The sequence below is a fragment of the Saccostrea cucullata genome, unplaced genomic scaffold, assembly GCF_032062105.1.
Source record: "Saccostrea cucullata isolate Sc308-1 unplaced genomic scaffold, CSIRO_AGI_Scuc_v1 ctg14, whole genome shotgun sequence".
Classification (NCBI taxonomy): Eukaryota; Metazoa; Mollusca; class Bivalvia; order Ostreida; family Ostreidae; genus Saccostrea; species Saccostrea cuccullata.
This window is the reverse complement of record NW_026941090.1, coordinates 967,606-1,039,694: the sequence shown is the minus strand read 5'-3', so window position 1 is coordinate 1,039,694 and position 72,089 is coordinate 967,606. Positions and strand designations below refer to the sequence as shown.

The following is a 72,089-nucleotide window of genomic DNA, read 5'->3' as shown; positions in this document are numbered from 1 at the left end:
GTATTGCACAAGAACGCGGGTCTGTTTTTTTCCTCAAAAATTTTAAACACATTTACGGACGAATGTACCCTTCTAACCTGAAAAAATAAAGGTTTTCACAATCTTGAAGAAAAATGAAAATGTACTTTATAAAACACATTATGAAATCCACCCTATAGACATGACGGCGCTATGTTAACAAATCATTATGAGCAAATATTTCAGTATGATACAACAAATAGATTAATAAAGGGGTTTTTTTAAGACTCCAAAACCCAATTTGGAGGGGTTATAAGGACATTTTGGGGACTTAATATGTGAGCATGTGACTACAACAAGTTGAGGAATGGAAGGGGTCAACTGTCCATTGATAATTTCCCTACATAATAAAAAAAAGTTTTAAATAGAAAGATACTAAGTGTCTGTAAAGAAATACTGTATCTTCTACAACTTAATTTTTAAAACCCCTTTTTTAATTTATTTATCTTTTTTTTAAAGAAATTATTATTTTTCGGTTGAACAACCTTTATAGACACAACTTTCAAACTACATTGCCACAAAATAATTTTACTTTTGAAAAAAGGAAATGAAATTTTGGTCGATTTCTTCATGTATGCTTAAATTATATTGACTCTTTAATGTGGTTCCCGAGTTTTAAAAAAACCCAATTAAGGTTATGTACCCAAGTTGCGATGCATAACAAAAATATCTGAAAAGAATTCTTACAAAATCTCCATCCCCTAATCACACTTAAACTGAATAACATCATTCTAAAGATCAAGTGTCTAAACTTATTCATAATATATTTATTTTGCTGTAGGTACTCATATCTGTTAACTTAAATAAATTATGCGATGTAATCGCTATTTCACTACTTTCAAACCCGGGGCACAACACTATCTTGATTTTCGTAAACCTGTTTATCTCAGTGTCAAACCAGTTCATTGCCCTCCCTTTCAAACTCAGTTGGATTGAGTACGTGTTAAAAGTACCTGTTAAACAACGCGACTGCGTTTTCTGTTCTTTTTTTTTTGTACAGGTTGACCCAATTAATGACAGTATTTTTTTTCGAATGATCTTATTAAGATTTAAAAAATCAGAATACAGCTTGCAAAGCATAACCGCTTCTAAAAATAAAGAGATAAAAAAGATAAAGAGCTAGATTATTGAAAATTTTGTGTGAAAATTAATGCTAAAACTTATTAACAACATTGCTGTGAATAAAAAACATTTAGGAAATAGAAATCAGAATTTCAGGATGATAATTTAGACTTGAGCTTTTCTCTATTTCAATAAACTTGTTATTCAAAATTTTACTGTCGGATAATTCGCATACAAGGAAAAATGAATAATTAATGTGCTGTTTAGGTGTCTTGCTCAAAATACTTGAAAAGATCTATTTTGTTACAAATATTTTCGCTGTCATCAAGTTATATTGAAATGACATCATGGAATGAGTTTAAACTTTGGAAGTTCTGTGCAAAACATACCTGGTATTTGAAAAGTGGTGTAAATCAGATGTAGATACTTAAAAAAATTCATGGAAATTTTTGAAAATATGACTTAACAAAACTGTACCAATTACAATGACAGAACATTACGACTTCAACTTTACACACAACAATTATCACGCTTTATTAAAGTCCAGGATTTTTGATTTTTGACATAATTGACAGCTGCTTTTTTTAAAATATGAAAATGGAACTCTTCAATTTACTTACTTTGTCATTGTTCATTTGAAAATTATTTTGTTATTCTGATTGTACACACAAGTACTACTCTGAATTAGATATAAAAGAGATGCTTGAGTTTTTGATTGACAATATCTAGTATGTGTTCTTGGAGACTAATTCTTCCAATAAAACGTTGGGATTCCTATGTGTCCCATTTTTGTATTCATATGAAGTAGAATTTATTCAAAATCTTATACTTAAGAAAATGAAAACACCTGCCATGGCCTTCAATTCGCGATCGACAATAAAATATATCAAAGACGTATTATCATTTAATAATAGTTTCCATTCACATATCGACACAATATATCCCAGTGAGATTGAGATTAAAAATACATACAACAGATTCTGATGATGCATCTGTTTCATTTTGAGAAATTTTACTCGAAAAAGTTGTTAATAAGTTTTTTCAACAAACCTTTGTGATACACAATGAAATTTTTTTTAATTTCCTCTACTTAAGCAGAGTATGAATACATGTATGCTCTTATCACCTTCAAAAGGGTTCATATCTTTCAGTTAATTTGATACCCAAGAACATGTTCTACGTATGAATATTTTCTTAAACGAGATTAATATTTATTATGAGATAGGGCAAATGATTGATTACCATTTGAAAATATAAAGAAAAAGATGAAACTTAATGACTACAAAATATAGCTTATCGTCCAGATATATCTTTTGTGTCAGTTTACACACTATTTGACCACTTCTCTACTTTACCTCAAAATAACAGAAAAGGAGATAAAAGGTAACTTTTTTATTCAAAACAATCAAGAAAAATCAAATTAGTGCTTATTATAGCATTTTTGAGGGAAAAAAATTAAAAAAGGGAGATATATTATGATAAAGAAAGTCCATTGACAGTCCGGTCGGTTTTCCATTGTGCAATAATGGTATTGTATCTGTATTTTCCAGAAGGAGTTTCGTGTTTGGTCTCATTATCACTTTTCCCCCATTGTCCATCTGCAATTATTAAAAGAAAGACAGTCACATAGTTTCCATCTTCAACGCTTCATTTATATATAAGACTAAGTTTTGGGTATTCAATAAGGGACGAAACGTTGTTTTTGAAAGAGGGGTCAGTAAAAGAAAAAAAATCAAATAAGGCAAAAAAAAATTAATTTCTTGGTTCTCAGGCCTTCCCTCATCTCTTCCAAGGGTGCCTCATTGACCCTTTTTATTGCTAAATCAATAAAATATAAACACCAAATCACCTCCCTCATCATTTTTTGAGGTTTTGTACAATGTAAAAAGCTGCCTCATCATGTTTTGGGGGCAATATATTAAAAAGAAAAAAAAATGCCTCCCTCCCTCATCATATTTCTTGAAAAAAGGCCTGAGAACCAAGTAATTAACTTTGCATGGCCTAACCTGAAAAAAATTGACTAGTCAAAGAAAAAAAAGGAGACATCTAGAAAAAAAGAGAACTGTCCAAACTCGAAAAATTCCATTTCGTGGAACGGTAAAAATATGTTTGGAAAAAAAATATTAAGGGGAGATCCCCTGCTTTGTTTCCATGAATATACAATATTACCTACCTGTTTGCTTTCTCCACCGGTGATTCATTCCCACTCATCTCTCTGGCCACTTCCTATAATATAAAAGAACTTATGCTGTTTTTATTCATAAAACGAAAAACTTTGTTCTTTATTATGATTGTACCAAAATCCTATTTTCTAAATGTGAACCGTTTTAACAAAGTATTTATTTGTATACTCATACAAACTGCATTTATTTGTAAATGACGTTATATTAAAGATACATATAAACTTTCCTTGAATAGTTATTATATGTTTCGAACTCCCTGTATCAAATTTTCGAACGGGAAGTAAAACAACATATAATCAATCAAACTTGAGATAAAATCAATTTTTTTTCAGCAAAAAACTCATAAATGTTAATACTTACGTCTTTCATATAGCAGTGTACTGTAAATAAAACAGAATTTGTGTATACGTTTTTAAATTTTAGAAAAAACTGTCGTTTTGTTTGTTTTACACACAGATCACAATTTACATCAATATGATTGATCGGATCCTATAGTATTTATTCTATTTTTCTCTCACTCTAAATCATTATTTATTAATTTATATAATGATTATTAATGTCTATATATCACCTGCTAATTCGAGGACACAAGGTCCTTTGTCAGCAATTTTGTCCACAAATGTCTTCACTGCTTTGAGCTTCCCTTGTCCTAAGAAATGGAAAATAATCATAAAAGACTTGCAAGTTAAAGGTAATAAAACGTTTCAACAAATTTGCCTTCAAGGTTTCATTGTCGGATCCAGAACTCTTAAAAACATAATCTCATCTTCTTGAAGGTTTGTGGTTGACATATGTATGAGTCACTTATACATGACGTATAAATTTGTAATGATAGAATCTAAGTATGATATATTAATTCTGGGTCAAAAAAGGGTGAACTGCAACTCGGTCTGATGGTATCGCCTAAATACTCCAAATTTACTATTAGGAAATCCGTAAAAATACTATTATTTGTACAACAAGGGGTGTGCCTGGATCGAATAATCTGATTTGTAAAATTTGACTTCATAGCTACATGCATATTTTCTATCGATTATACTTGCACTGAAAGTTCAACTTAAACTTATTCTATTATTTTTATTCCGTCCAGATCATTATTTTATGATAGCCTCAATCATGATAACTATCTGCTATTGTATAACTTCCCTGGTTTTGTCGAGAAACAACATATTCTAATTAAGTCTTGATAGGCAGAAAATTAAAGCCAATGAAAATAGCGAACAATATTCAAGCTCAAAAGTATATTTTAAAAATAGCAATCAGGAGCAATTAAGGACACAGGCATATACTGCCGACCGACCATACCTGCCGCTTGCTTCTTGTTATACTAGCAATCTGGAAATAACGGGAAAATCCATCGATGATTCAGTATGTAAATATTGACCAAACAATATGTATGAAAATCGTAGGTCGGTATTTAACTAAATAAAAGATCGTATTTGATGTCACAAGGACAATGTATCGACAAAAAAAAAAAACTTATGAAATGATGACTTTAAACGAGACAGCCGATATTCTTGCTTCATTAATTTGTTTGTCAATAACTTCCCTCACTTTATAAATTGTTCAAACGTAGAGCATGATCTGGCATATCAAATCTACTAAGATATATAAACCCCGTATGCAGGTGATATGAAAATATTGATATAAGTAAGATATGTTGACGACTGAACGTCTTCACGTTGTGTGGTCAAATAATGGGAGAAGAGTAGGGATCCTCCATATTAGTTGCAAAATAACATTATAACATATATAAAGAAAGGTACGCATCTTTTAAGAGAAATAGAATGATTAAAAAAATGTAAACCGACAATTTTTCGCGTCATCTTTCATTCACGATTCGTCAGTAATTGAGAACAATTCGCGACAATTAATTTTCACGATTGAGAAAACATTCTCTACAAACACAAAGCGAAGTGAATGGTTTGCGGCAAACAAGATTCGCGACTTAAAGTACCGGTATGTCGCGAATATCGAAATATTTTTCGCACGCGAATAAACGTTGGTTTAGAGTATGTGGCACAACCTTTACTTAAAATATATACGTACTTGAATCCTTTGGATCATTTAAGACCGAGGCAGCTTCTTTTATAGTCTCTCTCATATTCCAGAGGATGTGTCCAAACAACCCGTCACAGTCCTTCCTAGTCTGAGGAAAACTGGATTTGTCTGGTAAAATATGAACACAAAAAATAGAGTCAAAGAAAGGATAGATCAAATTTAAATTAATAAATTAACTACTTTTAATTATTATAATTGTTCAACTTGCATTGTTTGGTAAGATAATTTAATTACATATACTAGTAAGATTGAGAAGGAGAAATGACAGACCTTCACAGCCTTTTTCCTGGGGTTTGCTCTCTGAATCTAAAAATATAAGTTTCTTCAGAGACAAGTTGTACGGAACGTTCGGTGAAATGTTCAGAAAGTATTTTTATGGTTAATTACATACACTTTTTTTCTTCTAAATTCCTACCTAAATCCTTTTCAGTCGTTCCAGCAACATGTATAAACCAATGAATTGAACTCAAAACTATATGTCCGTAGCTATTCTTTAGTTCCTCATGAAGATCTAAAAATTATAAAAGATCTTTTTTAATATGAATTTATATACACAAATGACTGAATGTAGTGAAAAATCACTATGATGTATTTTTCTTGTGTTCAATAAAGAAAAACAAGAGAGAAACTGTTCTGTGTCTGAACACATTTAAATATAAAAAAAGAAACGAAGGATAATGAATTATAAAATTTCGGATTTCTTGAAGCAGTCAAATCGTATGCCTGATTCTGTAAAACGATGAAAAAGTTATGGGTCTGTCAAAACCTTATTCGACAAATGTTTTGTTATACCTACAGAAATTGTTTCCTACAAAACTTAAAAAATACAATATATTAATATTTTTTTAAATTAAAGCAATAGATGTTAAGTTAGTTGTTTGACGTCTTTAACTTTTTGCGTCAATTACATTTGTCTATAAGACAAGGTCGTATTTGCATTAAATTAATGTTTTTTCAATTTAACTGAGTTCATTTGGCATAGCCGATAAATGAAAATACTCTAAGGTCAAGCTTCCATTATATACATTTCAAGCTTCTAGACTGTGCAGCCCTGTATTTAGATAAATTAAAGGTGGACGAACAGTGATAAATCTAAAAGAAAAGTTTCAGTGAAAAATAGAAATCTGAAAGAGGACATAAAACACATAACCCTAGAAAATGCAGAGGTGAAATTACGTGTCTTAACGGAGCAAGAACCCCTTGTTGACTTGACATACATGCAGTGAGCCCTGCATATTAATAGGGTAGACGAAACTTCCGCAGATAAATCAGTATAAAATAAAAGGCCTACGACAATGCAAATAATCTAGGTAATATTTGCTGACAAGGTCGTTATTATGCCATAGAAATTTACTAAGTACCGACATTAACGAGGCTGTCCTAGTAACATCTAATTATCTGTCAGTAGCCTGCCTCGGTTTAAAACCTTGACCCTGCAAAATCCGTAACACAACGTTCATTGAATGCGATTTTGTAAAGTCTTCAAACCAAACCCTTACCTTTAGCCCGAGGGCCCCTGGCAAACAGTTCATTGTTGGGTCCGACATTATAGAAAATGGATGTTACCTTTGAATTAAGTCAATACATGTTAACTACTTACAAGGGTTAAGAAGGCTTGAGACGATATAGTCCAGGCCTCCAAGGTCTCTCAGCAGGAGCAGTCTGTAATGCTGAAAATGTTCCTCGCTGAGTCCCGCCACATCTGAGGAAGGAAATTCTTATAGTGAAGATTTCACAGCTTTTACTAAAGTTTAGTTATTCTGTCCATATTTAATTACAAAGTAAGTCAATTATAGGGTTACAGTGGTACTTTAATTCTTTTTATCATAATTACCTTTTTTTGGATAAAAATATGACTAGTTTAAAAAAACTTTAACTTCAACGTAAATTTAATTTGAGCCCCATAAGAATGAATGAATTTATGTTGTTTAGAGTCCCACTCGATAATTTTTCACTCATATCGAAAAGCCACGACTTGACGCGGGAGAGATGCAAATTTTGTCCTAAACTCCGCACTTACAGCTATTGAGCAGTGAGGGTTTTCATTTATGAGCTAGCACCTTCTGCGACACAGGACCTCGGTATGTAAGGTCTCATCCGAAGCTCCGGTCTCCACGTCCAACAGTGGGATTCGAGTCTGCGAAGTAAGGATCGATTCCTTACTTCGCGACTCTAGAGCAGACGCTCTAACTACGCGGGCGATGAGCCCCATAAGATAAAGAATATTAAGAAAATGAAAAACCATAATGCTGGTGTTGTTAGAATTACAAAAAATGTTGATTCAGTAATTCTACATCGCTTTATTCATTATGCTGATAATCATGAGCAGATAGATACTGTATCCTGAATGATAAAATAAATTGGCTTTGGGAAGCATTCAGAATCGGAATAAAAACATTTTTATTTTATAGAATGGTTCTAGGTAGACTGTAAGAAATTTGAATCAGTAAAAAATATTTTTAAAAAAAACAACAACAAGTGCTTAAAATGGCTTAAAAATTCCTTTTGAGAAAGAATATTTTAGGAATTCTACACAACTGTGAAAATGATCACCTTCGTTGTCAGCGCCATAGGCGTCTACCCAGTGATTGTAGTCATCTTCTCTCTGTAAAACAAGGAATAGTAAATTATTGACAATGTTTTTTTCCCCATTTAGTGTAACTTGAATATCTGAATAAAAAGCAAAATAAGTATGTCCATGATCAGAGAAAACCACATTCAAATTAAACAGGTTTCACCTTTAAAACGTAAGATGAAACATCAGGAAAGATTTATATTTTAAGAATGCAAATTATTTTTTCAAATCTTCAAAAAAGATCTCGATTTTAAAAACGTTTACCAATTAAAATACGGAGACAAACTCAATGCACTTCTAGTACTAAACTGACGCGGTTAGTGTTTTATAAATGATTTCTTCGGATGAGCAGGAGAATTTCATAAGCTATACTCAGCAGGCTTGAAGTCATCATCAGATTTTCAAATGTGCTTGGAAAAATGACCATATTATTTATACATATTTAAAAAAAAACCCAAATAGATTAACTCTTTTTCTATCGTTTGCAATTCTTAGGATTTTAGTGTATGACAATGTAAAAAATTGAAACACAATTGGATACTTTAACAAAATATGGTGTAGGTATATTCTTCCGTGTTAGCAAACATGTTTACATTTGTTATAAAATTTAACCTGAAACTGAAGAGATACTCCTTTATTACTATCTAAACCTATACACTGAATAGTCACTAGACAAAATTAGAAATAAAATGCATAAAAATTTTAGAGAAAAAAAGGTGCGATTTGTTTCGAACTTTTGTATGCTTTGCAAAACTTTTCTTGTGTTTTATTCCAATGATTTATCAAGTAAAACATATTATAGTAAAAACATAGCTGACACCTACTGAATAATTAGTATGTTAACACTAACTTTTTTTTAAACAAATTTTTATTCTTACCTTTATTGGCAATGCCAAGGCGCCGACAACCAACGCTGCAACCACCACTAATTTATGCATCTTGTTGAAGTTTCAATCTGGTTTGGTGCTCTGTAGGGGTTTGGGGATTGCAACAGGCTTATATAGCTCTGGGAAAATCTTTCGAAATTGGGAAAATGCTCAAGGGTTACGATAAAAAAAAAAACAAGAAAAGAAAGAATTGGTATTATATATCCTTGGATACAATTCTGTAATACTCCTTTAGGGACAAAGAAAAAAAAACTTGATCACACTTAAAAGGATTTTGAAAAAAAGATTCGACGGTGTACATGACTGATAACAATTATAATGTTTTTTCCCGACATCTTCGTTTAATTTTTAGAATATTTATAAATATACATAAAGATTCAAGTACTAATAAATTTCTAATAACAACTGGATATACAATTGCGAAAGATATGTTTTTGAAATTCACATTTATTTCAGTTTTACATGTATATACTTTTTTTTTCACGATCGATAAGTATAAATGTTCCTACCATTAACTTGTATAAAATGACAGTCACAATTCAAATACAAATGCTTGAAATCAAAAATGTATTATAGTACTGTAAAAGTGGAAATTTTATCGACTTAGAAACGTTAAAAAACTAAAAATATCTAAAGTTTTCACTCATCTACCTTCACTTTCCTATTAATCAGCCCGAATTAAGGCTTTGTGAGTACAATCATTTGGATTTTTAACAAAGAAATTTTAGCCCTTCAACGGTATATGGTGACGTCTCCGTATGAGTGAAAAATTCTCGAACGGGGCGTATGAAAACATACAATAAATCGATAAATCATAGGAATATGCAAACATGCCAGTAAATAAAGGAGCACAACAAGCAAATTTAAAGAATTTTGGTCCCCCGTTTTTTTGTGTGGGTGAAATGTAATTTTTTATGACATATTGTGTAAAATGTGAACTTCTATCATATATCATTCAGAAGTTATCCCCGAAGTTGATTTTTTTATTAGGTCAATCGCATTAGTCGAGGGATCAGAAATCATAGCATGCTCGAAAAAATCGTGTCACAGGTAATGCAAATGTCAAATATGAAAACACTATCTCTTCTCAATCAAAAGTTATGAGGAAAAATGAACAAATTTGAGAAGTATGTCAAACTTCAAGGTCAAGGTCACAGATCAAAACACAGTGTATTTAGAAAGGACACTTCACACTCAATACACAGCTTTAATATGAAAGCCTTATCACTTCTAATTCAAAAGTTATGGAAAAGTAGGTCAAACTTCAAGGTCAAGGTCGAGGGGAAAATTTTTAGTGTAATTAGGAAGGTTTTGTCACATCATCAGAATTATGCATTTTACCCAGTTTTTACCAAACGTTTATAATGCTGTTTACGAGAAATGAAGAATATTTATGCTGACATACACTTCTGTTTAATATTTTCAAATGTCTTAAAAGCTATGACTACCTAAAGTTTTATTTACTGTTTTAGTTATTTTGACTATATGCAGTAAAAATATTGCATTTTTCTACTTTGCACCCATAAAACCCATAAAACTTTGAAAATGAAGGAAAATGTACAATAGCGCTTGGATATACCAATATTGACGTGCTTAATCTAGGAAACAGTTTCATTCACCCTGAAGATGAAGGTCATATACAGACCGGGTAACTCAATGCATCTTTCAAGAAAGGAAAGAGCTAATGGACCTGCTAAAATTGATAAATGAATGTTAAAACACCATTGAGAAATGTGTCAGACTCTGTGGTATCGTTTATTTAAGCCCACCTGGATATAAATTATCGACATAAGAATGTAAATAACCATTGTAAATATCTAAATATCGAGTTGAAGGCCACAACAAGGCCTTTATTGTTTTCACGTAAAAGATTTATGAACAATTTCTGCATCATATGAATACAAAATAGATCCGCTTATACAGGTGCGCAATTTGTACCCATGGGAATTCAAACAGACTGTTGGAAAAAGACACATAGATATTGTATATCAGAAACACAAGCATCTTCTAAATATAAATTTTAAAGTACTTGTGTCTACAATCATTTTGATTTTTTTCAAAGAAATTCTTCAAATGACCAATGACATTGTAAGTACGAGTTTCATTTTTATATAAAAATTAGCTGTTAATGAAGTCAGGATTTTATCCTGAGGAATCAACTTGGATATAATGTTAAAAGTTTTTATGTTGTTGATTTCGGTACAATATAGTGATTTTAAATGTTCCAAAAGTTCCTTGGAATTTTTTAGCTTCCACATCTGATTTACACAACTTTTTGAATATATTGTTACAAAATATTCTTGAAGTTTTTCCTCAATTATATACAGTAAATATCTTAGTGATGAGCAAAGAGGGAGAAGCTTGATAAAACAATTACTATGTATCTTTAAGGATTTGCGGCAAATTTTGGAATCCAATATAGATATGGTAATTCAATTTCATTTTGGTTGCTGGGAATATAAAACATTTTCAAAGCTGACATATGATTTTGAAGAATTTACGCTTCAGAAATGGAGCTATGGGACTTATTTGTACCAGTGGCTTAATTTATTGGTCACGAACGAGGTAAGACTAAATCCGTCAATGTGAACAAAAAAGGCAAAAAAATTACAGACTCTAAATATCTCTTTTCCTAAATTTTTTGAGATAAGAAGGTTAACCCAAACGTAATGTAACCTTCACACATGAACATGTATTTGCAAGAAAGGTTGGCTGTATAATTAACGTTGAATATCAACAACAGGTATTGTATAAGAGCTGTTAAATGATATACAGTGTGTTTTGTCAATCGAGATGTAATAAATCAGACTGGATATTAACCTTGTTTAAAAATGTACTGGGGTATTTCAAATGTCACTGACAATGCAGACAAGGTATTGCGTGAATCCTACTTCTGTAGATTTTATCTCTCAGGATGCGTCGAGATGGAACCTCCTTCTTGTACAGGTGACCTTAATAGCTTCTCGACAATACCTCAGATAATAAAGAAAATAATAGCAACTTTCATATAAATAACTCAGATAGATCAGATATTGTCACAAAATACACTTCCCTCCTGAATTCCCAGGGTGCCTTTATACAAAATAAGCGTTATATTGCATTTTAAAATGCAAATGGGTTGAGTGTTGCGTATTTGCCTTTGCCAAAAAAGACATTTTGACCGAGAAGCCATCAACCCAAACACTCTAAATGACACCCACGCAAACAATAATTGATAAATTGCGAAACACCGTAATATATATTCAACTCATAATATACGAAAGCAGTTTATTTTTTTTTATTAAAAATTTCGCAGAATATGTTACATTCCTAAAACTCTAAATCATTTTTTTTTTTTAGAAATTTGAATTGTAAAGTGTTATACGGACCCAAAATATCATACAAATTATTCTCAATTATTTGATAAGAAGATATCCTTGATAAGTAATGTGTCACTGTGTACTCTTTTAATTGCTCATTGTTGATCCTGATGACGGTCTTAACCTTATTAATTTTATTTGTAAAATTGGAATCTTTCCTTTTTATTGCAAAGTTATACTTCAAGAATATACAAATAAATTTAACATACTTCGAGAATATACAAACAAATATACAAATATTTACAAATAAAAAGAAAATACATGTAAACAAACAGACCTTCTATCCCTGTAAGGATAAAGACAGTAAACAGCTCATAATAGAGATCACCATGTTATACTAATATATTGTTTTATTTTCCTTAGAAGCATGTCCATGATGTCATTGTTTTAATTTTTTGATGCTTTGTTAACAAAGTTTTCAAGATAAATTAAGACACCCTTTTAACCTAAAAAAATGTTAAAATTTTAAAGTTAAATATCTACAGAACAAAAATTTGATATTAAAAACTTTTTGATATCAACTAGAAACAATGGTGTTTTATGTATAAAATGCGCTTGAAAAACATTTGGCAGAACTAAAACTATCTTATAAATTCATATGAAATTTTTATGAAAGCCGTCCTTTAAAGCCGAACAAGCATATTTGTGTATACTTAGAAATTTTAGGGATCGTTTGGCACATTTGAAATTACAAATATTTACCAAAATCAACAACGTAAAAACTACTTTTCAACTTTAAATGCAACTATTCGCCATGATAAAGTCCAGGCTTTTTTAACATCATTGACAGTTGCTTCTTCAATAAAATTAGAACTCGTAAATTTACTTACCTGGTCATCGGTCATTTGTAAATTTATTTTGTTAGAAACAATCTGATTGTACACACAAGTAATCTGAAGTTTATAACAAAATATTCTTGAGTTTTTGATTGACAATATATATTTGATTTTTGGAGACCATGTCTTCCAACAATCTATTAGTATTCACATGGGTACCAATTGAGTCCCGTTAACAGCAGACCTATTACTGTATTCATGTGAAACAGATTTTGTCCAAAATCTCGTACGTGAAAAGAAGAAAACACTTGCTGTACTTGTGGCCTTCAACTCGATATTCAAATACATCGACGACGTGCTATCAATTAACAATGATTATTTCCAGTGTTATGTCGATAGGACATATCCCGGTGATCTTGAAATAAAAGATTAATTCTTTTTTCGCTTTTGCATTTTAATGGCATTGAAGAATGTTTGCTGCTTGAATATATATTTGAAAGCAAAAAGTAGGTAGTTTTTCAAAACAAACAAAAACAAAAAAAAAAGTCAATAAATGTTTAGTATATAAATATCCATTTTTATAAAATGTATTTACTTATAAACTGTTTAAATGTATAAACCGCATTCTTGGTGAAAGAAATAAAATTTGATGATTATTGTCAATATGAGTTAGAAAAATACTAAAAGTTAAAGCTTGTAGTTTTAAGGTATTTCTTGCGAGGTGATGGATGATATTCCATGTTATGACAATCCTATGCAATGTACTTGATCCCGTGTGGTTTCTGAGTGAGGGGTTTTATTCCTTTAGGTTTTTCCTCTTCCTCCTCTTCTACAAATCGATAATCGTCTTTATTCCTTATACAACAAAACCACAAACCGCAGACGATGGTCATCAGCACAATGAATGTGGAAAACCCTATGGCGAGACCTATAATGCCGAATCTAGCTGGTGGTTTTGACTCGTCAAATGTCTGAAAAGAAAAGTAAAAATAACATCTTAACTAAAATCTTCCATTATTTGTTGATGTACATTCCTCTATTTTGTTGAAATTATGAGCCGATTTGCATGTCTTACTTTATCATTATATTATAATATGAAATAACTTGCCACTGGGTATATATCTACTGGTATGGCCATTCTGCTAAATCATTGGCTATAGCTTTGCATATTGATAATTTCGTCCTGTTCTTCAGTCTAACTGACAATGCACGGTAGCGCTCGCTCCGTGATCGGGAGGTCGTGAGTTCGAATCTCGGCCGCGACTGACCTAAGTCGAGAAAAAAAGTAACTGTTCCTTCGCCATGCGCTCGGCAGCATAAGTGAAAGTTGCAGGTCCTTCGAATAAGATCTCAAAAACCAAGGTCTCGTGCCACAGCAGGCGTTGACACGATAAAGATCCCTCAATACTCAAAGGCCCTGAGTGTCAAGTATATACATTTCAAAATTTGAAGCCCTTTAACGGTATATTGTGACGTCTCTATATGCGTGAAAAATTCTCAATGGGACGTAAAACAGCAATCAATCAATCAATTTAACTGATCATCTGCTCTCATGTTTTGTTCAATTCATTGTGTTTTTGTTATACCTTTCCATTCGCGCCAATTGCTTTACCGTCTGCACTATATTCCACGAACCACCACGGTTTGGTGGTTGTCTTTGGGAGCGTCGTTATGGTTGTCGGTGGTGTTGTCGTCGTCGTCGTTGTGGTAGTCGTCGTCGTCGTCGTTGTCGTTGTAGTTGTTGTTGTGGTGGTGGTAATCGGTGTAAACTGAGCTGAAATAGATTGATTGTATATTGTTTAACGCCACGTCCAAAATTGTTCAGCCATGTTTCGACGGAGAGCTGATATAGAGATGCTATAAATCAGGTTGAAATACTAGCGGGTTTTTTTTTGGGGGGGGGGGGTCCAGAAATATTAGAATGATGTAATCTTGAGCTTTTAAGAGATTTGTTTTTGTTGATACCAACCTATAGAAAATAATATACGATTTGGGAGGAAAGCAACTCAAGGAAACGTTTTTTCTATTTTTCTATTTTATTTCTAATCAGTAAGGAATCTGCGATTTCCAGAGTGTGGGGAGGGGGTGATTTCATGTATCTTTTCAATGATGTAAATGTAATATTTTCTAACTATTGGGTCCAGCTATTTTTTCATTAATGATAATTATGTAAATTTTCACTACAAAATAAAAAAAGGAAACAGTCGGTTACCTGATTAGAAAAAATGAAAATCTACATAAAATATTTCTAGAAGATTATTACATAATTATAAAATTTATCCTTTCTAGTCAAGTGGTTCTTTGAAAGAAGACTTTAAATTACTTCAATCTGAAAATTTGAATCTTATTTAAGAACCATCTTATCCCTCAGGGTCATGATTTGACCAGTAAGAAGCAATCTCTATAAAAGGATAAATTTAAACAATAAAATGTACTTTCAATAAAGTATGTTTAAAAAATTGCAACTTGTTTCTAACCATCCTCTCTCAAATTTCATTATACAATTATACAGAATGTGCATTTGCAATTTCTGAAAATTTGTATATCTAACGAAGAAAAGATTGAGGAATAGAATAAGTTTTGTTTATTTCCATACGCCTTGTGAATTAAAATTGAAATATTTTGATTTAACAAAAAAACTCTTGAATGAATTAGATGTAATTACATGAAGTAATCGAAAAAACTCACCCTGACATAAATATTTCCTATTGTTGGTGCATCCATTGTCCGCCCACTTATACTGGCCAAAGCTGATGTATTTTAAGCGAATACACTCTGCAGACGAATCGGGTTCAGATGATACCCAAGGATACGTATATCCGGTACATCCAAATGCTCCGGATGTGCAAGCTGTTCCATCCTCGAAGGTGAACAAACTACTGGTAGTTTTATACAGACCATGCCATACATCACCAGAAGACCTAATCAAACAAACTTCCACAGTTTTAGGTTAAACTAGAGGAACTGAGAATTCAACATAAATTTCACAAAGCGATACCCCATTGTCCATTTGAGTATACTGTTGTGCAGAAGAATATCCATTTTTTTTAAAAAATATTTTGTCGTTTGTTATAATGTATTGTATAGTTCCGATATAAGTCACTTACCCTGCATTTTGAAATGTGATTGCAATGTATTTTTCTGCAGCTTGCTGAATTTCGTCCGATTTAAGAGAAGCAAGTTTCATCCCCATACCCTCACAAGAAGACTTAGCATCGTACCAACCGGATGAGGTCGAAGGATTCATAAAGAAACCTTAAGTATACGATTGTTTAAATTAGAAAAAAAATCAAACTTGACCAACTGATATTAACTGAATTTTAACCAAGTTAAAAGAATATCTTTAATTTGAAATTGTTCTACGCCTTAAATTAAATGTAATACTAGTATTATAGATCAATATTTACTTCATTCTTGTGTGCAAAATATACATACATAAACAACATCTATTTTGGGAAGATGGATTAATTGCCAGTGGACAGCTGCAAATTTTGTCCTATACTCGGCACTCAGTGCCATTGAGCAGGGAGGGATATTTTTCGTGCCAGTACCTCCTGCGACACGAGACCTCAGTTTCTACGGTCTCATCCGAAGGACTGGTCTCCACAGTGGGATTAGAAACCGCGATGTAAGGATAAACTCCTTAGATGTACTCCGCGACTCTAGAGCAGACGCTCTAACCAATGCGCCACGCGGGCAAATATTTTGGAAAGAGAGGGAGAGAAAGAAAGGCTCTCGAAAAAAAGATTTTTTTTATACTTCGACTTTGCCTCATCAATGACACTTTGATATTATTTATTAACCACCGTGTTATCCAATACTCTAACTTATATGACTCGTGTTCATTGCTCGTTTAAATTACAGTATTACATCCATATGAAGCCTCTCACAGGATGAACCTACACCATCCAGTCATGCAGGTGGCCAATAGATTATCTTGAAAGGTCAGTAAATGGTAGAGCTCAGGGATACATATAAAAGATGTTGAATATTTTCATGCTAAATGTAAGTATTTATACGATATTTATAAATATACTTCTGGCTTTCTTTTACTCATGTATTGTATTTATAATTCTTTTTATTTAATACTTTTATCTAACCCTCGCACAAGAAGTCCTCTGTGGCAGCACAGTCGTGATGTTTCCACCGGAGGTCCGATCCCCATTCCATTTTTACGCATGCTTTAGTCGGATCATCCACTGGTGTGTTTACGTCCTTCCAAGGAATATTGTAAAATGAGCCCCAAGTAAGTGCCGATCCATCTATCCACTTATACACCAATCCAGACTGTGCAAGATCTCTCTGTAGCCCAATCGACACATTTTTGCTCTTTCTGAGGAAAATTGTGTAACATTCAAAATTAAAAAAAAATTGAAAAAAGGATTTGAATTACTAGTTTTTCTTTCTATTTAAGACTGAAGTGGTTACATTTATAAGACAACTTCTTAATCAGGTACATGTTTATAGAATCAAGAGGGAACGAGGGTAGAAAGAAATTTTAAAAATTAATATAGAATGGAATTATGATTGACAAGTTGGTCACCCTACACCAATTACCTCTTCTTGTTGCAATACGGTCAAAATGTAATACAGTCGCTAACTAAAATTTTCTGGTTGGTGCCTTACAGACACTTTTAAATTCACATAAAATGTGTCACATTTCTGTATTTATAACTGTACAACATGCAGCGTCTACCCAAATTTACTATGTGTTTTATTAGATACTAATTTAAAAAAACTATAAGATCTTACCCCCAGTTTGTATTGTGTGTATTAAGAAAAGCTCTGGCCTCTTCCCATTCAGCTTGGGTTTCAAAAACAGCCAGCCTCAAGCCTAGGGACTCGCAGTGTGATTTGGCGGCTGATGGCGTCATCTCATTCATGACGTAGTAAAATCCTATTTGTTAAATATAGTATCAAAATTAAAATGTGAATCGCGCACAAGTATCAAGTAACAATGGCATTGAATTAATTTCATGACAGATGTTTTTAAAAATGTTTTTATTGATCACATGTTAGTTTCAGGACGGCCTAAATTCTGTTGATGCAAATTCACGAACAGCGCTGGAAATTTAATGTAAGACAAGAAGTATACTTTTTACATTCTAATGCAATAGCAGGCACGTAGCATCGTTTTTGAAAGTGGGGGGCCAACAAGAGAATTTTTTTTTAACTTACCTGAAAAAGTTGGCAAGCAAAAAAAAAAAAAAAAAAAAAAAAAAAACGGAAAATTAAAAAATTGCCCAAACTCGAAAATCCTATTTCGGGGGGGGGGGGGGGGGGGGGGGGGGGGGGGGGTACTTCCAATTTTTTCCTATATTTCCTTGCTATAAATATGAATAGTTTTGTAAAACACTTTTTGATTTAAGAAATGAATTTAATTTTTGAAGATTCATTTATGAACACGTGTTAGTATTTCATGAAGCGCGTTAGCGTTTCATGATAAATATGCCGTGTTGTAGTTCATATACCTCATGAATCTTCAAAAATTAAATTCATATCTTATATTTACATTATTTTTCTGATGACTTGCCATAAATTTACGCCGTTCAACTGTCGTTTTTAAAACAAAACAGTGTGCACTATATTTTTTGACTTTTTGACGTCAAGTGCGGTATTATGACGTAACAATGGAGATATTCATGCTTATTCGTGATACATACCTAATGTAGTTCATGAGAAAATATACTGCATTTTATTTTGTAAAGAATCATTGGGGAAATTTATTGGAAATGTAAATATTAGCCAATGCACTGATGTTTGAAGCTTATCGAGCGTGGAAGCTTTTTCATTGTGACGTCATAATAGAGCGACGCAAAAACACAATGCTCCGTGACGTATTTCATGTAACAAAATTCATCAAAATAAGACGTAGACAACAAACAAAATGCATGGATTGTATTAGAATGGGAATAACTAATATATTTTTTTATATATTTAACGGTCGCAACCCGGCTCCGCTTACGCGTTTTTGCATTAACGGTCGCAAATACCAAATTAGAAGATAGTTATTCCCTAATTTTTGCCCCTTTGAATAATTCGTCTAACACCTTACTTCAATTGGAAAGATGATAATCATTTTATGAAATTACTAGATATTCATTCCATTCTTCAAAATAAAAAAAATATATAATATAAAACATATATTAAGATTTGAAATTATTTTTATGTATAAGCCCAATCAAATTGTAAACCTGTTGGAATAATTGTTAACTTCATAATAAGGTATAAATTTTAGGGAAATTTATTAAATTTGTTTACTTCTATTATTAAATCTTTCAACTAAAATCTAATAATTGGGAGTAAAATATAAAACGTAAATGATATCATACCTGAAACCAATACACAATTTACCAGAATTCCAAGTAAAACAGCAAAAGCTTTTTGCTGTGCCATTATCTCTTACAAGTTTGATACTGAAGACAATCTTTGGGAGATTGTTCTGTGTCTAGAATAATGTAGAGGTTCTGAGTTTGAATAATACAGAGAGCCGCTGTTTTCAGAGATACACAGAAGCAGCTTTCCGTGTAAATAGTGTTTAAAGTAACTTTAGGTTGGCATGATGTTTAACTTAATGTTTATTTACTTTGAGTAAATAAGGTTTTCTTTCACTTGTAAGTATTAAGAATGCTAACACAGTAATTAGTGTTTGACTATTGGATCTCTATTGTGTTGCATGTTAATCTTTGAAGGCGAAAGTTTCCGTTAAAATAAGGTATTGGTTCTTAATTTGTTTTAAGTTTAATTTTGTTTCAAGAATAAAAGAAAGTGGCGTTAAATATACACAATGTAAAACATTGATTAGGTGTATTTTTTAATTCAGTATTGCAATAAAAAAACTCATATGTCCTGTGTTTTGTTATTTGAACTAAATATCGAACATTCTGTTCTGGAATTGAAATGATTATCTGAACTTTTGATGCCGTATTTCATAAATTATAGCAACTGAGATATAGCAACGTTGTGCTCCAAACCTACTGTGTCAACTTGAACTTGTCAGAACGTCTCCATATATTCACAACTAAAAGGGCAACCATTATGAAGTTATAACTGAGATCCTGTTAATATTTGATTCCAATAATCCTACATATTTTATATCCTTATATTATTTTATTTATGTTTTACTATTTAAGAAGGATTTTTAACCGAATTTTCCTTATACGAGGGACGTTCAATAAATAATGTCATCGGTGCTCGGAAAGAAACAAAAAACGCTTTTCTATGATTTAGTCTTAATGATTAAACTAAAATGTTCTCTTTTAATTAAAACACATGTCCGTGACATTTTTATTCACTTTCTAATTGTTTTTAGAACACATCTTTGAGTATGAACCTTCGTATACTGGAATAGGGCAGATCCTATGATTTCCTATACTTCTTTTTTCTTTCTGAAAGGTGTTTTTTTCAAGTTTGGGAAATGAAACAAGTCAAAGGTTGAAAGAGCTGGCCAATATTATTCGTGTACCTGTGGGTTAGGACGCTTTCCTGAAGAAATTTAATGTAGTGAATTCCTCATTCTTGCTCATTCCTCTCATAAAGCTTTCATTTTTTGCAAAATTTTGCTTTCTAGACTCTTCCAGATATTGAAATTACTCCCCTAATAAGAATTTGAACAACAAGACCACTAATATTTAAGAAAATAGCATATAAAACTGTTTTTGTGCTCTTGCAATTCTTTGTTCTTTTCAGGCCTTCGCTGTTTTGTCAAGTGTATCTGATTGTAAATTTGTCTTGAGGGTTTAAAGCAAAATGTATTCAAGTTTCATTATCAATTTGAATTAATTTCAGACAAACATGGATAAGTATATCTTTTTATTTTTTTAAAAAAGATTGTTTAGATATTCCTACACGCTGTCCTTTTCACTCATTTTTCAAAATGTTGGGTGACCTTTGAGTATTAAACTTTTTTACTATCAAATGTTTCTTTAAAACAGTGTGAACAACCCCCAAAATGACGTCTATCAAATTTGCTATGTGTCCTAAAGTCAATCAAACATACTCAGTGATAATTTGTTGAATTTTTGCAAATATACATTGGTTGTTGCATGTCCTTGTCGCCAATGACGGTACCCATTTTTGATGCCCATTATATCCTTTTTGTTCATTGAAATCCACCTGCTCCAGTGTGTATAAAAGAGACATTGGTTGCTGTAAATTTCACATATTTCAGTTAATATATCTTTGGGATTATTCTTAACAAGTTTTACAGCAGCTTTAATGGAGCGTTTAATTTCTGTCTAGTTTACTGATTCTTGACTATTCATTTTGCATGCAGTGTCTCGAATAGCCCCTGTTTTCCAGCTTCTCACAATGGAACTATGTGATGAAAAGTGATCACATAAACTGTTATCAACTCATTAAAGATTCAATAATTAGAGAAAGTCAAGCTTAATGCCATATGATTTCCATGTTGTATGTCATCGAGCTGATGACATTATTTATTGAACGTCCCTCGTAAAAATCTAATGTTTGAAATGGTGGGCTTATCACTTATCTGAATACCTCCGATTGTAACTTATTTTGTAGAATAAAATCTAGTGTTTGTTATATACATGTCGGTCTGATTTTTAAGCCACCACGTATGTCGGAAGATCAAAAATCTAGTTGAACGCCTTAGTTATTAAAACTTCAGAATAAATGTTATGAACAACAGTAGCATTCTTATTCAAAACCAGAAGTCTCTGTCTAGACTGTAGCTCTACTGGTTTGTACTTATAACAAAGAAAGAGAAAAGTAGCAGTTGGACTTGAAACTTTGCAACAGCATTAATAGAATAATGATCCTCGATTTAGTCTCTATTTGCAGTAAGACTACAACTGTAAGAGTAGCCTTTTAAAAGAATATTACAGAACTTTCAATTGTAGTTACGATAGCAACATCGTAACATCAAAATCAATAAACAACAAAAACAATTGTGTACCTCATTGTAGTCTACTTGCATACCGCATTATATTAAAATCAAACTAAAACTAAAGGAGGAGTAGCATTTTAAAAGTATTTTACATAATTTCCTACTTTTTGTAACCACAGCAATATAATTCTATAAAATCAAATACCGATATACATAATTATGTATCTTAGTCTATTCTACTTACGTGCCAAATTATATTGGAATCAAACCAAAACTGTAGGAGGATGAGCATTTTGAAAAATTGTTCGCAGACGGACAGACAAACTATCGCATAAGCTCTTCCGGTTTCTGTCCAGTAGAGCTAAAAATGTTCAGTTTTGCAATCCACCATACTATAACTTGAAGTATATCCCTAACAAAACGAACTATAGTTGGCTTTAGTAAATCAAAACTTTCACTATTGTAAATCGAAATATTATTAATATAAAATGCAGGTTCGTTTTTTCCTGTTGAGACAGGAAGAAGTAAAGAGTATTTCAAAGAAAGTGGATGAGGATCTAGGATTGTTTGAATTCAAATAAAACACTTGTGGCTTGAATACGGTACATGTACGCCTTTTGAACTAATATTTTTCAGTTCTTAAAATCCAAGATTAACTGATGAAGTAAAAATTCCAAATAAAATTACCCTATATAGAACTTTATTTTTACAATTACATAAAACACCTCTTGTCCTTATATTTTTCTATATGATGAAATAATTTTTGATAAAAGAACAGCTGTTTTAAAATATGCATTGGACCCTGGCGAGGCATGTTTGTAAGTCAAATTGAAAAAAAAAATAATCATTTGAAGAAAAAAAGAAAGAACAAGGTGTCAATACAAATCTGGTCCTGTATTTTTTTTATTTCAGAAGTGATGTACGAAATCAAAATTAATCTTTTTCTGAATTATTTAAATTCCATGCGGTAAAAAAAATCGTTTTTCCAATATGACCTTCTAAATGCTAAGTGTTTCATCATGAACTCAATTTTCAATAGAATTATCTTTGAGAAAACATACAGTGCATGCATCGCCAACTGATTTTTCAAAGTATTTTACACAATTTACCTGTAAATTGAAGTAAGCGACGGCTGCAGACACTAACCACAAAAAATTAGTCATTTGATACCTACATGTGTATCTGCATATAACTTTTAAATATATCAAATTAATGACATCATATTTCCAGAACATGAACTCAATTTTCAAAATTGGCATGCATCATGATTTTTCAAAGTATTTTACACAATTTACCTGTAAATTGAAGTAAGCGACGGCTGCAGACACTAACCACAAAAAATTAGTCATTTGATACCTACATGTGTATCTGCATATAACTTTTAAATATATCAAATTAATGACATCATATTTCCAGAACAGTCCTCCTTCATGCAATATTCTTTTATGATTCATCATATTCATCTACTCAACTCATGGTAAAGCCAATTTCATAACTTTTTAGGAACAGTAAATTTTAAGCCAAAATAAAGCCCACCCGAACCGTACTGAAAAACATTCTTTATAAAGAAAAGAAAAGAAAAAAAAAACATTGCGTAAATAATCTTTATTGATAAAGAATTAAAAAAATTAAACTTATAAAAAAAATAATCGTCTTTGGGCGAATCTGGGTTTCGTTGTATGCTTTAACACTCTTCCTGTTTGTTCCTTTCCTAGTAAATGCACAGTTTATTTCCTATTGAGATATTCTAATAACAAGCGTTCAAGTCTCTCCTTTTTGGCCCTCTTTTCGTCGAGCATCTTCTTCTTTCTAGCCTGTTCCTATAAATAAAAGTTTTTGTTTTTCAATCGAAGAAGAGGTAAGAATGATCACAAGGAACAAAGAACAGAAATAAAATTAAAAAAATAACCGTAACGAAGCAGTTTTATAAAGTCGATAGAATTATTTTAATATACAACTTAAAATACATGAAATATGGTTTTGTTAAATAAAAAATAGAGGTCTTTATATTTCCATATAATCTCACCGCTTCCTCTTTCTTTCCACCGTAGCAGTATTCTACAGTAAAAAAAAACAAAAACAATGATAAGTTAAAAATATTTTTCTGTCTTTCACCATTTGATCTTTATAAAGATCATACTACACATGTCATAAAAAGATACAAACTAAAATAGTCATATAGAGAAGACGAACATACTTAAGTGGACTTTGAAGAGTATGCATGTACAATTTAAACAAATTGATGAAAATTACTCTTTTCTATGTTACCCTGAAACGTCAAGGCCAGTACAGAGATTTAGGTTAATATCAGCAATAACATACTCAGGAGGGAATACATAAATACAATACATCAGGAAAGGTTCAAATAGCCCAGTATTACCCATAGAATTAAAAAATATATATATGATTTTTTAAGAGAATATCTCACTCTGTAAGTCATAATTATCAAAGTTATGGTACTATTTTAAATTTTAACATCTAAGAGTTATAGCATTTAGATATTTTTTTTTATCAAATTGAAATAATCTGAGTTTTGTATAATTTACGTCTTGGAACACGGTTGGTGAAGAGCAAAACTTAAAAACAATTTTATTGAAGATTAAAAACTCATGACCATATGACACAATTTTGTGAAGTGAATTTTTGTAGAAAAACCTACCAAAATCAAAACTACTGATACTAAATATAGACAGGAACTCACATACACTTCGTTTAATATATGTTACAAGAAAAATAATTCGTATCTTTTTGCATGTAGAAGTACTTTGTACTAAAAAGATGATGAGGACATTGGCCTTTAATATTTTGAATTTTTCACCATTCAAGTTTCATGCTTAAGCCACAAGTGATTTATATATCCTCTGTTAGAATTGTTACATATCAAATTCAGGAGAAAAATGTGTCTTTGTCAGAAATAAACCTTTCCCATTCTTATGTTTCATATGAAAAGAGTTATTCTCTACATTTTAAAGCCCAAGCTAACATTTTTCTTGAACAAATCAAGTATTTGTTTTATTCATAAATTGTATTCCCTACCTGCCAGTTGGAAAATTCCCTCTGCTTTAGCGCCAATACTGTGGATGACTGCCTTGGCAAATTTGACTTTGTTCACAGCTGGAAAGATGAAAAATTTAATGTCAAACTCAGTGCGTGAGTATGAAAAGCCACGATATATCTAACTATTAATAGACAGAAAATGCTAAAAAGTTTGTTAAATTTCAATTCATTTCATTATACAATGAAATTTTCAGATCTTTCACTGATGTCTGACAGAGAATAAGTTAAATTTAATACTTTTTAATATTGCAATTCAAATAATTGTAAATCAAGTTAAAATGTCTTCTTTTTTTTGCTATCACCTGAAATACTTCGTTTTGAATAAGCGATGCTACTTATAGATACTACCAGCAAATACTATCCAGTGCTTTGAAAAAAGAGAGATAGCAGCGTAACTTTAAATTACATGTAGTTTTCTTACTGTCTGTATTGCTCTCTAGCACATTTATCACAGACACGAGTCCTTTCTTCACGCACCCAAGAATCAAACCAAACTTAGCATCACAGCTTTCCTTTGCTTCAACATCAGCTAATAACATTAAAAAACAGATGTACTAATTTGTTTGTAAGAAATGTCCATATCTCTAGTTCTAGAATTAAAATACAAAGTACAGAAAGCATTAAAAGAAATAGAAACTTTCCTTACTTTTTAAAATATTTATTGTTTACCAAGCAGAATCGTCAATATAGTAATGCTATCTGAATCTATATATTTTCTAGATCCTCACCTGCAGTACATCCTTTGTCAGAGTCCTTGGGCAGTTCCATGGGTTGAATAGACTTCTCTCCTACAATTGTTGTGTTTTAAAAACATTTAATCAAATTTTTATTTATTCTTATTCCATTATTTTTCATTCAGGAAATAGGACTGTCGCCATCTTGCTTATTGAAAAATAAAATCTTTTTAAAAAATGTAAATTTACATTATTCAAGAAGAGCAAATATTATAATGTCTAATGACATAATTACAGACAAAAATAATTTACAGAAGGTTCTTCCAATTACTAGACAAGGGTACTCCTTTGAGGATAATGTGATGCTGTTTACCTTCTTCAGAGTGAAGGCGCAGGAGTTCCATCATTCCACCAATGTGTTTCATGGCTTCTAAACCTTCTGCTTCACCTCCCTCTAATCATATAAATGAGGAAAGACAACATTATAAGACGTATACAAATTAATCGAGTGTGATATTATAGAAAATTTTCTCTATGATATACTTATATGACCAATTTCAAATGTAAAAAAATTTTAAAAATTATTTTAAAAGAAGCACGTCTCCATTTTTCGCCTTTATTGTAAAAGTCAGAAGAATTCCAGTGAATTATTCATTATGGCTATTCTTTTCAGAAAAAAATAATTAGATTTATAATTCCAAAATAAAATACTTTTTATAAAAATTATATGCAGGACAACAGAACTTACTGCCACTTAGTAAACTATCTATGTTTCCAACAACCATTCTTAGATCCTTGAGCAGGAGGCCTGTGTATTTCTTCACTTCTTCTGCAGGTGCATTCTTAATTTCTGCAATTCAAACAATGATTCCTTAAAATATCACTTTTTAATATGTTATCAGCAAATTTTGCTAATTGAATTGAATTCTTTGTATTTTATAGTTATATTGGGAAATTATTTATTATCGGTACCAGACTGAAAAACCCACATACCTTCCTCTGTGGCCTTCCAAGTATCAACCCAATGCTGGTATTTGTCAGCCTGTGAGTAAAAAGATTACCCGTATATAACTAATATATCTTTTTATTCATTAACTTATGTATCATTATCCATGATAGCAAAGGAGAATGGGCCAGTCATTAAGAATAATATCTTAAATAAATATATCTACCTCTTCTGTCTCTCCATAGCATTGATCTAAAAAAGAATTAATACTTAAAGAGAATTTTGTTTTAAATGGAAAATTACATTTAATTAACATTAATTTTTCACTTAATAAGTGATTTTAAGACAAAGTTTTGATAAAATGGAATTTAACTCGCAAGGAAATAAAAACCAATTGGAAAAAATTTTCATTGAGAAGAATGATATGCGTATTCAGCTTGCAATTATTTTAAGTAACTTCCTGCAGACTTACGTGCCAGGTAAAAGATGTCTTTGCCCTTGGCGCCAATACTGTTTATCACTGCTTTGGCGAAACCGATCTTCTTTACAACTGTTTATATAAAACAACAATGTTATATGTTGAATTAAATAGAAAGACTATATGTGTGTCAAATATTGGGACACTAAGTTTTACAAAGTCAATGTTTGAACACATAATGAATGTAAATATTTACAAGTTTTACTATTTCCATAAATTATTGTGGAAAATGGGCATCAACATTTACAAAACTATTTTGATATACCTTACTAATATATGATACTTTGAAAATCTTATTTCCTATCTAAACAAGGAACAAATATGACACTTTAGCTGTTTTGATTGATGTGTGGAATGGATACAAAAAAAGCTTTTTTTATTTCAATAAATCAACATAATTCTGTGATTTAAAATAGTAATAAAAATAGCTTTCCGACAAAACAAAAATATTTATTCTGGAGAGAGGCCCTTATTTTTCAGGTATTTTTTAAACACTCTGAGACACCCCCTGCGCATGCCCATGTGACACTATTTAGAGGAGACATACCGTCTGCGTCACTCTTCAGGTTTTCCATGACCGCCACAACACCTCCTTTAACACAGCTTAAAATCACTCCAAACTTAGCATCACAACTTTCCTGTTTCTCTACGTCAGCTATAATTATTTCATAAAAGGACATCTCTTCAAAATATCTCTTATCAAAATGAAATAATAAATCTTCACAATAAGTAATTGCAACAAATTAAAGCGTTTCCTAATTGAATATTTTAAGAATTGCCTTGTTATTCAAGTATATAGGCTTAAAAAATTAAAGTTATTCTTTTTATGAGTAACACAACTACATGTAAAACATTACATTAAGGGTTTCCAGACATCTTGTACGTGATACTTACCGGCTGTGCATCCTTTGTCTGAACCCTCTGGGAGAACCATAGGAGGAATTGACTGCTTTCCTGTAAAAAACAGAATCAATTAAGGTATCTTATTTTGCAGTACATGTATACATGTATGCACTTGCACTTTAAGTAATAAAATTGTAAGGAATGTATATAAGACATTAAAAAGTATCCTTATAAAATAATGTATGCTGGAACATTTTAAAATTTATATATAAGCTTTTCAATTTCCAAACGTCACAATTTACCTTCCTCAGCATCTATCCTCAATAATTCCATCATTCCTGCGATGTGTTGCATGGCTCTGATCCCATCCTCCTTCGTACCCTCTATGAAAAACATTCATAGTTAGAGACTTTAATCATATGTCAGACAAGATTGATGAAAAAGACATCAACATAAAAAAAATAACGGAAACAATTTATGACTAGAAAAATCAAGTATTTTGCTATTAAATAGAATGATATTTCCTAAAAAAAAAAGTGTCATATAATCTCCGATTGATTTAATTTGTTCCATCAGATTCAGTTTGGTACCACATATACTCACTTCCGCTAAGTACCACATTAAGGTTATCCACCACATCCTGAAGGTCACGGAGCAGGAGACCAGTGTATCTCTTTACGTCTTCATCGGAGGCCTGGGCCACGTCTGTAAAACCAATCAGGTAAGGACATACAGAGTTTGTAAGAGTTAAATTAAAATGACTTTATACTATATAAATTATTCTTTTACTCTACCTTCAGCTGAAGCTTTCCATGTATCAACCCAATGATCGTAGTTATTCTGGAATTAAATGAATTAGATTATTGTATTAAGCAAATCTCCCTATGATGATCCATGTATTGTAGAAAAGGGCGTGGTGAAAAGTAGGTCCCTTCTGTAATTTTCTTGTGATTAAATCGCCATCTTTTAGATCTTAAAACCTTTAAGTTCTAGATTTTTTTTTTAAATTTTTGAATGCAACAAAGTAGAATGTATATCCATACTCAAGTAAAAGAGTATTCATTCGAAGAGGTAATAAAACCAAAAGTAAGGGTAAAATAAGAATCTTATATTTTGTGAAAAAGGAATTCAGTATTATACTTACTTGATTTCCGTAACATGCTTCTGCAAATGGAAAAAAAATTAATTGTATTGTTTGGGCACTAAGGTAGCAAAGACTTATTTTTCATGAAAGTTTTGATAGTTAATATTTATAGGTTTAAAATTTGAATCTACATGTAAAATTCGACTAAAATTAGTAAGTACTTCCATTCATATCAATAAATCATTCATATCTTTAAACTTCACGTACCGGCCATCTTGAAGACGCCTTCACCACCTTCTCCAATTTTGTTGATGATGGCTTTAGCGAAACTAATCTTTGTAACAGCTATCGAAATCAGAAAAAAATAAATTGTTTAAGTTTTTAGTCTAATGCCATACTCTCAATAGTACACAGATAAATCAAAGAGTTTGTTACTATATGGAATTATACCCAGTTGACATTTCATGTCTAATTTATATTTATTTATAAATCTATTTTTAAAAGAATACTAATGCTAGATTATTTGATAAGAAAGTTCACCGTCTTTGTCGCTTTTGAGACCGTCCATGACAGCCACCACACCTCCCCTGATACACCTCAGGACCAAACCAAACTTGGCGTCACATCCGTCCTGTTTCTCAACGTCAGCTGCAAAAAATAAATAAATAAATAAAATAAAAATAACGAAAATCATCATGCCGACTTCCGGTTCTTATACTCTTAATCAAATTCATTTCAGATATGTGTTCTTTCAAGTTAGATTGATTATGAGAAGACAAGTTCTACAGAAGAAAGCTGGTACTCACCGGCAGTGCATCCCTTGTCGGAATCCGCTGGGAGCTCCATTGGGTCAATAGATTTTTCTTTTTAAAAAGTGAAAGGAATCAGCTATAGGTATTTCTCTCTGATATTCTTAATGTATTTTCATAAAGTGCATGAAACAAATTAAGATTCGATGCTTATTTTTATTTGAAACCTTGCTTAAATACATAGCTTGCTACTTTTGTACTAGTGTTACATCAAAAGTTTAAACCTATTCATAATTACGATAATTTTAGAAATTAAGATTTCTGACATGTGTGAAAAGAAAAATGAAGAAATGCGACATTTATTTTTATTTACACGAGAGGAATTTAGGATTGTGAAACATGTTTTACCAGAAGCTGCATCTAACTGCAAGAGATGCATCATGCCACCAATGTGATGCATGGCACGAATCCCATCTTCTTTGGTTCCCTCTATTGAATACAATTAGTTTTAGATCGCCTGAACCACAAGCATGAATTAAATGAAGCAAGGAAGACTGCTTTTCAATGTGTATAATACACTGTACAACAAACCAAACATTTAAATCGTAACAGGTAATAATCAAGCAAAAAAAAATCTCTTAACCTCCAGTTAGGAGTACGTCTAATGTCTTCACCACTTCTCCAAGGTCCTTTAAAAGAAGCCGAGTGTAGCGCTCAATTTCTTCAGCCGGGGCATTCTTTACATCTGCAAAACAAATGTTAATATTCATAGACCATGCTACTATGAATAAATTTTTAAAATAAAAAAAATAGTTAAAAAAAACCGTTATAGTACGTAATGATGTGATCAAATATTCTCTCCCCCAACTAATTTAAAAGAGATAAAAGCTAAAAAAGAGTTCTCATTTACCCTCTTCTGAAGCAGTCCATGTATCTACCCAGTGCTGATAGGGGTTCTATAATAAATATAGACGTATTAGATGATGCATTGCTGGATTTGAATACATACCTATGTGATGTTTCCATTTCCATCAATTTTTAGCAAGACTAGTAATTCAACAAATTATAAACACTCCATATAGAAATTTTACAACAATTCATTTCTATTTCTGAAGAGAAGGTGTAAAGTATACCTTATCTTTGTCTCCATAGCATGCTTCTGAAATTCAAATAGTAAAGTTTTCATTTTAATCATTTGGTTGCACTTTGATTTTTATGCAAACATTTAGGAAATATTTCAATAAAAATAAATCAAAATAATTCGAAACGCTTTGTTTGTGTTTGAGATTTAATGTATCTCACCTGCGAGCTTGAAGATATCCTCAGCCCCTGCACCAATCTGGTTAATTACGGCTTTAGCAAACTTAACCTTTTCCAAAGCTGTCAATGATAATTCAATAGATTAAATAAACTTTAATGTCAATTTTGTGCAAAATCTTTATTTGTATATTTACTTAATTGAAAAATTCTCGAGATTGGGGTTTGACAACACCATTTTTTATCGTGAGACGTTTATGACTGGGATGTATAAATATATTTTATACATATGGAATTCATATAAAATGCATTTTGAAAGGATTGTTTGATAATCAAATTTCTTAAGGTACGAACATCTTTAATATTCAATCCAAAATACAAACATTTCATACATAAACAAGAAATTTGTCATAAATCAACATTTCGAAATGCATTTGAAGAACAGAACAAACAGAGAAAGTGTCGTGTCTACGTACGATCGGCATCACTCTTCAAGTGGTTAATGACGGCCACTAAGCCATCCTTGATACACCTCATGATCAAACCAAACTTGGCGTCACATCCTTCTTCTTTCTCCACATCAGCTGTAGGTAGAATTTATTTAATATGTATGGTATATTTATGTGTTGTTTTATTTTCAAAGGAATTACTTAACTTTTCAATTTTAATCATAAAAAGAAAAAGAAAAAAATAAATGAAAAGAAGATGTGCTAAAATAGGTCACAGAGCGATAAGATTTCAAACAAAGCTTAACCAAATTTATTTCATCAAAGTTCTTAAAATAATTAGAGCAAAACTAAAGATTTATATCTTTCATAATTACACGTGTCATTTGATACATATATTACGAGATAAAATATCAATTTCACTTTTCAAGCCAACATTTTAAAAGCCTTAATTTTAGGAAATGATAGAATGTTAGAGAATGTACAATTATTTATTTTGCTAATAAAAATATTTAAAAAGTAAAGCATCAAAATGAATGTTTTTTGTGAGACAAAGATGATGATGAAAAATTTTGTAATTAAAAATTACTTTAGCAAGTCATTGAGAACAAAATGATAAATTTTGTAACTGATTGAAAAAGATCTGACAAGGTCTAATGGCAGAGTAAATTCAGTCACCTTTCAGTTATCTTTCAGTTGACTAAATGGCAGAGTTTCTTCCTTTGAATTGTAAAGGAGTAAAGAATGGGTATTAAACGCAGTAAATAACTTACCAGCGTTGCATCCCTTGTCTGAGTCTGGAGGAAGCTGCATTGGTTCAATGGATTTTTCTTCTACAATTAAAAATTAGAACTTGTCTCAAATTTGGTATATTTTAGGTTGGGATACAGGTAAGTTTAATTAAACATAATTTTAATTGTTTAAATTAAAGTTAGATATTATATGGAAGAAAGTACCCCTCATACCAATAATAACAAGGTATCATTTTCTAGGATTTAATAATCAAGAGATTTACCTGCTGCATCTATTTTCAGAAGTTCCAGCATTCCACCAATGTGAGTCATTGCCTTTATGCCATCTTCTTTTGTACCCTCTGGAAAGTAATCAAACTAATTTATGTCCTACTGAATGTTACAATAATTTTTGTGATTTTTTATGTAAAATCTTTAGGTAATTAACACATTCTAGAACAAGGGTACTGACTACCGAAAAAGGATTATACGGAAGAAAGTACCCTTCATACCAATAATTACAAGGTATCGTTTTCTAGGATTTTACATATGTAATTTTTCAATCTACAAATATAAGCTAATGAATCGAATTGTATTCTAAAATTACAAAGGCTTTGCTTATGAAACAAATGCATTGTCCAGTTTAAATCACTGAGGGATGAAAAATCCTATTAGAATCTTGTTTACTCACTTCCGCTGAGGAGTACATCAAGGTTCTTGACCACTTCCCCAAGGTCCCGAACCAACAGCTGGGTGTATTGTGCCACTTCATCTTTCGCAGCATCATTTACGTCTAAAAAAATTAAAATAAATTCTGAAATACTTACTTTCTTATTGAAAACATGATGCTAAATAGTCAATATTTCATCACAAAACTTGCCTTCACATAAAATTATATAACAAATACACTGTACATGTAACATGATGATGACTAAGAGAATATACCGATTTTATAAGAATGTTTTATTGTAAAGAGTAGATTTGGGAAACTTTTATTTAACTTTGCAAAGAGTGTTTTTTAATATATTGTGAATTATCAATAATAACGAAATAAATCAAATAAATTTGCTATTAAAAGTAAATGCATAGGAACATTGCTAAGCCGACAATGCGATGCTTGCATTTTTGTTTGAAAAGTTCTGGAACATTTTACCATTTTTTAATTTAGAAAAAAACAAAGCAAATATATAACCAATTTTTCATAGTTGGTTTTAAGGTTCAAGAACATTTTGAGCTATTTGTACATGTGCAATGTAGGAACAGTTACTAATTTACAAAAATAAACTTTTCACCATTTAAAGGGAGTTTGATGTTTGATTCCAAACGCACAGCATTTAAGTTTTGCAAAGACAGGGGACAACAATAAAAAGGTGGTAGAAGACATAATCATATAGCGACAGGTGAATCTTACAGGCAGGTCGACATCACGGCATTAAATAGAGATTAGAACAGGTTGTAGAACGTGTTTTAAATGGATGAAAATGAGGAACTTTAAACCGAGTGGTGTGTACTGTTTGAACTTCAAGAAGATAATAGAAACAGCGTTATCCACTGTGTGCATTCAACGTAAACTTTTTTTTTTGGAAAAATGTCCAAACCACTTATTCACATGAAGTTCATAAAAATTGTTTAATTTCCTTATCCAGCCCTGAACCATTGTTTGTGTTGAGTCTTTATTATTGACTATACTTGCCTGATTCTGAGGCTTTCCATACATCTACCCAGTGTTGATAATCCTCTTCTGAATCTCCTCTCTAAAACAAGAGAAAATTTGCCAAAATATAATACCCCATTATTTTGTGGAACCATTACTTATGTGTACAGCTATTTTACCCGAGTTCTTAATTTCCCGTTTCCCCTTCAAATTCAGAGTCTACTTTAAGTTTGTCGAGAAATGTTACCTACATTTGGCATTTTGTTATATCATTTATTACTGATTAATAAAAATATATTTACCAGTGTCATTAATTTTTCTTTTAATTGTATAATAGAAGGTTTTCAAAACTTTTGGTTGAAAAAGAAAAACAGTACAAGAGAAGTGGTAAGAGAAGGTAATTCAGAGAATGTGTGTTCTCTGCTTCAAGAAAAGAGAAGAGGTTGTAAGAACTTTGACCTTTCAGAGTTTTGAAGTCAATAGGAGTCTTTGTAAAGTTAAAGAAGTACCTGACCAGAATAACATTGCACAATCTTGCAATAATTTTTGTTTGAAGATGTACTTTAGAAAAAGTGTTTTACACTGACAGAATGTATGAAGTTGACCTCTGACTTTTTGACCTCAAAATCAATGGGGTTCTTGTACGTCATAGAGAGTTGTGCTATTGAATTTTAGTGAAAACAAAAGTTTTAAGAAATGTAAAACTATCAACCGTAAAAGTTATTTGTGATGCACGGTTTTTGACCTTGACCTATTATTTTAGCTTAGATAAAAACGAAGTGATACACACAAATAGATAGAATGATTTTATGGCCTTCAGCTGTGACGTTTTAATTTAAAAAAAATCAATAGGGGTCTATTCGAAGCCATGATAATAAAACATGTTATAAATTTTCATTACAGAAGCTGAAATTCGTCTCGAGTTAATGCACAAAAATCTAAAATGTTACATACAGACATAATGTATTTATTCATGACATTGATTAAAATTAGTCCTTTTTGACCTCGAAATCAATAGAAGTCTTTTTTGTGGAAAAGAAAATCTCGTTATGAAAATTCAATGAAAAAGTTCAAAAGCTTCTTGAGATATCGTTTGGAAACGAAAGGGTTACACAAAGACAGAAATATATACAGAAAAATAGACCCTAATTAATATCCCATCCAGCTCTTTCAGCTAATGCGGTGGATAAAAAATGTGGCCTGCATATATTACTAGTATATAGGAAAATAAAATACATTAAAAGTCGACTAGAACTTGTATTTCTGCCTGTTATATGTTATATTATTTCATCATTAATTACCCAAATATAATTTTATTCATTATTTGTCTTGTGTAAATACTAGTAGTCCTTGCATTTTGTTAATAGAAATGAAAGAAATATTGCTTACCTTAATTGGAAGAGAGAAAGCAAATGCCACAAGGACGATAAAAACCAGAATTGAGCGCATCTTTGAATGATGTGAAACCTGTTTTGATAGTGTAGGGTCTGGGGTGGTTTACGGGTTTAAATATCCCAAGGACGTCATTTCGAAATTTTTGACCATCTTCAAGTAGGCAGAGGCATTGTTGCGTAAATACATGGGTGGGTCTTTCAATGCATCCACTATAGACACGATAGAAATTCACTTGCAATGTAATTACATGTATCAGGAAGACAAGCAATTCAGCTTAAATCACATTGTACAATTTTGATCTTTAAAGCAGGTATCACAGTTCTTTAATTTTTATTTCGATTTGTGGAACTCAGTTTAAAATATTTTATAATTCTCTCCAAACATAAGGGAATAAGAGGAAGTGGTCTTTATTACTGTAAAATGTAACAAATGCTGTGCCAGTTAGAGAGAATATTAATTAGGTTAATCATATTAAGGTAATAAATTTGAAAGCTAATAAAAATGTTCTTAATGGTAAAACTGGTCTTGAATATGTTTTTCGGAATTATTTATAAAAATTATGTACAAATAAAATACTTTGCTTTTTAATCATTCATGGTCTCAACATATCGCTTGGTAAAACGTTAAATGTTCTTAAATAACTTTGTCAAAAAGACGACTGGGTTTTACTTCGCAGTAAAATACTATACTTTTTGCAAATGCGCCTCGGTGTGGAACCTCTTTCTTTGTAGTTGATAACAAGATATTGGGTATAAGGTTCCTTTTTCTATTGACATAAAGGTGAAAGACGATAAATAAAACATCCCTGCTGTTTTGGGGACGAAGAAAAGATGTGTAAATCATGGTTATGAATACAAAGTATTTTGAAATAACCATGAATACAACAAAAAGATGCATGGTTTGCAAGATTGTTAGGCAAACGGGTATAGTTACCTAGATTTGAACTTTGCATTTTATTTCTTCGTATGACTTTTGTCTTCTTTATAAATATAAAGCTGTATTTTTTACTTCAGTAGTAAATATATAATAATGTGCTAATCAGGAAAAAGGTATCCTCCCTATTATAATAATTTGTTTGAATAAAAAATAAAAGATATTTTAATTCATTTGCAAAATAAAATTTAATCATATACGAAAATTAGTTTTATAAAAAAATATTATTGTCTTCCTCAGCTCCTTAAACCTGTTGAAATTAATATTCCTTCTTTCTTTTTCTTGGTCAATTTGTAAGTATGTCCAGCAAGGCCATTATTAACCATCATCGCTTCATACCCCGCTGTTTCTCTCTAGCTATATGATCTCGCTCTACTTTCGTGAGAAAATTGGCCGTTTAAATTCTCTGTTGTCAAGGTAATGAATAGTTTTTCGGGATTATTTGGTCACCTTTCAGTTTACCGTAAATTAACTTAGACTCCGATTAACTCCCACCCTTGTTGGTTTCGTGTTTCTGTCTTTATTTCTTGAAGTATTAAATTTTGAAGGCTGTCATTCACTTAGTATAATGAAATTTATTAAAAAAAAAACTTCGTTATTTTTAGAATCTACACAGAAATAATCTTATTCATTTTTTTTACAGTTTATGAAAACTCGTTTCTTTTCAAGTTTTAGGCAGCACCTCATGTAAATAATAAACTGAATAGGACTGCCATGAAAAGAAAATCCAGTAAGAAGGATGTCCTTACGAAATCTTTCTTTAAAACATCCCCTAGACATCAGAAGTAGATTTACTTCTGTAAAGGTGAAAATAATCCACCTGACGTTATTTAGTTCTTTTTATGTGCATACATTGGCAAATAGTAAAAATAAAATGATTGAAAGGATCTACCATATTTGCCAACACTTTAAATAGTGTCATGGCGTTATTCATGGAACGTCAAATTAGCATATATTTAAATATTTGAACCTATCTTCAAATAATGGTACCGGTCTTAAAATTATTGTACCTATGTTAAGATAAATAAACGATTTGATTCAATTAAACATTTGTTTTATTCATTTGATTATAGGTAAAACAGATTTGAAGATAGGTACAAATGCCATGAACTAAAGAGAGGTATAATTGATTTAAAGATAGGTGCGATTGAATTGAACCTATCTTAATGAATGAACAACTACTCCCCATAGATACAGTTCCTTCTATGTTCAAGTCACATCGTTGTTAGAGGGAGCATTCATTATAACGGGAAAAAAAACTGAACTTAGGTGTTATGGAATTGTGCACACCTTTATATCCTTTGTGGATATTTCATAGAAAGTTGTAATTTATTTGAACATAGATTTACTTACGTATAGATAGATATAATTAGTATATCTATATTTAATTCATTTAGGCATACTAGTTTCTTTAATTCAGTTGTACCTATCTTTAATTCAATTGTACCTATCTTCAATTCATTCAGCGATAGGTACAATTATTTGAAGAATGGTTCGAATATTTGAATATTATGTTAATATGGCGTTCCATCAGTTTCATTTTTTTGCCCCACACTTTGTATTTAATGTTTAAAATATTTCAAATATCCAATCAAGATTATAAATAAGCTGAGAAATGAATTCGGTCCTTGTGAGTTCAAATACATTGCGCAACTTAAATCTCGGATAATATTAATAAGCGGCCTGTATATTGACTTCAACTTTCATAACATCTATTTACACAGAGGTTATTCTAATTTTAAAGTGTCAAACATTGTTACGCAGTGAAAGACATCACTTTTGTCAACAATGCAACCTCCAGCCACAAACATGCCTTTCTGTTAACAAAAATCAAAGCGAGAATTAAAAAGTCACCCATTACAAGAAATAGGTGCCCGTGTTGCTAATTTCAGAACGAGCTATCTAATCAGATTATTTTATTAGAAAGAATCAATAGAACTATCCTTGGTAATGATTGATGCAGATTAGTTTTAAGAAACAAGTCCTTTAGAAAAAAGTTAAAAGCATTATTTATTTTCTGAGATGCTAGCATTTCAATTATATAAATTTACATTGTAAATAAACTTTGTATGTCGTGTTCGTAGGTATTTTTTCCAGGAATTAGCTCCAGTTTTTGAAATAAAAAGTATCGTATTATTGAAAGCAACATCATTTAATTTAGAAACCGCATTCTATTTGAATATAATAAGGTAAAAGACTTAAATATCTGTCAACGGAACACTGTTTTTTTAATTAAAAAAAATATCTTTTGGATAATTATAAAAAAAAGTCATTTTTCTCAAGTTTAAGAAATATATTGCGCGACCTAAATCTTAGTCAAAAAGATAAATTCGATATGCGTTCTCCAATTATAAAAAAATGATAAAGAGTGGATTCATTTAATCAATTTCAATGGATAAAAAATATTAATAGTTTAAATCGTAATACAGTTATGTTATTGACATTATGAGAGCATTGACCTCCGATCGCTGAAAATATAAATGAAGCGTTTATAATTTGAGTTTAAATCAGGCAAGAAATGTTCAAAGGAGATTTACTTAATGTAAGAGAATCCTTGGTGTGTTTACTTTGTGAAAGAATGGTTTGGTTAATCATTTTAAAGTTGTAACTTCTAGTTAGCTAGATTCAACACTCAATATTGTAATATTATCGAGTATAAAAAGTAGATTTTTTCTGATTCTTATAGCGTTTTACATTGTAAAACACTGGTTATTGATCGATACCTAGCTAACAAATTTGCGCCCCACTCTGGAAGAAATTGCTTGATTTTATGAAATTTTATGAAACAAGTATTTTGATAGCCCAGTTACCCATCAAATTGCTTATTTATGTCCAGAATCCTCTCAACACTAGAACACCTTATCTTATCCTCTTTCATGAGTACAAAGTCTGTAAAACAAATTGTCTTATGTTGCCACCTTTATGACATTTAAAAATTTGTTTGAAATTTTCAAGAGTTTTATTAACAATGACATATAATTTTTAGCATACACAAAATATACAGATGAGAAATAAACCAATTTTGTAAAGGGAGATAATCCAAATCTCCAGTAATTACAACTTAGACTTATGGTTTAACCAAAGTCCAACATGCCAAAAAAAAAAAAAAATTTTTAACAATAGCTTCAAAACTGTGTGGTTTACATGTATATTAGTTAAAACTTTTACAGATTATAAATGTATCAGATAAAAAATAAAATGTTTCACTGTATAACAAATACTTAAAAAGAATATTTATCGAGAAAAATTCTTTTAAAAAATGCATGTACTTTTACAAAATACACATTAGAACATCCGAACTTTTAGTTAAATTCATCATTGCAGAAACAAAATATGTTTATCAATGAAGGGCAAGTAGGACTTCGATAGCCTCTGGAAAGCTGTTTTTCCCTGTTTAGTTGTCCAAATGTTAAAATTTGAAACCGAAGGTACAAGGCAAGTGGCAAATTTTATAATGGTCTTGTCTTTAAACATATCACGCTTTTAATAACATCTTTTCAGAGACCAACTTTCCCTTCGTTGATAAACATATATTATTTCTACAATGATGGTTTTCACTAAAAGTACAGCATAAAACAGGTGCAATTTTAAAAAGATATGCAAAATTGTTGATATAATTTTTCTCAAAAAATATATCTTTCACAATATTTGTTTTCAAATGATACTTTCTATCTATTAATCAAGGATATATTTATACCCTATAAAAGTTTAAACTTTATAGATCACATAGTTTTGGAGCTATTGTAAAAAAAATCTTTGGATATGCTCACCTTTGGTGAACCATTAGCAGAAAAATCATGAAAATGGGTCTGAAAATGCTAACACATTATACTTTATTTACAGTTCAGAAAAAGTAAATCAGCGAATATTTATTTACATTGTTCATAAGAAAAACTTTTATCGTTGCATTGTGATTAATAGCTAGAATACTTCTAATTGCTATAATTGATTAACCAGTTCAATGTAAAAGTCTAAACTTTGCATGAGTAGATTGATACCAAGTCTATATGTATTATATTCTATTTTTGAATCTGATCAAAAAATACATTTAATTTCTATGATTCCCTTTGCTGCAATGTCAGGGACTTATGAATTTGAAGTTGGTATTGATGATTTTATGTATATTTAATACGGTAGGATCCGAGAGATTTTTTTTATATATAACATTTAATAACACTAAAAATGTCATGAATGTCAGTAATACGGAAGTCCTGGACATTGACTTACTTGTTAAGGCCTCTTTGCGATGAATTATTTGTTGTGACTTATTTATGATGAGTTAATATTTATGATTAGTTAATAGTATAACAAAGTGTTAAGGTCAAGATCTAGTAAATAACTTGAGACTAATTTTTTGGTGCTAGATCCATTATGACGTCATAATCAATTTCAACTTTCTTTTTCCCGTACTTTATGGCTTTAGCAGAATTACGTAGAAATAGGGTATTTTCATGTCATTCAATTTGAAATCATATGAAAAGTAAACCGGATACCTATATTAAATTTGATATTGTTTTAAAGAAGAGGCCATGAACATACTAATTACCGTTTTCCAAGACACTGTAGGCAATCTGGATACAGTTCCTTTTTACTAAAAAAACTCCCGTATTCATGACTGATTTTCTTAATTTTTCCTTGAAAATGACAGTTTAAAATAAATATTTTCATCTTGTTAACCTACAAATTATGCCCCAAAACACCTTATTTGACCAAGCTAAAGTTGTAAAGCATCAATAAAGGAATTTATTTATAAAGTTTGATAAATCTTTAGGCACCTTTCATTTACTAGATCTTGACCTTAAGAAGATGAGGAGAACGTGGTAGCACGGTTCACTTTTATTATAAAATGATGTCTGATTCTAATTTCACTATTTTTCGATGCATTGTTGTAAACAATGTAAACAAACTTGCAAATGCGACTACCTAATTCTTATCTGTTGATATATTTTTGTTTTAACTTAATTTTGTTTGCTAAATATTATTTCTTGTTACTTAATAGTTGTTACTTAACTCTTTTGTAACTTCCAGTTTGCATAATGATTGAACACATGAATATAATTTACATTTTTTTCTTATCAATAAAAATAACAAATTCATAGGCAAAATATGATTTCTTTTTCTTTTCTGAAATTACAAGTAGCCTTAACTTAACCTCTCATGCCACGATTTTGGTTTAAATAAACATGCGGTAACAAAAATAAATAGCTCAAATAACAATACAAGTGATCTTTATTCTAGGATTATGATACAGGCAAGTTTGTTTACTACAATTCATCAAAAAATAGTTAAATTAGAACAAAACATCTCATTTTATTGTAATCGTAAGTCAAGCTACCACGTTCTCCCTATCTACTTAACACTTAGTTATCACTATAGCAAAAAAATCTTTATAATAGATAAGTCATAACAAGTAATTTATAACGAGTAAGTCAATGTCCCTCTAGGGCTTCCGTAGTATTGCTCTGATTAAGCATATGAATATTACTGACATTTTAACATATTTCTATTCTAATAAATATTGCACGTATTCTTAACTTGACGAGAACGAATTTAGAATAACCCAACCTGTTAAAACTTGAATTATTTTATATGCAAGAATCAAAATCCTCCTAAACACCTGCTCCAACCTGAGTGACCTGAAGAATTTCCTGAGGTCTGTTTTTATGGCCTCTTTACACATTTATATTAATATTTTTCTATCGATCACTGTTCGTTAGCATCAACTTTTATACGTAGACTTAGATGATAATTTTCTTCCCACTTCATAATTGTACAACTTCAAATAAAAAACAATGAACCGAGTTTAAAATCGAACTATATTTTTGGCAAAACGATGGAGTGTGTCTGTTTGTTTAATTTGTTTTGAGGATTTTTTTACTCAGACAGAGACGTCATCGCTTTTCATCAAAGGGCTGAAATTTAATTTGACCTGTACTCGGCACTTTAGGCGTAAATAAATGGGATTCGAATGCACCACGAAAGGATCAACTCCCAACGGTAGTAACCGCGAGGATAGGATCTTTACCTTATGTCAAATGTCAATACGCCACCCGGGCGACATGGCGGCTTATCGAAAAACATACATTGTATATAGAGGGGAGTTAATAAATGATACAAACACATAAAATGCATATATGCATACTGAAATGTTGTCATTGAATTTTTTTTTAATTTCTCTACTATTATTTGGTCTGTAGGTGAGACATCGTCTCAAGCCACGGTCCGGAGTCTGCATATAGCTCTCTCCTACCCGTGGCTGCTTGATCACAAAAAGTGTCGTAATCTTGAATATTCACGCCTCCCTATTGTGATGTCATATTCATTCTGTTGCAAGTTTTGTTTCCATCGCAATTGAAATCAACAGTTGACGTCAACAGTTTACAAGAAATATTTCCTATACTGCGATTGGATATTGAAAGGTCGCGATTAAGTTTATCATCCGACTATGCTTTATTCGCATTGGTCAATATTTTAATGAGCTACGAAGAATTCTCTCCTCGTTCAACCACGGCCAGGATGGGAGAGGATCGTACATTTAGACCGTGGTTTGCGACGATGTAGATGAGATAACTTGAGATACATGTATATTTTAATCTAGACTCATTTTATTTCATTTATGGTAAATGTATTCAAAATCACAAGAAATTCATCAAAAATGTTAACAAAACAGCATTAAGTACAAGTCTTTTGTTCTGTTGGAACAATATATTCTATATCTACAATTTCATTCGCCGCATTTTATTTGCATTGTATCAAATAGCTTTTTCGATATTTTGAAATTTCATTTCCGACAATTTTTACATTGATTTCCGAAAATTGTTTTTTTATTTTTCGAAATTTTTAAGGGTTACCTCTCCAGCAATTTAAGCAATTTAATTCCGTCAACGACTATGGTTTTTTACTATGTTTGTTTCTATATGCCTTGTAATTTTCTTCAATACAAACTTAAACTGAACATTTGAAAAGGCGATTGCGGAAAATTAACATTTTCTTGTACCTTTATTTACGTAATCGCTGCATTGATAGTTTAGCAAAACTCATTATTTGGATTACAAAAATTATTCACGATTTATTCTTTAAATTCTTTTTTATAACTGAAGTCTTCAATCCTGCCTTCAATACCAAAATCTACAACCCGAAAATTTCAGAAATAAAAGACAAAAAAATGTCGGAAATGAGAAGTTGAGAATGTCTCCAAAAAACTGCTCTATGTAATAATAAAACTAAAAACATAAACACTACTGACTACAGTATCTGCTCCAAAATGATGTTTAAACTTAACACGGCACCTTTCATCCAAAACGCAAACCTTTGTTATGATTAAAAGATCGAACCTCCCTCAAACAGATTTATATTCGTGAGTGATCTGTTGAAAAGGTCTTTGGCGCTGCAAAAAGTCCGAACTTTATACGATGTTGTTTTTTTTCCTTTCTTACATAACTAGGACGAAAAATAAAATGGTAGAAAAGGCCAAAGCAGACAAACAAAATGCCAAAGCAAATTTGTCGAACCATTTTGATACTATTTTCCAAGTAATATTCACATCCCCGCCGGTAAGTGCCTCCTTGACAGTGTACGTACGAACAATTAGGTTTGGAATTGGTCGTTTTTCGTCGGAATAAAACATCGACAAGCTTAGCATGACTAAGAAGCAAACAACTCCACTTATTATCAAAATTGATAGAAGATGATAAGATAAAATTGAAGTTGGATGTGAAGTCTTCGGTAGATTATTTCCCAAGAGCGTAAGAAAAAGAGCAATTGCAAGAAGAACTGTGATTGAGTAGGAAACTCTTTCCCCGCTCTCTATTGGCAAAGCAAAAACCATCACATTCATAACTGATATCAATGCTAGCGGAAGGATAAAGTTTAAAACGGCAAATGCAGGTTGTCTCCTAATTGTTACATCGAAAATGATAAGTCCAAGATAACGATATAAATTCCAGGTCGAGTTCGCAAGTTCCCAAGTCCCGTGTTTATTATAGAAGAAAAAATTCGCTTTAGAGGCAATGGTTCTGAGTTGAATGGAAAATATAGAGTAGCCCCAGCATGAAAATATCAACTGACAGACTTGAGTATCGAAAGGATAATATGTTATATCTCCCTCACATCTACTTGACATAACGTAAATGGGCATCCAGGACGCCGACCCATTTGCTTTATACGTCACTGGAACCAATCCTGTAGCCACATCTTTCACTTTCATGTACGGATTTATAAGAGTCGGATTTGGTTTCCATACATTTTTCTCTGGAATTTCAATAAATCTTGTGTTGTAGTATAAAATAGGATTCCATTTTAATCGAAAGTCATCCCATCTAAAGTGAATGAATTCGACCAAGGAGAATTTCCCGGTCACTTCATCGAAATCTTCGATCCCAGTTAGATAGAACGAAATGTTTATAGATGTGCGTTATACTCAGAGAGTAAATCATCGTACAACTTATCCACAACCGTCTTTCTTGCAAAACTACTGCATATCAAATATATAGCATGCAAAATTACACATGTTTTATACATTTTACAATTTTGGTCCAATCTTAAGATTTCGGAAAGATCTGAACATGAATAAATATATCCTTTTATAATTTAATTTAAAATACCAGTGGAAGGTTTTGACAATTTGTCTAGAAATATCAGCTGCTTGGATGCAATCCAGGGGCTCTGATCAAAGACTTTTAGTCTGTAAGAGTCAGGATGACACTTATATTTGATTATTGGGTCGCATAGTAGATTCGTTTAATATCCGTAGTATCTGAAATTTGACTAATTTGACTATTGTAATACACAATGTATGTGATATATGTGTTTAAATGTTATCTGATTATAATTGGGATGTATTTATCTTCATATGGTTGTTTGCGTTAATGTCGATACACCCATTACATGTTCAGCATCATCTGTTTGGATAGGCGATTTTCTCTTGTGAATATGTTTTCAATGAAGCTAAATATGAATGAATCAGTCATTAAATTCTTACTTAATTAGAAATAACAATCGCTTATATAAGGCATCGATATCATACTTTACAGGTACCTTATTAGTAATTACACAATCAATTGATGATGACTATACATAAAAAGAAAATAAATTCAAACAAAATAAAAGCCGCCAAATTTAATGGCTTCAACATGTTCAATACAATAACACATCCATTACAAACTTAAATACTGAACTCATGTTGCTTTCGTATTATCGATTTCTTTTATGTTACTGGTAATTCAGTGTGATCTATGAAAATTTAAACGTCAAATGATTCAAATATATTTTAAGTTTTTGTTATCTAAACTTAACAAAAATACATGGTTGATAAATGTTAGATGCTAATATTCCTCCAAACTTTAAACAATTTTGACATAACACATAACAAGAAATAAATGAAAAGTTCATTAATATTTACTATCTAAAAAAAAAACCCTGACTAGCAACATATGGCAATAATGAGGGCTGGCTCAAAAGATTTCATTAGATATCTTGTGAAAAATAAGCTATTTTCCAAAACTATATTATAAAGAAAGAACAACTGCATCTGAAACTTAAACTTTAACAATTAGGCATGTTTTCGTAAATTTTAGATTCTTTAGATTGAATACAATTCTACTTGTAAAACGATATATTCTAACCAAGTCTTTTTGCAAACAAAACAAAAGCACCGTGACTTGCAATAGCGTATAAAAATTGTTGTCAAACTGGGCTTTTTACACACTTTTACGACGGATTTTGCTGTTATTTCACGATTATAACAAGGGGCACAGGGAGGGTGCGACCGGTCGGCAGGGAATGCTCACTTTTCCATGGCACCTGATCCCACTTCTGATATTTCGGATGTCCGTGTTTGTTCTGCTCCCATTTTGTATCGTTTACTAAACTTCTGATCTTGAATACTGTTCTTTATCCCCATATACTTCATTCCTTTACTAACTTGGAAGGCCAAGAGCAGTGATGGAGGCTTAAGGATCAACAAATTTACCACTAGTTATAACTTATTAATTTTAGATATGATATATTAGGCCAGGAAAAATTTCCTACAATCTAAATTTAAAACTTGATAATGTTTGTGTATATTTGTATGGAGCTCTTCTTCTAAAGGAGGTCAAAATAGTCTGAAAATGGCCACAACCCCCAGCCCCTTTAAACACAAAGAGGTAGTTCTTCTACAATGTTGTATCTCAAATTATGGAATACGTAGAAACTACTCATCATAAAATATGATATTAATTGTTATTCAGTACAAAAATAAAAATCGTTTATCGTTTATATTGCTATATCTTATATAATAAATATTCTGAAAATAAAAAAAAAACTGCTGTATTTACTGAAACATAAAACACATTTATTATATAAATTAAACACGGTGACTTTCACACAAAACACAAACAGGGTGCTTCAAAAAGTCCAGTTTTTGAAACGTTTTGAATTTATTTTCGCTTTTCTTTTTATTACACAACTACAACGAAGAATAAAATGGTAGAGGAGGCCAAGGCAAAAAGACAAAATCCGAAAGCAACTCTGTCGAACCATTCTGATACCATCCTCCAAGTAACGTTCACATCCCTACTGGATTGTCGTCCTCCGCCGAGAGATTCCTCTTTGTCAGTGTACGTACGTGTATTGGATTTTCTTTTGCAAGAATGGCAGTTCACAATGCGAATGATTAAGTTTGGAATTGGTCGTTTTTCATCGGAATAAAACATCGACAAGCTTAGCATGACAAAGAAGCAAACGACTCCACTTATTATCAAAATTGATAGAAGATAATAAGATAAAATTGAGGTTGGATGTGAAGCCTTTGGTAAATTGTTTCCCACGAGTGTCAGAAAAACAGCAATTGCAAGAAGAACTGTGATTGAGTAGGAGACTCTTTCCCCGCTCTCTATTGGCAAAGCAAAAACCATCACATTCATAACTGATATCAACACTAGCGGAATTATAAAGTTTAAGACGGCAAACGCAGGTTGTCTCCTAATTGTTACATCGAGAATAAGAAGTCCAAGATATGGATATGAAGTCCATGTCGAGTTCACAAGTTCCCAAGTCCCGTGCTTATTATAGAAAAATAAGTTAGCTTCAGAGTCTATAGTCCTTAATTCAATGGAAGATGAAGAATAACCCCAACATGAAAAAAGCAAATCACAGACTTGTGTATCGAAAGGATAATATGTTATATCTACCTCACATCTACTCGACATAACGTCAATGGGCATCCAGGACGCCGACCCACTTGCATCATACGTCACTGGAACCAACCCCGTAGCCACATCTTTCACTTTCATGTAGGGATTTATAAGAGTCGGATTTGGTTTCCATACATTAGTCTCAGGAATTTCTAAAGATGTTGCATTATTATATAACTTGGGATTCCATTTTAATCGGAAGTCTTCCCATATAAAATGTATGAATCCTACCAAGGAAAATTTTCCGGTCACTTCATCGAAATCTTCGATCCCAATTAGAAAGAACGAAGTGTTCACTATGACAGGCTGATTTGGTGCAGTTTGTGGTGGCAGATGTGCGTTATACTCAGAGAGTAAATCATCGTACAACTTATCCACAACCGTCTTTCTTGCAAAACTACTGCATATCAAATATATAATACCGCATATTTGAGTTCATCTCATAATATGCGTCGTTATCTAAGCTCTATATATCCTTTGATTATATGTCATCATTCACCTCCTTTTTGTGAAAAATTAAATAAATGAGATAAGCCGGAATTTATTTATCCATCCATGCAGTGTCAGTACGTAGTTACTAGGTTTACGGGTTATTTCCCCTTTTCTATGCATCAATGAAAGTGAAAGGTGGGTGATGAAAGTATCAAATTTATTTTTCTGTATTATGAAAACTTCGGGCTTGTTGTATTTATCAGTTTATTCAAAATATTTTGTGACATAAAAAACTTTTCCTTAAAACAGTGAATAAATAGAAAACATACAGATTGAAAATAAATTAAAGTTTGATAAAGCTATTGTATCATGTCTTTAGAAATGTTATTTACCCTGATTCGCATAGGAACAGAACTCTAATTAAAGGATATAAATTTTCAATCAAGGCCATTCAACCTAAACAATGGTCCAAAGAGAGGCATGGAAGGTATAGAATTGCAACAAAGGCAGTAATCAATTGTGAAATAAAATAATTTGAAGTAAAATAAAGAACAAATTGTGGTGCTTTTGAATGTTAATTGTTATATTACAATTAATGTATTTTTCTGTATATGAATTTAACATGAAATAAGATGTGTATTTGTTTATACATATTTACAGTTGTACATGTACACATGCTATGACAAAACTCAAGGTAAGTAAATATGAATGATGACTAAATAGATTTTGAGTAAAAAAAAAAAAAAAAAAAAAAGCAATGAACAATTCAGGCTGTAAAAGCTGGGGGCATAGGTTCTATGCACCCAAGTTGAATTGTACATTGTATGTCAAATCTACATATTAATAGTTATATTAGGACCAGCAGCATCCTCATCTGTTCGGATATCTCTTCTCTTAGGGGGCTTGAAAAGGGGGACAACTTCAGACTCAACCAATAATAACAATGTGCATAGTAATTTAGGGCCTCAATGCTTCACTAGTTGATATAGATAGGATTTCCCGAATTTTATTTTAATTACGTACATGTAGATATCTATTATCTAGCAAGTCTAGCTATTATTTTGCTGGTTAATATATGTATACATAAGTCTTCAGATTAAGTAAGAGGGGGGTCAAAGGCTTGTTTCACATATATATTCTGTGTTGACATTTTGATTTGGTTGCTTCAAGTTATAAATAAAGGAAATAAATGAAGGTCAGGCTGTTAGTTCATTCGGAAGCCGTCTTCAGTGTATATGAACATAATTATGAATTTTTCTAACAGGGCCTGTACCTTATTTGAGCAGGTTTGATGATATCATGATAACACAATAAAGACACATACATTCAATGCCTTCTCATCCCTTAACTGCATAAAGGCCTTGTATTTTATATAGTTGTGTTTAGTAAATTCATTTAATGAAAAGTTTTGTACCATCTTAAGTTAACATGAAAATCAGGTAAACTTATTTTACTCAATTTATTATATACACTATTCCACAAATGTCGATAATTCACACAGAGATACAAATTTCAGCAAGGGCTTTTATTTCCCGACAATGTTCTTTAAGGCATATACAAGAGGAAAAATCTTTATGTATTTAAATATAATTCTACAAATAAAAGACTATTATAAATAAATGATAATAATTGATAGGCTAATCTTGTCAAAATTATTAGGAAATTAACATTTATTCCTTTGAGTTATCTTTCTCATCAGGGAAAGTGAACCTCAAAATAGGAAATGCAACTTCAAGTCCCTGAACTTTTACCAGTTTTAATCAAGTAATTCAGTTTCGGAAAGGGATGAGGGACAAATTACAGAGTTCTTTAGGTGCTAAAGTCAATGCAGACTCATTTGAATAAGGTTCGCAGTGCTGGTCTTTCTAATAGATGTATTTTCCTTATGGCATATGCTGTATGAATGGTCAAAATAATAAATAAATAAACAAATAAATAAAATAAAGAGGGTTATAATGAAACTTCCAGTATAAGGTTTAAAATAGGGCTTAAATTTTTGTCAGTGTTGGCTTTTGCTGTGTCTCTAAGTTATTAGATAAAAAAGATTTGCTATTTTTACACAGATAAAACTTGCTTCAGTTAAAATTCTATATTCACAGATTTTAAACTCATAAAGGATAAATTGTTTAGGTAACTGGCTTTATTCATGTGGAGTTATAAGATTTAAAAATAAATAAATAAATAAATAAGATGAAAGAACCGCATAAGGCGAGATTTCCTAACAGCATAGATATACAAATTCGGGGGTGGGGGTGGGTGTTAGATACATTTTATACCACAGGCTAAGTTATAATCTGACCCATTTCATACAATATTTTCTTTTTTATAGTAGGCGCTTATACTGTTAGCTTACACATTTGCATATCTTAGGGGCATTTCTTCATTGAAATTATCAGTTCAAACCAAGTTGCCATTCGCAGGTATTAATATGGTATGTGTTTATCCCTCTTCTCATGTGAGCAGTTAGCTGAATTATTTTCTGTTTACACATTATTCTTGTATGGGATTAAGATGCATTAGTCGGTGCATAATTGCATATGTACATGTAAATTACATCCATGCATCAGCTAATGGGTACAAATACAGGTTACTCCTACATGTACATATAGAGCCCCAGTTAACGTCCCTACGCTCCTTATGTACTTCGGAGCCAAGTCAAAAGTATCTCGTCGTGAACCTCTAGCATGCTGGAGTAAAATATAGGTTAGCTAGGGGATACAAATACAAATCCACAAGTGAGTAGGAGTTAACTTTTCATAGTGCTAAGATTAAATAAACTTCGACAGCATTTTAGGGTATTATAGAAAGGATAGGTTTACACTAATTTAGCATATTAATTTTCATGCTCTCTATCATAAAGCTATTTTTTACAGCTTAAAAAGAATTTTGAAGTTTATAATTTTAATAACCCATTCCACAGCATATTTTTGCAGGAGGAAAGGGGGAGGGGTCCCGGAGGGGTCCCTCCCCAAAATTCCCAAAGTAGGAAGCTTAAGGTGTAGTAAGATCATGCCTATTTGATAGAGTATTAGCTGGAAAGGGATTTAGAATGAAGATTTTAGTCATATGTGCCTTACATGTCTGGTGCAGTCCATCTACATAAACAAATGCTTAGGGGTAAATACAAAGTACATGTACCCTATTGTGTTTCTTGGCTTCAAAGGTAAATAGTATATACAAGATTTAATCAATTTTACATGGTCTTCGGAAGAGCTTGGATTAAAAAATAAAGTAGTACTTAGATAAGCTCATTTCTTCAGAACTGGCAAGATACATTACAAAATATCACAAAATATGTTCTGCACTTGACAGAGTGGGAATATGAACACTTAAAATTATTCTACAATACAGGAACAACTTAATCATCTTTAAGGGGGGGGGGTAGAGAGTATAGGTGCTCATCTCATTCATCTTGTTTTTAATCTTTGCAGGAAAGTATATTACAAATTTTTCTTTCAAATTACCTAAAAATGAATAAGAAATAAAATTCAAATGAATAAACCAATAAATAAAAAAGGAGGGATAAATCTAGTTAAGACATATTTTCTACTTTATTTTCTTACATTAGTCCAGTTAGTTCTTTCTTTCTGACTGAGTAAAATAGCTGGATATTAATAATAGAAATAGAGACCCAAAGCAATACAACTTCGAAAGATATAAAATCAGGGAAAGGGGGGGGGGGTAAGGCACGGTAAATTTGAAGGGTAACCAGATTTATTTTAATGCAGCATAAATCTACAGTGGGTTGGAAATGAGAGAGAGTGATGTTCACGATGGATGGGTTGCTGGGGGTTTTGAGTAGGCTAGGAGTCCATGGTGGGTGGTTAAATTGAAGTTGCCTACCCCCACCAGGTGGCGGTGGGCACCTACGGTGCCCATGTGGCGAAATCGTCACCTTCAATTTAACCATTGAACTGTTGATTTTGTTGACTTTTTGTGGTTGATGTTGATATAAGTGATGATTGATGTTGATATATGTGATGTTGACTTTGAAAATTATATCTTATATAATGTAAATCTAAAGCAAAATAATATAATTAAAAGACAATTTGTGTTGAAATGTGTCCGTAGCACGAATGAGGTCAACCCAGCGTGCTACTTTTCCCGTCAGGGAGGGCACAACTTATGTTGATGTTGGGGGTATGCCATTTTGCCGGCTGCCCCACTGTTGTGTAGACCACTGTGGACAATACCTGCCAACTCGAATAAAACATTAAACTTAAATACTTAGCATTTGTTTATTATATATAGGTCTTTGATAATACCGCATATTTGAGTTCATCTCATAATATGCGTCGTTATCTAAGCTCTATATATCCTTTGATTATATGTCATCATTCACCTCCTTTTTGTGAAAAATTAAATAAATGAGATAAGCCGGAATTTATTTATCCATCCATGCAGTGTCAGTACGTAGTTACTAGGTTTACGGGTTATTTCCCCTTTTCTATGCATCAATGAAAGTGAAAGGTGGGTGATGAAAGTATCAGATTTATTTTTCTGTATTATGAAATACCCTCCCACCTCAACCCTTGAGCTAGGTGTTAAGTATTACTCTTTCTCCTTTTGTTTGTTTAATTTACGTATACATTGTTTTACATGGGTTAGGTATAGCCAATTTATTAAAGTTATGGAAATGTTATTGAGAATCTTTTTCTGCTGTGTGGTTTTGTTTTTGTCTTTTCAGGTATTAAGAGATTTCGTTGAAGGAGACTGACGGTGCTGATCAGGATTGCCCGCTTTTTCCATTTCTAGGACCTTTGGAATGATCTCTGACCAAATACCATGCGTAACAAGTGTCAACTTGGCGATTTATCCATGATTTCAAGGAGTTCGGGGACAGACAGTAGACTATACTTCACAGTGGTCGTATTGGCGAAATCGTCACCTTCAATTTAACCATTGAACTGTTGATTTTGTTGACTTTTTGTGGTTGATGTTGATATAAGTGATGATTGATGTTGATATATGTGATGTTGACTTTGAAAATTATATCTTATATAATGTAAATCTAAAGCAAAATAATATAATTAAAAGACAATTTGTGTTGAAATGTGTCCGTAGCACGAATGAGGTCAACCCAGCGTGCTACTTTTCCCGTCAGGGAGGGCACAACTTATGTTGATGTTGGGGGTATGCCATTTTGCCGGCTGCCCCACTGTTGTGTAGACCACTGTGGACAATACCTGCCAACTCGAATAAAACATTAAACTTAAATACTTAGCATTTGTTTATTATATATAGGTCTTTGATAACATGAAAAATGACACATGTTTTATACATTTTACAATTTTGGTCCAATCTTAAGATTTCGGAAAGATATGAACATGAATAAATATATCCTTGATTTAATTTAAAATATCAGTAGAAGGTTTTGACAATATGTCTAGAAATATCAGCTGCTTGGATACAATCCAGGGGCTCTGATCAAAGACTTTTAGTCTGTAAGAGTCAGAATGACACTTATATTTGATTATTGGGTCGCATAGTAGATTCGTTTAATATCCGTAGTATCTGAAATTTGACTAATTTGACTATTGTAATGCTCAATGTATGTGATGTATGTGTTCAAATGTTATATGATTATAATTGGGATGTATTTATCTTCATATGGTTGTTTGCGTTAATGTCGATACACCCATTACATGTTCAACATCATTTGTTTGGATAGGCGGTTTTCTCTTGTGAATATGTTTTCGATGAAGCTAAATATGAATGAATCAGTCATTCAATTCTTACTTAATTAGAAATAACAATCGCTTATATAAGGCATCGATATCATACTTTACAGGTACATAATTAGTAATTACACAATCAATTGATGATGACTATACATAAAAAGAAAATAAATTCAAACAAAATAAAAGCCGCAAAATTTAATGGCTTCAACATGTTCAATACAATAACAAATCCATTACAAACTTAAATACTGAACTCATGTTGCTTTCGTATTATCGATTTCTTTTATGTTACTGGTAATTCAGTGTGATCTATGAAAATTTAAACGTCAAATGATTCAAATATATTTTAAGTTTTTGTTATTTAAACTTAACGAAAATACATGGTTGATAAATGTTAGATGCTAATATTCCTCCAAACTTTAAACAATTTTGACGTAACACATAACAAGAAATAAATGAAAAGTTCATTAATATTTACTATCTAAAAAAAAACACTGACTAGCAACATATGGCAGTAATGAGGGCTGGCTCAAAAGATTTCATTAGATATCTTGTGAAAAATAAGCTATTTTCCAAAACTATATTATAAAGAAAAAACAACTGCATCTGAAGATTAAACTTTAACAATTAGGCATGTTTTCGTAAAAGATTCTTTAGATTGAATACAATTCTACTTGTAAAACGATATATTCTAACCAAGTCTTTTTGCAAACAAAAAAAGCACCGTGACTTGCAATAGCGTATAAAAATTGTTGTCAAACTGGGCTTTTTACACACTTTTACGACGGATTTTGCCGTTATTTCACGATTATAACAAGGGGCACAGGGAGGGTGCGACCGGTCGGCAGGGAATGCTCACTCCTCCATGCTCCATGGCACCTGATCCCACTTTTGATATTTCGGATGTCCGTGTTTGTTGTGCTCCCATTTTGTATCGTTTACTAAACTTCTGATCTTGAATACTGTTCTTTATCCCCATATACTTCATTCCTTTACTAACATGGAAGGCCAAGAGCAGTGATGGAGGCTTAAAGGTCAACAAATTTACCACTAGTTATAACTTATTAATTTTAGATATGATATATTAGGCCAGGAAAAATTTCCTACAATTTAAATTTAAAACTTGATAATTTTTGTGTATATTTATATGGAGCTCTTCTTGTAAAGGAGGTCAAAATAGTCTGAAAATGGCCACAACCCCCAGCCCCTTTAAACACAAAGAGGTAGTTCTTCTACAACGTTGTATCTCAAATTATGGAATACTTAGGAACTACTCATCATAAAATACAATATAAACGGTTATTCAGTACAAAAGTAAAAATCGTTTATCGTTTATATTGCTATATCTTATATAATAAATATTCTGAAAATAAAAAAAAAAACTGCTTTATATACTGAAACATAAAACACATTTATTATATAGATTTAACACGGTGACTTTCACACAAAACACAAACAGGGTACTTCAAAAAGTCCAATTTTTGAAACGTTTTGAATTTATTTTCGCTTTTCTTTTTATTACACAACTACAACGAAGAATAAAATGGTAGAGGAGGCCAAGGCAAAAAGACAAAATCCGAAAGCAACTCTGTCGAACCATTCTGATACCATCCTCCAAGTAACGTTCACATCCCTACTGGATTGTCGTCCTCCGCCGAGAGATTCCTCTTTGTCAGTGTACGTACGTGTATTGGATTTTCTTTTGCAAGAATGGCAGTTCACAATGCGAATGATTAAGTTTGGAATTGGTCGTTTTTCATCGGAATAAAACATCGACAAGCTTAGCATGACAAAGAAGCAAACGACTCCACTTATTATCAAAATTGATAGAAGATAATAAGATAAAATTGAAGTTGGATGTGAAGCCTTTGGTAAATTGTTTCCCACGAGTGTCAGAAAAACAGCAATTGCAAGAAGAACTGTGATTGAGTAGGAGACTCTTTCCCCGCTCTCTATTGGCAAAGCAAAAACCATCACATTCATAATTGATATCAACACTAGCGGAATTATAAAGTTTAAGACGGCAAACGCAGGTTGTCTCCTAATTGTTACATCGAGAATAAGAAGTCCAAGATATGGATATGAAGTCCATGTCGAGTTCACAAGTTCCCAAGTCCCGTGTTTATTATAGAAAAATAAATTAGCTTCAGAGTCTATAGTCCTTAATTCAATGGAAGATGAAGAATAGCCCCAGCATGAAAATATCAACTGACAGACTTGAGTATCGAAAGGATAATATGTTATATCTACCTCACATCTACTTGACATAACGTCAATGGGATTCCAGGAGGCCGACCCATTTGCATCATACAACACTGGAACCAATCCCGTAGCCACATCTTTCACTTTCTGGTATGGATTTATAAGAGTCGGATTTGGTTTCCATACATTAGTCTCAGGAATTTCTAAAGATGTTGCATTATTATATAACTTGGGATTCCATTTTAATCGAAAGTCTTCCCATATAAAATGTATGAATCCTACCAAGGAGAATTTCCCGGTCACTTCATCGAAATCTTCGATCCCAATTAGAAAGAACGAAGTGTTCACTATGACAGGCTGATTTGGTGCAGTTAGTGGTGGCAGATGTGCGTTATACTCAGAGAGTAAATCATCGTACAACTTATCCACAACCGTCTTTCTTGCAAAACTACTGCATATCAAATATATAACATGAAAAATGACACATGTTTTATACATTTTACAATTTTGGTCCAATCTTAAGCTTTCGGAAAGATCTAAACATGAATAAATATATCCTTAATTTAATTTAAAATATCAGTGGAAGGTTTTGACAATATGTCTAGAAATATCAGCTGCTTGGATACAATCTGGGGGCTCTGATCAAAGACTTTTAGTCTGTAAGAGTCAGAATGACACTTATATTTGATTATTGGGTCGCTAAGTAGATTAGTTTGAAGCCCGTTGTATCTGAAATTTGACTATTGTAATGCATGTGATGTATGTGTTTACATGTTATATGATTATAATTGGGATGTATCTATCTTCATATGGTTGTTTGCATTAATGTCGATACACCCATTACATGTTGAACATCATCTGTTTGGATAAGCAATTTTCTCTTGTGAATATGTATTCAATGAACTTAAATATTAATGAATCATTATGAAATTCTTACTTTATTAGAAATAACAATCGCTTATAAGGCATCGATTTCATACTTTACAAGTACATAATCAGTCATTACACAATCAATTGATGATGACTATACATAAAAAGAAAGTAAATTCAAAGAAAATAATAGTCGCCAAATTTAATGGCTTCAACATTTCAATACAATAACACATCCATTACTAACTTAAACACTGAACTCATATTGCTTTCGTATTATCGATTTCTTTTATGTTACTAGTAATTCAGTGTGATATATGAAAATTTAAAAGTGAAATGATTCAAATATATTTTAAGTTTTTGTTATTTAAACTCAACAAAAATACGTGGTTAATAAATGCTAGACGCTAATTTTTCTCCAAAATTTAAACAATTTTGACATAACACATAACAAAAAATAAATGAAAAGTTCATTAATATTTACTATTTAAAAAACTCTGACTAGCAACATATGACAATAATGAAGGCTGGCTCAAAAGGTTTCTGTAGATATTTTGTGAAAAATAAGCTATTTTCAAAAACTATATTATAAAGAAAAACGACTGCATCTGAAAATTAAACTTTAACAATTAGGCAAATTTTCGTAAATTTTAGATTCTTTTGATTGAATACAGTTCTGCTTGTAAAACGATATATTCTAACCAAGTCTTTTTTTAAAAAAAAAAAGAAAAAAAAAACAACGTGACTTGCGATAGCGTATGAAAAAAATGTCAAAATGGGCTTAGTTACACACTTTTACGACGGATTTTGCCGTTATTTTCGGATTATGACAAGGGGCACAAGGAGGGTGCGACCGGTCGGCAGAGAATGCTCACTCCTCCATGGTACCTGATCCCACTATGATATTTCAGATGTCCGAGATATTTCGGATGTCCGAGTTTGTTCTGCTCCCATTTTATATCGTTTACTAAACTTTTGATCTTGCATACTGTTCGTTATCTCCATATATTTCATTCCTTTACTAACTTGGAAGGTCAAGAGCAGTTAAGGAGGCTGTGGGGTCAACAAATTAACCACCAGTTATAACTTATTCATTTTGAATATGATATCTAAAGCTGTCAATTATCATTGGGCAAAGAAAAATTTCCTACATTTAGATTTAAAATTTGATTATTTTTGTGGATATTTATATGGAGCTCTTCTTCGAAAGGAGGTCAAAATAGTCTTAAAATAGCCACAACACCCAGCCCCTTCAAAGAAGTAGTTCTTCTACAATTTTGTATCTCAAATTATGGAATACTTAGGAACTATTCATCATAAAATATAATATTATACTTTCATGTAAATTACTTGAATCTGATTCGTCGAGAAACATTTGATAAAAAACACTACTACCCGCTGAATAATGAAGCCACGCCCTCCTGCGTAGCAACAATCAACATTGCTTGACGATGGGTGGTATTCCAAAAAATAGCGACAGCGCGGAATTTATGCGCGCACGGTTCACTGTGATATGTATTTGTATAAAGCATTCAGTATAATATAATAAATATTGCGTGCAGTTGAGTGTAACATAAAAATCGAAAACCATTGTCAACCTCGGCTGCGCCTCGGTTGACAATGGTTTTCTTGGGGTGAAAATTTTCAATGTTACACTCAACTACATGCAATATTTATATAATATTAATGGTTATTTAGTACAAAAAGAAAAATCTTATATTGTTTATATCGCTATATCTTATATAACAAATATTCTGAAAATAAAAACACTGCTGTATATACTGAAACATAAAACACATTTACTATATAAATTTAACACGGTGACTTTCACACAAAACACAAACAGGGTGCTTCAAAAAGTCCAACTATTGAAACGTTTTGAATTTATTTCTGCTTTTCTTTAATTACACTACTACAACGAAGAATAAAATGGTAGAGGAGGCCAAGGCAGAAAGACAAAATCCGAAAGCAACTCTGTCGAACCATTCTGAAACCATCCTCCAAGTAACGTTCACATCCCCACTGGATTGTCGTTCTCCGCCGAGAGATTCCTCTTTGTCAGTGTACATACATGTTTGGGATTTTCTTTTGCAAGAATGGCAGTTCACAATGCGAATGATTAAGTTTGGAATTGGTCGTTTTTCGTCGGAATAAAACATCGACAAGCTTAGCATGACAAAGAAGCAAACAACTCCACTTATTATCAAAATTGATAACAGATAATAAGATAAAATTGAAGTTGGATGTGAAGTCTTCGGTAGATTGTTTCCCACGAGCGTCAGAAAAACAGCAATTGCAAGAAGAACTGTGATTGAGTAGGAAACTCTTTCCCCACTCTCTATTGGCAAAGCAAAAACCAACACATTCATAAATGATATCAGCACCACAGGAAGGATAAAGTTTAAAACGGCAAACGCAGGTTGTCTCCTAATTGTTACATCGAGAATAAGAAATCCAAGATAAGGATTTGATTTCCATGTCGAGTTCACAAGCTCCCAAGTCCCGTGTTTATTATAGAAAAATAAATTAGCTTTAGAGTCTATAGTCCTTAATTCAATGGAAGATGGAGAATATCCCCAACATGAAAAAAGCAAATCACAGACTTGTGTATCGAAAGGATAATATGTTATATCTACCTCACATCTACTTGACAGAACGTCAATGGGATTCCAGGAGGCCGACCCATTTGCAAGATACTCAACAGGAACTAATCCTGTAGCCACATCTTTCACTTTCTGGTATGGATTCATAAGAGTCGGATTTGGTTTCCAAACATTATTCTCAGGAATTTCTAAAAATGTTGTTTTATTATATAACTTGGGATTCCATTTTAATCGAAAGTCTTCCCATATAAAATGTATGAATCCCACCAAGGAGAATTTCCCGGTCACTTCATCGAAATCTTCGATCCCGATAAGAAAGAACGATGAGTTTACTATGACTGGCCTATTTGGTGCAGCTAGTGGTGGGAGATGTTTGTTATAATCAGAGAGTAAATCATCGTACAACTTATCCACAACCGTCTTTCTGGCAAAAATATGACATGCCAGACATATCAAATAAAAAAATGAAATACCACGTTTTATAAATTTTACCATTTGATCGAATACTGCGAATTAAGATCGTAACTTAAATAAATGTACCTTAAACTTTAAACACCAGTTGCTTTTAACTAGAATTCTTAGATACCTCAAAAACGCTACTTCAAAAAGTCTCAGAGCTAGGAAAAAATACTTTTGAATTAGTAAGAGCCAGAATAACACTTTATACTGAATTTTAGTTCACAAAGTAGATTCGTTTTATGCCCGATGTATCCGAAATTCGACTAGTATGACGAATGTATAACTATTAAACGTTATGTAATTATAGTTGGGATGTATTTTTCATCACATCGTTGTTTGCGTTAATTTCCAACGTACCATTAAATGTGACCAGCATTTGTTTGAATACATTATTTCCTTCTGTGAATTTGTTTACCTGGATATTAACAAATCGTTACGAAATATTTACTTTATTAGAAATAAAGTTGAATATCATTGGTTAAAGTTACAATCACATTAAGTCGATTAGATACTTTACAGATACGCAATTAATGATAAAGCATAAAAAAAGATGGTGACTATGTACAAATAAAAAATAAAAAAAACTAATAGCTACAATATATAGAGACTTCAACACAATAACAATAATTAATTTATCACCTAAACGCTTCACTCACAGGTCTTTGCAATTGTCGATTTATGTGAAGTGAATACAGGAATCTTAAAAGATTTGAAAGGGATATATTTTATCGCATTGATTTTTTTTCTTAAGATGCATTTTAAATTACATTGTTGATGAATGCTAGATATGACGTTTTCAAAATAATTTTCCCCCAATTTTGACACATTAAATAAGTATATTGTTGAATTACACTTTCATCAATTCAATATTTTACTTTTTTTAAAACCCCACTGGCAAAATATGACAATAATATTAATGAAGACTAGCTTGAAAGATTTTTTGCATATCTTGTGAAGAAACTCAAATTACATGTATCTTACATGGAGAAACAACTTCATCTGAAGGATACACCTCTACCACTAAGCATAAATACATGTATATATGCAGTTTTAACAAAATTTTATTACATACAATTTTGTAAAACTGTATATCTTTAATTAATTAAGTAACGGTTTTGTGGAAATAAAATACAAATCACGTGTTTTGGGAAGATATAAAGGGCATCAAAATTCGATACTTTATACAACTGTTCTTTATAAGAAATTGCTGAACAGACTCTTTGAAATTATATTATTTTTTTCAATAGAGATGAAACTCAAAAGTTCGTAATTCTTTTACATGTATTTTATCTCCTTCATATCATTCTGACTCCAAATTCCGGAGCAGATATTGAACAGAAAAAACTTACCTGAAAATGCCTGTGCTCCTCAATAGCAATATCTATGTAGTGTCTGGAGATCATGACGTCCATCAACTTACGGGAATTTCTATATTGTTTCTCACTTTTCTCCTGATTAAAACGCCAATATTTTTATTATAGTGAGGTAGGATAAATAATAATAATAAAAAAAACTGCTACAATGTACAAGAAAAAAAGTATCATACCTTGTCCTTAAATGTAATATTAATTCATTTGTATCATCAATATGCATTTCACTGAATCTAAAATAGAAGACAGGGTTACACTTCTGCCATATATCTGGATGGTTTGCCTGGATGGTAAACTATATAATAACCATAAACATGATAAATATGATTTACATGTATGACTTCAAACTTTTTATCATCAACATTAACTTTACATTTAAATACTCTACATATTGTGATAAATACAAAGAGCTTCGGCCGTTCACAATTGATTTCATGTCAGGAATCAGGAAAATATAACTATTTGCGCACTTATGATGCGACTGACTATTTTGTAATTCAGTGACAATTGTAGGTAAATCTATTACCACATTTAGCTACCTTTTTATGAAGAAACCTCTTCCAAATCATATGCCAGTTTTGGATATTTTAAATGTTCTCAACTACTTAAATGAATTTGAATACCTATAAATAATTTATACACAGGAAATCATAACTTCCTGATAATCCCTACGAACAAAGATACCAAACGGGTTCCAATAAATGTTCTACAAAGCCTCTTTTTTCATTCCTCGCTAGAATATTAGCAAAAGTGTAGGGAAAACTTCAGGAGTACTGTGCAACAAAATATTAGAGAAGTGGTGTAAATCAGATATGGATATTTAAAAATACAAAAGAACTTTTTAACTTTGTATACTGCTTTTCTCCAGATATTAAAGACCAAGTTTTTTTCAGCATCATTGACAGCTGCTTTGTCAAGAAATGAAACTCGTATTTATTTACTTTGTCATAGGTCATTTGCAAATTCTTTTGTTAAAAAATAATCTTACTGTACTCTGAAGTTGATGTTAAAAAAGATGCTTGAGTGTTTAATTGGCAATATCTATGTGGCTTTTGAGAAGAGGTCTTCTAACAATCTGTTGGAATTCTCATGGGTACCAATAGCGTCCTGTTATAAGCATACCTATTTTGTATTTATATGAAGCAGAATGAATTCAAAATTTTATAATTAAACAATCTTTTTTATTTATATATCGACATATATCCAAGTGAGCTTGAAATTAAACATACCAAAGCGTCTGACACATTTGTTTCATATTTGGATATTAACAAGAAAAAGACGTCAGTGGTAATCTTAAAACAAAGCCTTTTGATAAATGTGATGACTAACTATTCAATCGTCAATCTCCCTTAGTTATGCAGAAATAAACCCATATACATGTATCACCTTCATAGGAGTATATCTCTCAGGTTAGTCGATACACAAGAGCATGTTCGAGGTATGAAAAAATTCTAAAACGCGGAAAGTTATTGGGAAACGAGTTGAGGAACAAGAATATCAACAATTTCAAATTTGTTTTAAGTCATCTTGGTAGATACATATACAATGACATTGTCAGCAAATACAATTCTATCTTTAAGTCAAATGGTGACTGAAGTTTTTCTTACTAATTCTTTTGTTTCTCTACTAATAAACAAAAGTCCATTATTTGTTCACTGAATTGACGACGGATTTTTCCTTTATTTTCCGTTCATGACAAGGAGCACATAGAGGGTGAGATCACACTACAGGAGATACTCATTCCTCCATGGCACCTGATTCCATCTCTGATGTTTTCGAGATCCTTATTTGCTCTGCTCCTGATTCGTATTGTTTGAATAGACCTTTGAGTGTGAGTACTGTTCATTATCTCTACATTTTTCATCTCGAAATGCAAACATTTAATGGTGAATAAATTGAACTTTTTTTCAATTCTTGCGATTTCTTTACACGAAAAGGAAAACCACCCTTTTCCCCTTTAAAGTCACTGTAAGGTTGTTCTATTACTGCATGGTGTTACAAGTAACTTGCATTCTCTTATAAAAAACATTTATACTCTTATTTTTAATTTGACAGACCGTCTGAGTCAATCCTTGAATGCTTTTCCTACAGTTCTCTGTTGTGACACAAATTTAAATTGCATATGACACTATAGTATTCAATTTACCTGTGTAATGTGCAAATGGAGGATCGGTTAGAGAAAGTAATTTTATTACAAAAAGTGCATAATCAATATAGCTGAAATTAATTTTTAAAATCATTAAATCTTTGAAAGAGTTAAGCATAGCCGACTCTCTAGTGTCTACAGTGGATGCCTCAGAAAGTTCATAAGATTTTCTGGCCACATTAAATTGCCAATTGGAAGTCCATGAGAAAGCAAACACAGACGATGTGTTAACTTTATTGACAAAACAGAGATGGCGATGGATTAGGGTATGTGTTAAGACATCAGATGTACACCAGGCAGGTAAGCATTAGCAACAAACTAACTCTGGGAGAACTAGAGAAATACCAAATTCAAGTCTTTATAAATAAACATGCATACATATGCATTAAAATATTTTTAAATGATTAAAATTGCAATTTAAATTTGATCCCAAGACAAGAAAATTGTAATTACTTATAATTTCTTAAATTTGTTTAATTTTGATAATTAAGCGAAAAAAGTTGCTTTAAAGAAAGTCGAAATATTGGATAAGTTCGAATTAAATTCATACGTAATAAATCTTTTATTAAAGGAAATGAATTAAAACATCATTATAGGTAGTTCTCATTTTAGAATTGTTTAAATAATTAATGCAAATTTCCAGCATGGACACGCGCATTAAAATGTTCCTAAGAGTAAAAAAGGCAATTAAGAAATATCAACAAATTAAAAAAAAAACACAAATGAATGAAAAAATAATGAATATTAGAAGCTATTTATTGCCATTTACATTCAGCCAAGGGAATTGAATTTAATGTGGGGTGTGTGCGGTTGGTAAGTCCATCCATGAAAGTATTTTGGAGGTGGATTTTTTTTTCAGTTTCTAATTTTGGTATCATCTTGAGTTAAAAACATTTCTCTCGGGAAAATATTTAATCAGGTAATGGACAAACTTTCAAATTTCTTAAAGTCTGCACGTTGATTGATTCCATATAAAATGGGGAACAGGAAAGTATAAAGTCATCGACACATATCAAAGAAGAAGACAGTTTTATTTATCGTAAGTATTCTTTTTAGAAGTCTACAATTATATTATCCTCCTCCTTGGCACCTGATCCCACCTGTGGAATTTTCAGGGGTCATGTTTTGTACATGTATGCCATTTTGACAGATTTGTATTGTTTGTAGATTTTTGAGATCGATTACTTTAAGTTATCGTTACATCTCCACAATTTCACAAGCCAAAAATGTACTGGCATGCCCACTTGTTTGAAGAACGGGCTATTAAAGATTTCAAACTTGAAATGTATGAAAAAAAATTTCGAATATTTTAGGTGGTTGGTTCAAATATGTAATTGGTGAACCGTATAACTTTATGTTAACATTTCAAAAATTAATATTATGCTTTTAATTTTGTATTTTACGGCTTTCAACAGATTCCTCAACTCTGGCATGAAGAATCATTTGTTATCTCTGTGTGTGTTTGTCTGTGTGCTAGATTTCAAATGTCTGAAATGCATATATTTTTTTGTTTTATGGTAAGTTAAAAAAATATTAATTCGTTCATATAACTGTCTAAAAAAAACATTAGATTCTTTTTATTTGTAGAACTTACACCTTTATAAAATTATCTTGCATGTTGAGAAATAACAATTAGGCTGGGTATTGAATGAAATGCAAACAAACTGAAGTTTCACTTTTTTCAGTCTATTTGTAATTACTGCAAACCTTCTTTTTTGTGTGCGTAATATTCGCAGGTTTGTTTAACTCGCGAATATTTCCTACCGCGCTATATATCATTCTATATTGAAGTTGAAAATTTTCCCAGTCGCTAAAAAATTTGTCGCCGCAAATATAATTCAAGCTGATTGTAAATAAAACTTGTCGCAAATAATACATACATGTAGCTGCAGTACAGCAGTACAAGCATAAATGAAGGTCAGAAACTACAAATATTTTGCGCATTTTTTAATGAAACTTAATCAAGTATGTCTAAAAAAAAACTTGATACAAGTCTGAACTTACTGATCCATTTTTATAGTCATTTACCATGTAATTGTCTTCCTTGAAGGACGGTATACAAAGTTAGAGCATTTTACAGTCTTCGGAATATAAATTTTCTCTCCTCTTTGATTGGTAGAATAATGCATGATTTGAAAACTTCAATTATTTTTTAAATTAAAATGTAGAGCAAGGCCAGTGAGATATACCAAGGTAATTTTCGGGCGATCTCATTTTTTAAAATACGATTAAATTAACCATTTTTAAAATTTTTCAATCTTTAAAAATATCGACAAAACGAACGAAATTGCATTAAAGAACGGACACAATTTTTTAAAAACAACATTGATCAAGTTTATCTACATTTTCATGAATAACAGAAAGCTCTTTTTTCTGCACCAAACATTAAAGAATATGTTTATGTTTATTCTTTTTTCTTCGTTTATCTGAAAAGGCTAAATGTCTGTTGAAGAAATAATAAGCAAAAAATTACAGTTCTCAAAAATAATATGCAGAGTATGGCCTGATAGTTGTAATACCCTATTCATACGACGAAAATTTGCTAATGTGTGCAAATTTACATATGAGTAAATATACACATGCTATGCGTTCAGACGAGATTTATATACAGTTAAGTAAGCATATATATTTTCATATAAAATGAAGGAATTGTGGATTTTTAACTTATTTTCCTACTATTTGGGTATAAGTAACTTTTGAATGTTCCTCAAAGAAAGTATTTTATTTTTTGGTAATCAACTTTATAAATTTTAAGAAAAATTTACACACGAAAAAAAGGAAAATTAATTAAAATCATTGTTTAAAATTGGAAAATGCTTTGGCCTCGGTCCTAAAGACTATATAAAAGCTGTTGGGTGTTAGAAAAACATTTTACCATCTACAGTTTTCGGAAATCTTTTTGGTGATTGGAATTCTACAATACATCAAGTTTGCGAGGTCATTATGAAGTGTCTGCTTGAATATTATATGTATTTTCCTGGAGAATGAAATTCTAACAGAACAAATATATGAATAAGAAATGTATTCATGTGAACATTTCATTTTTAACAAGGTTGTTGAAATTCTTATCAATTAATATGTTAAAAAATGAAAGTAGAGCAAGGCATGTGTAATGATTCCTATCACAGCTTTCCCATGAAGACTATTTGAATTGTAAGGAGACTACTTATTGATCCTGCAGGGCACATGTTTGCGCGACCACAACTATGTTTTTATAATTTAGAGGCATAAACATAGGTTTGCCAGAAAGGGTGAAAGATGCGCACGTTTTTGCAAATTCAAATTTATCCTGAAAGGCTAAATGTCTGTTTTCAGAGTTGATAAAGCCAAATAATAGGCCAAAAACTACAGTACTCAAAAATAATATGCCGAGTAGGAACTGATAGGTGTAAGTCATTTTTAAGTTTAAGGTTGTTGTAAATGTTGTTTTTGAAAAAGCTAAACTTGTATCTAATTTAATTCCAGTACTTATGTATATGCCTAGTTACATGTTTTGAAATTATCCATCATCATAAAATTAGCCACATGCATTTGTACGATTGAAATTTGTTAATGGAAACTATTTAAGTAGCATACATACTTGAAGCCCAGCCCTCATTTTTCTATATTTATTTATAAATTAATTTAACAACATGTATATTTTCATTGGTTTCAGATTCAGACATAGATGATTCTGCATTCAAACGGACGTACAACCCGTGTGCCGGTCTGTCCGACTATGACTGTTCACGCCACCTGTTTGGGGGATGGATTCGCATATTGATGAGAAAGCAATCTTAAACACCATTTCAAGTCAAAAATTGTATTAAAACAAGAATTCCTTCAAAACGTCCCCATTACTGTGTTATGAAACGTTTTGTTTATTTTTAATAAAAGATTCTTGATTTATCGATTTGTCTTCCTATTCACTGAATTTCAAAATAAGGGTTGTTTTTTTTATAAAAATGTACTGTATTGAACCGTACAAATGCAATACATGTACTATAATATCAACCCTTAAAGTAGGCATCAATTATTCACGTGTCTATTAGTCATTGTTATCCACTCGCAGCGAAGGTGGAGAGAATATAATAACACAATCGTGTGTGTGTGTGTGTGTTTTTAATGAATGACCAATTTTATGAATGATCACTGTAAGAAACGGAACTGATGTAATTTGCATCGGGATCGGAATGCAACCTTAATTTATAGCTATATATATATGCCATGTTTGAGGGATGGATCCCCATATTGATGCCCTTGTTTTAATATACAATTTCAAGTCAAAAATTGTATTTAAAATTAGTTACTTCAAAACGTCCGTATTACTATGTAAATGAAACGTTTTGCTTACTTTTCATAAAATGATATTGATTACATTATCGATTTGTCTTCCTTTTCATTGAATTTCAAAATAAGGATAAAAATTTAGCAATGTAGTCCATTAACATAACAGATCGATACAAAAGTAAAATATAGAGGATTACGGATAACCGGGGAATTAGCTTTCGAAGCAGGGATTAGCTTAGTTGACTAACGCACGGTGAATTAGTTCATTCACTACTAAAGGTTTCTAGTAAATTATTAACATTTTAATGGCTTACTTTTATATAGGAAAAAAAGCAGTAGATATATAATAATTTGAATTAACACCGCCACCTATAATTTTTAAAAAAACATCGCTTTAATGGATTTGGCTATTATATCACTACACTATACCATTTTTAACTTTAATTACGTTTGATTATCTCTCTCAAAAAGAACTTGTTCTATACTTGTGTGTAAACATATTTCAAATATCTTTTAAGAGATGTAAATGGAAATATTTCAACTTTAATTTTGTCTCCTCGTTATTTTCATACGAAAAGTACGTAAACTATATGAATTTTATATATGTATCTCAATTTTTCTAAAAATATACACTAAAAACTTCAAATGTTTTGGTGAAGATAAAGAACAGTACTGGCGATTGATCTAAAAAAAATCCATGAACAACACAAAAATGTGAACCTGTGAAAATTGCAAAGGCTTGATCAGGTGCCATGGAGGATTAAGCATCCCCTAATGACCGGTCACATTCCTTATGATCCCTGTGTATACAGTACTGGTCCGAAAGGCGGATTTTTCCGGTCAATTCAGTATAAAAACAAAGGCCTAACAATTGGTTTGAATCAAATCAGCCAAAACACAACACAATAATAGGTTATATCAATTAAACCATTTTTGGAAAATGCACTTGAAATTTTGTACAGTACTTCTAATTGTGTCTATATTTGCAACCCAATCCTCCATTTCATTAAACAAGCGGAAACTATTCTGAGTTCCACGGGACCATAAAACTCAATAGAGACTTCCGTTGATATGAGACAAACAATCAGATAAAGGAAATCGTTACTTGTCTGGTCATTTGTACGTTAGAATCGAAAGTTACAGGGTATCAGTTCAAGTGGTTATCAAAAAAGCACTCAACATTTCCCTTGAGATAGTGCGTCATCGAATCTGAACTTTTTATCCAAACCTGTAATGATGGCACGTCTGCAGAAGTACATGTGCATGTGAAATGTAACGGTTGTGTTCCCCATTGTAGTAGTGCAATAAAGTTACATGCTAGGCAATTACCCCGTATGGTATTTGTTAGGTTTCATGTTGCAGCATACTTGATATTAACAATAAAAAGAATTTTTTTCTTAATTTAATGTAGAAAAATGTACATATAATTATATTTAACGACTTTCGATCCTGATATTTAAAGTCTTAAACTTTTTTGATTAGTATATTTTTAGTTTCTAGATACGTAACATAATTAAAATTCAAATAAAAAATGGGGGTCAATATGCTTCTTTTGGCGCTACAGCATATTTAATATGACCTTTTTGCACTGAAATTTGTGTCTTGATTAAAAATTACATATTCGAAGTTTTCCCTCCAATATTTTTTATCCAATAAAGCATGAAACAAAATGAACTCCAATTAAGCATTGAATAATCATTTTTTGAAAGACGCAGTCTCATAACTGCAATGGTGTGTGCAAACAAATTGAGTAACGCGCGTTAATGATTATTCAATGCTTATATTTACATTTTTTAGCCCCTGTATTTTCCGCAATTTTGATTTTTTTAATTAAAATTCCCGCCTTATCCTTCATATAAGTTGCAATTGATAGAACAGCTTTTGGAACAGCTTAATCCAAGTTTCCTGCCAGAGTTCGTTTGCACACAAACCAAAATCCGCAAACGAAAATAGTGCACAATAAAACAGATAACAATAATCAAAGTTTTCTTTGTTTTTCAATCTAAATTGATAAACTATATTTTGCACCAAAGAAATACAAATGATTAGTATAAAAGACATAAAGTTTTCGCTTTGTTTAAACTGTAATGGCGTAGTCCCTGTATTAATACGCCAGACAGACTTTGGTGATTTGGTCTTGTAGGTTATAAAATGTGTATTCATCACTTGTAATTTTATAATGCTTTTTATCAGGGTTAAATAAAGTAAATGTAAATATATCCATTTAAAAAAGACACTTTAAACACCCAATCATATATACTTGAAAGTGTTATATCGTCCACGATACCTGTAGAAAAATAACCGTCCCCAGAAACCGGCTCTATTTGCTGTAATTGGAAGTCAGACGATTAAAATTATGTTTTAAGAAATTGGATAGGCTTATTAGAAATATTCAGCACTAATTAACGGCATAGTTTACAAAGGGTGTTTTATTTTGTACAATGGCTACAATCTGCACGATGCAGTACAGAAAGAACTTTATTCGGTAATAACCAATATTTGCCCCCCAAATCAAACTTTGATGGAGATATATTTAATTAAGTTCTTAAACAGAGGAGTAGATACTGACTTCAAAGTACTGAATATTTTCATAAGTAATGACGCCATATGTATGTAATGACGTCACAAACATGACGTAAATTTCAGTTTTTTTATGAATTTTACAGAATTTTTGTACATATTTCGTCGATATTTTGAGTAAAAAACACCGAGCGCATGTGTGTTCAGGATAAATATTTTGATATAATGTGTAGAATGATAAAATCAATGAAATGTGTCAATATCGTTCCTGAACAAACTTGCGCTCTATAAATTTAAAAGCTAAAATTGTTGAAATTTTGTCCATTTTGTCCTAAATCTGAAAAAGGATATAAAATCGGACTAGTTTGTGACGTCATAAAAACAAAAATTGTAAATACACTGCTTTGACACTATAATATTTTCTGTTAATTTATATTTCTCATACAATTTATTGAATTCAGCACATTTCAGGGAGTTTTCAAAATTTGACTTTTGTGGGGGCAAATATATGCAATATACCGCATTTAGTTCTTTATGATAGAATTTATCAATGCTCGAATTTCCTCTAGCGTCTGTCTATATTCGTAATGAAAAGGTGAAGATAATTAATAGTCATCGACTCTGAAAAGAAATCTTTTAACAATTAAATTTTGTTAACACACGAAGAATTGAAAATATTGAATATTTTGGACAACATTGTTGGCCAGAAAATTTAGAAAAACAAAACAAAACAAAACAAAACAAAAATATTCCGATATCGCGGTAAATGTTCACATGCAAAACGGATAAATGGATTTTTTTTTTTTTTTTTAATTTCAATATTCAGACTTTTTTAATCATGGTGATTTCTTTTATTGAAGATTAAAAACAAATAAATATTATTGCTTTGTATTTTTTACTCGTGATTTTTTTATTCAATTCAACGAACTCCTTTTATTAAACGAAATATTTTTGTATTTTTTCCTTCAAAACATTACCACGAATGCGTTTAGTTTGCAATTAAATTTCATATTAAAATAATCATTTTGCGTAGTTTCACTTAAAACACGTAATGTTGACCCTGATTACAAAAGTTTCTTAACACAGACTTCCTGTGTGCTGCTACGTTTTATACAGAGATTTTTGACATCTTGGGTATTGGGGGTCTCCAGGTGAATAACTCCTCTGTTACTTCGAACACTAACCCTCCCCAGGTAACCGTACGGTAAAAAAAAATGAGTCTTTAAAATTGTGACTAAGAAAAGTTTCAAATTGCTTCGTATAAACAATTATTTGACCTTTCTGCACCGATGAAATGGGATTTTTCTGGCAGTGAAATTTAAAATAAGCAAGGAAATTATTTTAAAACCTTAAACTTTTTCTGAATTTAAGCAAATAGGTCAAAGCTATCTTAAATATTGATAAAAGAACATCAAAAATGGGGGCATATGATGTAGATTTTCAGATATTGCTATAAAAGTGTCAGTTTTATGTTAAAACTGGATTCATTTGGCTCAGTTTCCCCCCGGATTTTCAGGATATATATTTACTATACTTGTCACACTTCGCTGAAAGAATTCATAAGAAATAATTTATTAGATATTTTAGAACCAGCATAACACATTTCACTGCAAAAACAGCTTTGTGTGCAACCAGCATAGAAAAATTGGAATCTAAAATTAACAATACTGTTATAGTTCAAAAAGGAAATAACTGATCATTTTCTTCTTAAAAAAACCTTCCGCCACAAAATATAGTTCCTAGCTTAATTCTACTTGAATGGAATTTTATAGCGGTTTTTTCATTGCATATAGTCAAATTTGCATTGTAGAATCTAGATTTAATGTTACAACTTAAAAATGATGCAGTATTTTATTAATAAAGGACATGGCCAAAATCCACTCAAAATCTCAGGATCGAACGTCCTTAAGATATAAATTATATTATAATGCTACACGTGCAAAATGTGCAAAATTCAAAATGCCAGACTTGATTAAGGTATCCAATCGATTATAGCCTCAGATTCAATGAATTTCAATGCAAAAGAGAAATACCGGGGTAGATTGGCTGAATACTCAGTATATGCAGACATAATCTTCGTGTTGTAGTATCAATATGTAGGAGCAGAATGTGCCCTATAATTTTTGGCCTTGACCCTTCCTTAGAGAGTTATCCCCCTTTGCTTTTAATCAATAAAATTCTTTTTTTTTAATCTTACTTTCAAAACATTTTTCTGTTCTAAATAATTATATACATCTTTCCCTACAGCATTTTTTGATATCTATTGGTTTTAATTTTTATTTTCAAAAAATTGCTTGTTTCCATAGACCTCAATGCATTCTTCATTAATTAATTACTGCTAGGG

General features: G+C 31.5%; 3 protein-coding genes and 1 long non-coding RNA gene across 5 annotated transcripts; 1 reads left to right on the top strand and 3 right to left on the bottom strand.

The window, feature by feature from the left end:
* Positions 1-2,459: 2,459 nt before the first annotated feature.
* LOC134257108 (uncharacterized) lies at positions 2,460-8,883 on the bottom strand. The gene is made up of 10 exons (XM_062739750.1): positions 8,778-8,883; positions 7,878-7,929; positions 6,925-7,026; positions 5,740-5,835; positions 5,595-5,630; positions 5,313-5,432; positions 3,835-3,912; positions 3,624-3,643; positions 3,254-3,306; positions 2,460-2,678 (listed from the first exon to the last, which is right to left on the bottom strand). The coding sequence occupies exons 1-10, from the start codon at positions 8,835-8,837 to the stop codon at positions 2,657-2,659; spliced, it is 639 nt and encodes a 212-aa protein (XP_062595734.1). The 5' UTR covers positions 8,838-8,883; the 3' UTR covers positions 2,460-2,656.
* Positions 8,884-13,673: 4,790 nt separating this feature from the next.
* Positions 13,674-19,374, bottom strand: LOC134257100 (uncharacterized). Its single transcript, XM_062739742.1, has 6 exons — positions 19,254-19,374; positions 17,674-17,818; positions 17,022-17,254; positions 16,029-16,176; positions 15,587-15,842; positions 13,674-13,892 (listed from the first exon to the last, which is right to left on the bottom strand). Exons 1-6 carry the CDS (start codon positions 19,315-19,317, stop codon positions 13,674-13,676), a joined length of 1,065 nt encoding a protein of 354 aa, XP_062595726.1. The 5' UTR covers positions 19,318-19,374.
* A 3,984-nt stretch (positions 19,375-23,358) lies between these two features.
* LOC134257128 (uncharacterized) lies at positions 23,359-32,829 on the bottom strand. Of its 2 annotated transcripts, none has more exons than XM_062739774.1 (28): positions 32,729-32,829; positions 32,322-32,399; positions 32,080-32,139; positions 31,337-31,444; positions 30,906-30,983; positions 30,737-30,762; positions 30,514-30,559; positions 30,247-30,348; positions 30,012-30,092; positions 29,661-29,717; positions 29,395-29,502; positions 29,122-29,199; positions 28,915-28,934; positions 28,565-28,610; positions 28,374-28,475; positions 28,073-28,153; positions 27,822-27,881; positions 27,475-27,582; positions 26,922-26,999; positions 26,676-26,701; positions 26,497-26,545; positions 26,252-26,353; positions 25,877-25,957; positions 25,558-25,617; positions 25,251-25,358; positions 24,809-24,886; positions 23,799-23,830; positions 23,359-23,592 (listed from the first exon to the last, which is right to left on the bottom strand). In XM_062739774.1, the coding sequence occupies exons 2-28, from the start codon at positions 32,368-32,370 to the stop codon at positions 23,500-23,502; spliced, it is 1,917 nt and encodes a 638-aa protein (XP_062595758.1). In that variant the 5' UTR covers positions 32,371-32,399; positions 32,729-32,829; the 3' UTR covers positions 23,359-23,499. The 2 variants fall into 2 exon arrangements, with proteins under 2 accessions (XP_062595758.1, XP_062595759.1); XM_062739775.1 differs by having other exon boundaries at positions 23,359-23,586.
* Positions 32,830-50,145: 17,316 nt separating this feature from the next.
* On the top strand, positions 50,146-52,842 carry LOC134257124 (uncharacterized). Its single transcript, XR_009989855.1, has 2 exons — positions 50,146-50,360; positions 52,313-52,842. It is a non-coding gene; the product is annotated as an uncharacterized LOC134257124 (long non-coding RNA).
* Positions 52,843-72,089: the final 19,247 nt, after the last annotated feature.

Bases quoted from the DNA above. Each gene is read 5' to 3' on its own strand.
- LOC134257108 (XM_062739750.1), bottom strand. From the start codon at position 8,837: ATGCATAAATTAGTGGTGGTTGCAGCGTTGGTTGTCGGCGCCTTGGCA. The intron at 7,027-7,877 runs GTGATCATTTTC...TTCCTTCCTCAG, and splicing joins CTATGGCGCTGACAACGAAG to ATGTGGCGGGACTCAGCGAG. The intron at 2,679-3,253 runs GTAGGTAATATT...TAATAATTGCAG, and splicing joins CCGGTGGAGAAAGCAAACAG to ATGGACAATGGGGGAAAAGT.
- LOC134257100 (XM_062739742.1), bottom strand. From the start codon at position 19,317: ATGGCACAGCAAAAAGCTTTTGCTGTTTTACTTGGAATTCTGGTAAAT. The intron at 17,819-19,253 runs GTATGATATCAT...TTTAACAAATAG, and splicing joins AAATTGTGTATTGGTTTCAG to GATTTTACTACGTCATGAAT. The intron at 17,255-17,673 runs GTAAGATCTTAT...AATTTTCCTCAG, and splicing joins ACACACAATACAAACTGGGG to AAAGAGCAAAAATGTGTCGA.
- LOC134257128 (XM_062739774.1), bottom strand. From the start codon at position 32,370: ATGACTCACATTGGTGGAATGCTGGAACTTCTGAAAATAGATGCAGCA. The intron at 26,702-26,921 runs GTAAGTCTGCAG...ATTCTTTTTTAG, and splicing joins AGACATCTTTTACCTGGCAC to ATCAATGCTATGGAGAGACA. The intron at 26,546-26,675 runs GTAGATATATTT...TTTTACTCACAG, and splicing joins GCTATGGAGAGACAGAAGAG to GCTGACAAATACCAGCATTG.